General features: G+C 35.9%; 2 protein-coding genes across 3 annotated transcripts; both read right to left on the bottom strand.

The window, feature by feature from the left end:
* Nucleotides 1-10841: 10841 nt before the first annotated feature.
* On the bottom strand, nt 10842-33746 carry LOC120073194 (UDP-Glycosyltransferase superfamily protein). The gene is made up of 20 exons (XM_039025873.2): nt 32815-33746; nt 31730-31771; nt 31578-31611; nt 31402-31495; nt 31155-31283; nt 30635-30839; nt 29999-30133; nt 29011-29115; nt 28781-28879; nt 28082-28211; nt 22117-22167; nt 21916-22026; nt 21255-21364; nt 15629-15797; nt 13556-13642; nt 13268-13339; nt 12892-13005; nt 11618-11682; nt 11439-11535; nt 10842-11317 (listed from the first exon to the last, which is right to left on the bottom strand). The coding sequence occupies exons 1-20, from the start codon at nt 32934-32936 to the stop codon at nt 11198-11200; spliced, it is 2091 nt and encodes a 696-aa protein (XP_038881801.1). The 5' UTR covers nt 32937-33746; the 3' UTR covers nt 10842-11197.
* A 41-nt stretch (nt 33747-33787) lies between these two features.
* LOC120073196 (uncharacterized) lies at nt 33788-38399 on the bottom strand. Of its 2 annotated transcripts, none has more exons than XM_039025876.2 (9): nt 38009-38399; nt 36921-37162; nt 36366-36483; nt 35797-35865; nt 35592-35712; nt 34892-35451; nt 34637-34785; nt 34265-34351; nt 33788-34170 (listed from the first exon to the last, which is right to left on the bottom strand). In XM_039025876.2, the coding sequence occupies exons 2-9, from the start codon at nt 37160-37162 to the stop codon at nt 34056-34058; spliced, it is 1461 nt and encodes a 486-aa protein (XP_038881804.2). In that variant the 5' UTR covers nt 38009-38399; the 3' UTR covers nt 33788-34055. The 2 variants fall into 2 exon arrangements, with proteins under 2 accessions (XP_038881804.2, XP_038881803.2); XM_039025875.2 differs by having other exon boundaries at nt 36921-37167; nt 38009-38302.
* Nucleotides 38400-72089: the final 33690 nt, after the last annotated feature.

Here is a 72089-nt window from a genome sequence, read left to right on the forward strand (position 1 = left end):
TGAGAAAATAGAAGGAGATGGTTAAAGGAATGGGCCTATTAGACAGGTCATAGAGGATGAGATGCACGTGTGACTCAATTGTTATGGAAAATCCCTTGTACTAATATGGTACAACCATTCCTTGCCAACGATAACCCTCCCTTTTTTTCAATTATTTTCTTGTTTTTCTTAAATTATTGTCTTCTTTTTTTCATCATTTCCTTCTTCTGATAAACTGTGATAAATAAATAATATGAGCTAAGTATAATTTAATTTATAAGTTGATCAATATAACATCTCTTATCACACGCATATATTCTTTTGTTGAAAAAAAGAATTCTCATTAATGGATTTTTTCTTAAGAAAAAATAATAAATTCCACAATTGTCTATGCATAAATCTCGTCAAAGTGATTCGGACAGAGTTCAAAACTGTTGATGCATGGATGTGGTGTCGTAGCACATACACAACAATGTCTAAGTTCGCAAGTTAAATGGTCTAGTAGGACAAAGCACATTTGTAATTCATACCTCAATGGGTATGGTGTCTTTGCCTATTTGTTGGGTTCATTGCCTACCAATTACTTGGACTTGCACCGTAAAAAGGGACAAAAATGTTGAAGTAAATGCTATAGTTCTATTGTTAGGGTTTTTCATTATTGTAAATATCTTGTTACATTTTTCATTTTCTATGTTTTGTACACTTCTATATATTTATATCTTTGGTAAATGAATAGAATATTCTGATACTCTCTTAAATCTAAGAATTTTACATGGTATTAGAGCCCTCTAAACAGGATTTTGTGGAGGGGTGAGTTTACACTTTTGCTCACAGTCATCGTCTTCGGTTCGCTCGCTACCGTTAGCCACCGTCGTCGCAGCCGTCAGCCGCCGAAAAAAAAAAAGGATAGTTTTTCAACACTGCTCAATCCATCGAGGAGCCTAGCCGCCGATCTATAGAACCCCAAAGTCTAGAATCCATCTGACCAACGCATGAGGCTCACACGCCACCTTTCCCTTGTGTCGTCGATCCACGCACCGGCACGTGTAGGCACGTGCGCCACCTGTTTAGATTCGTCTTCTGTGGGTTTCCTCGGTTTTGTTGACTCTTCTTGGTGGTGCGTATGTTTGGGCTATATACTCACTGTTTGTAAAAACATCTCTTCGGTAAATTAGGGTTTGATTCTCTTCTGTCCGGTATTTATTTTTTGATGTAATGGCTAATAAGATACCAGTAGTCATGTCTGAGATGGTTCCTATGAAGTCATAAGTGATTGAACACAAGTTGAATGGATCCAATTACTATTCATGAAGATCAAATGTTCGCCACTTTATTAAGAGCATGGAGATGGATGATCACATCACGGAAGAGCTATTGATCTATGTTAATAAAAAGATTTGGTGGTGGGACGATTCAAGAATTCTATTGACCGTAAAATCGTTGAACTAGTGAAACACTGTAAATCAGTCAAGGAACTATTGGAATATTTGGATTTCCTTTATTCTAGGAAAGAGAATATTAATAGAGTGTTTAATGTTTGTAAGACTCTATATCAACCTGATCAAGGAGAAAAATCTCTTACAAGCTACTTTATGGAGGTTAAAAATATATGTGTGGAATTCAATGTCTTGATGCCAATCAGCACGGATCCAAAAATTCTAATGGATCAACATGAAAAGTTGTTTATCATGAGTTTTTTAGTGGGTCTTGCACCTAAATATGAGATGACCAAAGATCAATTGTTGTCAAGCTAAAATATCTCATCGCTGGAAGAAGTTTATACTCAAATACTTCGTACAGAGAAGACACAAGCAATTATGTCATCTGATTCTAGTAGTGCTTTGATTGGGCACACAAATGATTATAGAGGTAATAAGGGGGTTGAATCAAATAACTCTAAAAGTCATCCCAATAACCAAAGATCAAATCCAGGAGGTGTTGTTTGCTATTACTATCATAAACTTGGTTATACAAAATATGAATGCAAAAGATTGATGAATAAGGGTCAGAGGGTGTCATCTGCACTTGTCACTTCTACTCTTGTTAATCTTGACAAGTCCATACGATTTCTGCATAGGAGTTTACTAAATTTCAACAGTATCAAAAGTCATTAAGGGCATCATCTTCTACTCCCATTACGGCCATCATAGAGACAGGTAATATTTCTAAATGCATTCTTTCCTCCATGTCAAAATGGGCTAGCACCAGAGTCAAATGGGTCATTGACTCTGGTACTACAAACCATATGATAGGTAACCCTAGTTTATTCTCTAACCTTTATACATTTATCTCTTCATCTAATGTCACTATAACTGATGGAACCTACACTCATGTTTTAGGATCAAGAACCGTCCATCTTACTGAATCAATTTCTCTGTCATCAATTTTAAATTTACCACATTTTTCGTTTAATTTAATTTCATTCAATAAACTCACTCGTGATCTTCATTGTTGTGTCTCATTTTTTCCTGGTCATTGCTTATTTCAGGATCTTACGACGAACCAAACTATTGGTAAAGGGCGTAAATTTGGAGGTCTTTACATATTTGAACCACAAACACCTACAACCATCACATGCTCTAGCATGTCCTCTCCCTTTGAAGAGCATTGTCGTTTAGGTCATCCATCTATCTCTATGTTGAAGAGCCTTCATCCGCAAATTCAACATTTGTCTTCTTTAGATTGTAAGTCATGTCAGTTTGCTAAATTTCATTGTTAAGTTTGTATCCTTAAGTCAATAAACGAGCTAGCACTCCTTTTGAATTAGTCCATTCTAATGTTTGAGGTCCATATCCTATATTGAGTCCAAATGAGGGTTTAGGTATTTTATTACATTTATTGATGACTATTTGCGTGTTACGTGGTTATATTTAATGAAAAATCGTTCTGAGTTACTTTCTCATTTTTGTAACTTCCATGCTAAAATTCGAATTCAATTTAATGGTGCTCTTAAAATCCTACAGAGCGATAATGCTAAGGAATATTTCTCTCATGCACTCAAGTCTTATTTAGATGCCCATGGCATTCTTCATCAATCTTCTTGTGTCGATACTCCATCTCAAAATGGGGTTACATAACGAAAGAATCGTCGTCTCCTTGAGACAACCAGAGCTTTGATGTTTCCAGATGCATGTTTTAAAATCCTTTTGGGTTGATGTTGTTTCCACAAGTTGTTTCTTAATAAATCGTATGCCCTCTTCCATTCTTAAGGGTGAAATATATTTTCGTACTTTATGCTCCAAGCAACATTTGTTTCCCATTCCACCCAAAATATTTGGTTATACCTATTTTGTTCGAGATGTTCGGCCTCAACATACCAAGTTGGATCTAAAGTCCTTAAAATGTATTTTCCTTGGTCATTCATGTGTTCAAAAGGGGTATCGATGTTATTGTCCTAGTCTAAATAAATATTTTGTCTCTCCTGATGTCACATTTTTTGGACATCCCTCATTTTTTTCATTGTTGTCATTCTCTTCGAATAAGAGTCAGGGGGAGCATAAGGAATTAAAGGATGATTTCCTTGTCTATGCAGTTATTTCTCCTTACAATCCTCTTCCTGATTCATCTCTACCTGTGGCTAACTCTACTCTTTTGTTGGGATTGGTGTCCTAATTCTCCCGGAGTCTCATAGTTTGTAAACTGTACACATTGTTATGAATAAAATAAGAGTTATTTTATTTGGCATTTACTCATATTCAATAAACAAAGCTCCATGGTTATTGTATTTAAACTTAAGCATGTACATGAGATATACAAGTAGATCATGCCTTAAGTGATAACCTAAAAAGGTCTGTAGTATAAGGATTAAGGAGGGATATCTGATCCTGGTGACACTATGGATACAACCCGTTTTGTAGAGGTTTACAAGTGTTGTGAACTACTACAGATGGTAAATCCTGACCATTCATATGGAGACATGCGAGCGGGGTTGTCCTATGCAAAGAGTTTGTATAAGACCGAACCACGAGATGATTCGTCTTTTTATATAACGCCGTTGATACTTGAGACTTACATCTCACCTAAACGACCATAGGTGACATGACCTTAATCTTGAGCATTTTGGGAACTCTTGCCTTTGAGAGCGATCCTTTGATTCGTATGGATGAGAATGGCCAGATTGCCAACTCAACATGCTTACCTTTTTAGGGATTTGTCTTATTTGGGAGTTGGGAGCTCAGTTACACAAAATGAAATTCACTTCTTCCCTGAAGCAGGGGTAAGTAAATAGATTGCTCCCTCAAGGGTTGATTCCGAGTCTTGAACATAGTGGCCATAACTTCTTTTTGGAAGAGAGAACTCAGTCATAGTAGGACTATCACTTATGTTCATTAGAGGAATCAACGGTACTTCAGGAGTTAGATGTAACCACAGGGGCATAACAGTATATTGGCCCAACTGTATTTACGAGCGATCTATGAAGGGTTATCACACTATTGATTGGTTGATATGGACACAAAATATATTTGTAGCAAGGAGAGTGCAAATGTCGGTTTTTAGTGGAGTGTCTGGCAGTTAACAGATGGTGGATCCCGTGACTAAAGAGTTTAGTCCGTTATTCACGTACCGTTGGAGCTTCAAGCTATAGGTCTATAAGGTCCCATTTGTAGCTCAATAGATTCAAGTTGAAAATCAGTTCTTGACATTGATTTGAAATGTTCAAATTGACAAGAAGAAATTCGATTATATATGATATGATTGGTGTGATGTATGAGATACATCAAGTAGAGGATTAATGTAAATGAGATTTACATTAAGTACCACAAAATAGGAAAAAAAAAAAAAAAACTATAGTTTACATGTTTTATGAGATGAAATATTAAAACTATAAATTATAAATATAATATGGTAAGTTGGGCTTACCATATTATATTTATAATAGTATTAATTTTTGAATAATTATATTTTTTTTTCTCTAATAACCAGTTGAGAGTGAAGTTATTGATGGTTTTATGGTAACCGTGAGATAAAAGAAAAACAGTTTTCTTAAATTTAGAATAGTTGCTAGTTGATATTCTTGGAAAGGAACTCACAGATAACTATAGGTTATAAATATAATATGGTAAGTTGGAACTTACCAATTTGCTAGATCGCTCTTCGTTTCTAGACGATCGAGTACTCATTGTCTATACGATAGACTAACCTTTCTCCCACTTACTCGATCATTTAACTCGGTCGTATACATCCTCTTTCTCTCTACCAAATTCATACAGAGTCCACAGCTTCTGGATTCTCACTCCGAGAATACCAAGGTTACTGAGTGGTACTATCGAGGGTTGCCGTTCGAGGACCAGATAGTTCATGAATACACTGGGTGTACGTTGCTTCGTGATCGTTGAGACTTTGCTGGGATCCCTAACCAATATAGATCGAGGGAATACGTGAAGAAGAGTTATTCAAAGGTATGTCTCGATTCCCTTTGTTTTAGTAAGAAAACATGTTGTAATTTTCTCTATAATGCATAACTATTCTTGTATGTTTGTGCTGTAAGAAAGCATGTGTTTATTCTTTCACAATAGGCTTGGAAAGATCTTGCTTCCGCTCACTGGTTCTCTTAAATAAGAGTTCCTTCACTTATGGCGTTGACTATGCTAATACTTTTTCTCCTGTAGCAAAAATGACATCTATGAGGTTGTTTATGAAGGAAATCGTGCATGAGGATTTCTATGAGCAGCAAAAAGATCATTCCAAATTATAATCATTTATGAACTTTACAAATTACAGTCATAAACAGAAATATGCGGTTATGCAAACATTACAGAAATTACAACATGATACTACAAATAATCAAGGAGAAATCTACACATATTTGTAGACTCATCGCTAAGGTCCTTGATCACGAATGCTCAAAGTAACCTCGAACGCTCGAACAACACGACCGCTACACTACGACACCTCACACTCGAACTCAGCGATTGCCTCGGTCACGAACACCCAACAGCACGAACGACCTCTACAAAAACTCAACGGTGTCGAGTTGAATATGACACCACCAAGAAGGCTACCTTGGTATTCTCGGTGTGAGAATCCAGAGGGTGGGCTCTGTGTGGACTTGGTTTGAGGCAGAAGACGGAGGATACAATAATCGTGTAAAAGATTGAGCAAGTGGGAGAAGACTGAACCTATCGTATAGGTCGATGCCCAATCGTTTAGCAAAAGCTAAGCGATCGTCTAACAAAAGCTAAGCGACTGTTTAGCTCATCGCTTAGCTGTGTATCTGTCGCCTACAAATACTACACAATCGTTTAGCTCGCTCCAAGTTGTCGCTTAGTAAATCCTATTTACTTGACAACTTCCATGTGATTATTTTTCGAGAGAGAATCTCAAATTCAAAAAATTTCACACTACTAAAATTATGAAAATAATTTTCTTTTTATCTCACGGTTACCATGAAACTACCAATAACCTCCCACTCAATTAGTTATTAGAGAAAAAGAATTAATTATCTAATAATTAATATTATTATAAATATAAATGATAATCAACTTATCATACTATATCTATAACCTATTCTTTTAATATTTCATTTTATGAAACATATAAACCATAGCTCTATATCTATTCCATGGCACTTAATGTAAATCTCATTTATATTAATCCTTCGCTAGATGTATCTTATACATCATACTGATCATATCATATATAATCGAATTACCTCTTGTCAATTTGAAATTTTCAAATCAACACCAATAACTGATCCTCAACTGAATCCATTAAGCTATCAAGGGGACCTTATGGACCTGTAGCTCGAAGCTCCAATGGTATATGAATAACTGACTAAACTCTTTAGTCACGGGATCCACCATCCGTTAACTGTTAGACACTCCACTAAAGATCGACAGTTGAACTTTCCTTACTACAGATATATTATGTGTCCATTTTAACCAATCATAAGTGCAACAACCCTTCACAGATCGCTCATAAGTACAACTAGGCCAATAACCATTATGCCCCTGTAGTTACATCTAACTCCTTAAGTACCACTGATCCCTCTAATGAACATAAGTCATAGTTCTACTATGACTAAGTCCTCTCTTCCAAAGAGGAGCTGTGGCCACTGTGTTCAAGCCCTGGAATTAGCCCTCAAGAGAGCAATCTCTCTACTTATCCTTGCTTTGGGAAATGAGTGAATTCCATCTTGTAGATTGAGTTCCCAGCTCCCAGATCAGACAAGTCCCCAAAAAGGTAGGCATGTTGAGTTGGCAATCTAGCCACTCTCACCCATACTAATCAAAGAACCATCCTCAAAGGCAGGAGTTCCCAAAATACTCAGGATTGAGGTCATGTCACCTATGGTCGTTTAGGTGAGATGTAAGTCTCTAGTATCAACGACGTTATATACAAAGTCTAGTTATCTCGTGGTTCGCTTATACAAACACTTTGTATAGGATACCCTCGCTTACATGTCTCCACATGAATGGTCAAGATCTACCATCTGTAGTAGTTTACATCACTTGTAAACCTCTACAAAGTGGACCATATCCGTAGTGTCACTAGGATCAGACATCCCACCTTAATCCTTATACTACAAACCTATTTAGGTTATCACTTAAGTCATGTCCACCCGTATATCACATATACATGCTTAAGTTCACATAAGATAACTAAGGAGCTTTGTTTATTGGATATGAATAAATGCCATAATGAAATAACATTTATTTTATTCATCAAACAACGTGTGTCATTATAAACAACGAGACTCCAGGAGAATTAGAACACCAATCCCAACAGTTTATCTCTTTGGCTTCGATCAATCATTGGCCTTTACATCAACTTTATATTAAAAATGCATTTCTTCATGGTGATCTTTAAGAAGAGGTGTATATGGAGAAACCACCGGGATTTGTTGCTCAGAGGGAGAATGGAACGGTGTGTCGCCTTCGTAAATCTTTATATGGATTAAAGCAAAGTCCACGGGCTTGGTTTGGTAAATTTAGTCAGGTGATTGAAAGCTTTGGAATGCGGAAGAGCACGTCAGATCATTCGGTCTTTTTTAAGAAACCTGATGGTGGTGTCATCTTGTTAGTCGTATATGTGAATGATATTATGATTACTGGTGATGATGCTTTAGGTATTCAATCCCTAAAGACCTCTCTTCATAGTAAAATCCATACAAAAGATTTGGGCATGTTGAAATACTTCTTAGGAATTGAGGTAATAAGAAGCAAGAAAGGAATACTATTATCTCAGAGAAAATATGTACTTGACTAAAACAAGGAAGCTAAGGGCTAAGCCATGTAGTGCCCCAATGATGCCCAACTTAGAGCTTACAAATGATGGAGAATCGCTAAAAGATCCTGAAAGATATATGAGGTTAGTGGGAATATTTAATTACCTTACAGTGACTCGACTCGACATAGCCTGTTCAGTGAGTATTGTGAATCAGTACATGTCCCTACAGTTGATCATTGGGTTGCATTGGAATAGATTCTGTGTTATCTGAAGTCTGCTCCCGGGCATGCTTTATTATATAATGATTATGGTCATACTAATATTGAATGTTTCTCAGACGTCGATTGGGCAGGATCTAAAGAAGACAGAAGATCAACTTCTTGTGTTTTTATTGGTGATAATTTGATTTCTTGGAAGAGTAAAAAGCAAAATGTGGTATCACGTTCAAGTGCAGAATCAGAATATAGAGCAATGACACCGTCTGTGTGTGAATTGATTTGGATATATCAACTTCTTGTTGAGTTGAGATTTTGAAATCACCACACTGACAAAGTTGTGGTGTGATAATCAACAGCACTTCAGGTGCATCTAATCCAGTATTTCACGAAAAGACTAAATATATTGAAGTTGATTGCCATTTTGTATGTGAGAAAATTCAACAAGGATTGGTATCTACATGATATGTGAAGACTAGAGAACAATTAGGAGATATCTTCACGAATGCATTGAATGGAACACATATAGATTATCTATGTAACAAGTGGGCATGATTAACATATATGCTCCAACTTGAGGGGAAGTGTTATAGTTCTATTGTTAGGGTTTTCCATTATTGTAAATATCTTTTTATATTTGTCCTTTTTGATGTTTTGTACATTTGTATATATTCATATATTTGATAAATGAATAGAGTATTCTGATTGTCTTTCAAAGCTAAGAGTTTTATGGTAAACATATGATCATACATCCGCTCGACTCGATAGTTTCCTCTTTCCATGTAACAAGGTTCAAGTTTAGTATGTCGGCCCATTGTTCAAACATGACAAATAATAATAATTACTATGAGAATACCATAAATTTATTTTCATAAATAATAATAAATCTCACATTAATGTTTATGGATTCTGCTCCATTCTTAACAGCATTATAAATAGAGAGTATAATTTTGAACTTTTCGTACTCTGCAGTACTATAAATTTTTCAGTGGATCCAATTCTATGTTTTCCGCTGGCGAACTTCAATAGTCTTTGACCTATCTAAAAAGTGACGTAAGTAGATATGCTTCTCTGAAAAAAAAAAAATGCTATCATTAAATAACAGATCTTTATAATCTGTTGAAAATTGTTGGACAGTGCATATTAACGACAAACAATCCATTTATTTCTTAGAACGTGGCTTGAATTTCTTATTTCTCTCTCCCTCTCTTCTGCAGATCTATTTAAAAATGCGAATTTGTGGAACTCCGAATCATTATTATTTTTTGGAAAAATGTTTTTTTAGTCAATGAATTTTTAGGACAGATGCAATTGGTCTTGTGTTTTCAATTTAGTCTCTCAAGTAAATAGGTTTAAGAAGTCCTCTACATTAATTAAATATATTTTTATTACATTAATACATTTTATAATTCAAAAAAAGAAAAAAAAAACTCCCTTTTCTATTATTTTTTAAAAAAGTCCACCAAATGATTGATTTAGAGGTTGGGAGAGGAGAGAAAATGGGAGAGAGAAAAGAGAGGTTTTTTTTTTTTTTTTTTTTTTTTTTTTGGTAATTATATAATAAAAATATATTCAATTAATAAACATATTTGACTAAATTCAAAACTCTAGACCAATTACACCTATTCCCAAAAATTTAAAGACTAAAATCGTCATTTTTTCTTATTCTTTCTTTTCTTAACAATGATAGGATTGTTGTACTCTTCTTATTTACACTTGGCATTAAGCTGGGAAAGAAAATCAATATTAGTATGATTCTACATATTCTAGAAAAAAAAAGTTAATTCATAAATTTAGTAACTCTATAATTCATAGATCTACAAAAATAGCAGTTAGATTTCTCCAATTTTAGGTTGATCTCAATTAATAAATGGCTTATTGTTGTACATCATCAACCATAAAAACATTACTAAACATGTAAATCATTTATTTATTTTATTCTTTTTTTTTTTTATATATATTTTTTAAAAAAACTCCAATTATTGAATTCAATAACTCAAGTTCTTAAATGGTGATTAACAAACTTGAAAACTTTTAGTTATATTTTTGAACATTCATAACAATCATTAGTTTTTTACCTTATGAAATATTTATAATCATCTTTAAACTTTCAGAAATATCCATTTAATGATTAGGCTAGCTAGTCTAGACTATCTATTTATAGACCCAAACTACATACAAATAGCTCAAACTAAAGTTCCATACAATGGTAAATAAAAATTTGATTAAATGGCCTGTCAAATTTGGACTACAAGAAAGAAACAAAAAGTTAAGAGAACAGAATAGAGAACAGAATATCGCATTGAGAGTTTATACAAAGAAAATACATGTAAGTGAGAGAATTCAAATGTCAAAAATAGGATTTAAACTAATATTTTATATCTAAGCATCATATTTCAGAATATCACAACTCTCATGCAAATCTTGAACCAAATCCGAGCGAGAGGAAACAGAGACAGCTGAGGGAAATCAGAATCCTGATGGAAACGTACAGACTAGTTTTTATTTTAGAAAACCAAGATCCGAACTGAATCAGAGATTTCTAAATAATATAAACCAAAATGATGAAGCCTCATGATAGACAACTTGGAATACGGTAGTTAGCTAAGCTGCACCTTTAACCTTTAGTACATCCACATTCTTATTATTCACATACAACTTATAATTGAAAATAAAAACTATATATCTCTTCATTTACAAACCTAAAATCTTGACACTATAGACTGGAAGTCTGAAATCAAGCTCCATGATAGAGTTCCAGTTGCAGGTAAGCTGCAGAGACGGATGCAAATTTCGTCGATATCTACGTTCCTACATTCTACTTTGTATTTGGTTCACAGGCTCTTTATAGCTGTGTAAGCAGAGAGATGTATATCACAGCACTCTGCATCCCAAGAGAAGTCCTTCGTCATAGCATCAAATACTTTGTGATTCCACTCAGATGGATTGTTATTCTGTATACAGTCACAGCGAACAAATAGAAATAAGGTATTCAGCATTGGATAGCAGCTTCAAAATATAAAAGTTCCTGAAGAATTATTTTGTATGATGTTTTATAGCTCATCTAACACTCACAATTTCATCCAGGGCTTGGCTGAAGGACAAGTATCCGAAGGTAGAGTTAATGAACATGGCTAATTTAGTAGTCTCGTAGTCATGATCTGGAAAGTGCCTGGCATTTTTTTTATCACAAGAAATGAGCAAAGAGGCACGATTCACATACTTCCAAATTTCAATTTACTAAAAACAGTTACCTGAATCCATTATTGTCATTGGAGGTAATTGCAATCGGCGCAGCTCCATACCTCAGAGCCTTCAACTACATTATCGAAGGAAAAAACCAAAAAAAAAAAAAAGAAAGGATCAGGGTGTCTGATTAATCCTCATGCTCTATATGTTAAGCGATTATAGAATCAGAATTCATAAATAAACGTAAAGTTCCTGCCCTCCAGGTATTGAGCCACCTTATGGGTACAAGAGACTTGAACTTCAATAAATGGGATGAAACTTCAAGTTAATACATTTTCACTTAACCTTCCAGAATAGATTGGACTGACAGGGGAACCCAAGTGGATCAAATCTAGAGGTCATTTAATTATCCCACTATGGTTATAGGAGTTGTGTATTTTCTATAAATGTCCAGACAAAAATCTTTACCTTTAAACTGACCTAAGGTCGAAAAATATCGAAACACCAACCTTACAACACATATTTCCTCTTCCTCTTCCTCTTCCTCTTCCTCTTCCTGAAGAGTACATTTATTCCCTCTGTTTGATAGAGAGCTCTTGAGGAAGGCAGCCTATACGGGTAAACGGGATCTCTTTCAAAGAGGTCAAGATCACAATAAAAACTGTCTAGAAATTGGATTTCGGGGGTGTTTTCTCAGTCAATTTGACACTCTCCCACTCGCCAAGCTCAAAGGCTAGAGATTAAAGGCTCCTGTGGAGAAGATTATTTTGGGGCCTGAAGATCCCAAAAAAGAGAAATTCTTGCTTTGGTCCCTCTTTTATTGAAGTTTAAACACAGCAGGAAAACTCCAAAAGAAAATTTCCCCACTGAACAATCTCCACTCAGTTTCCTGCTTATGTAAGGAAAACAAAGAGACATTTGACTGCATTTTCATTCATTGTTCGTTTGATTGGAAAGTTGGGCGTTTGGGTAGCAAGATTTTGGGATGGATATGTGCCTTCCAGAGAAGGTGGAGCACCTTATTCTTTTTTTAGATAAGAGTAGAGCACCTTATTCTAAATCCCTTGGTGATCCTCATTCGAAAGGCAACACAGATTCAGATTCTTTAGGATGAGGGGGTCTTTTTTTTTTTTTTTTTTTTTTTTTTTTTGCGTCAGTGTACAGCAAACTAGCACACTTCATATGGGATCTTTTGGGAGGGGGTTTCCTCTGTCTTCGGTCTTTAGGCTTTTGTTCCTAATTTTGTATATAAAATAATAATAAACTATAGACATAGCTTACAACTGAATTGGTTGCAAATAATCAGCACTCTGGATCAAGAGAAGACTTGATTACTTACTGGCACTTGCAGAATAGGATCGTGAAGAGAATGACAGAGAATAATGTCGGAGCCTCCAAAAATGAGATGTGACAATGTCTCATCATGTCTGTTTATGAACCTCACGTTTTCATCCTGCAATAATAGATAGTTCCTAAGAAAAGTTATCTGGTTGAACAGTTCAAAATTGTGTCAGTTTATCAAGAAGCAACCAAAATTCAAACCTATTACCAGAATCATGCACTATATCATATATGAGGAATTAGTCATGTCAGATAAGAGTAAGATTATCGTAGTATCACTTTTGTTTATACTTACCTATTATGTGTGGTGCCCAATATATTATTTGATTCGTGAGATGAAAGGAAAACACATGAGAACGATGAAAAGCAAGTACCTCAATTTTTACTTGAAGAGATTCTAGTTCCTTGTGTCTACTTGTCACTTCCCCAGTCATCATGAAAATGAACTATAAGAAACCGTTTAACACTCATCATCCCATAAGATGATTTGTACGAGAAAAGAACGAGCTTACAAAAACTAGATACATATATATATTAACCAACAGAACTGAGTGCGTCCATAGAGTACAGACCATAAATTTCCACTAAACTTCAAATCAAGCCTATCAGCAAGTAAACGGTTTCAATAGAATTCAATGTAATTGAAGGGAGGAAATTACAACCTGGACACCCATTTTGGTACCATTCTGAACAATTGCTTTCAGGTTCTCCGTGTCAACATCTGACACATCTGACAAAAAGCATCCAACCTGATGGGGAATGGGAAGTGGATTAGAGATACATAATGCAACATAATGCAAAGGGTAATAGTTTCTAAGCATCTAATAGCTTCGGTATTCAAGCAAAGAGCAAAAGAAACAATACAGCATGAAAATAAAAGCAGTGAAGTAAAAAGGGAAAGCTGTCTGCAGGTCAATAATAGACCATTAATCTCTCCTAAATTAAGGTCAGAAGATAATGTTGGAGGAAATGATAGAATGAGGTGTTACAAGCATAAATATATGCATGTGGATGGGTAGTATGACGATAGACACCCATACATTTTTGAGTATGCAAGGAGAAGAAGGGTGCGGAAAGAAGAAATGAGGTAACTGCGGTAACTGATAATTGACTAGGGAATTGGTTGGTAACACGCTGATGGTAAGAGCATTCATAGGCTCATAGCTCATTGAAAACCGACATCCATTTTTTCAGTTTACAAGTTGGATATCAAATTTTTTTTTATAGAAAGTCAATTTTGTTGGAGGAACAGAAAGGAAGGCTCTCAAAATCCTCGGTAACCTGTGCATTCTTTCAAGCACTATACGAATATTGGAATTGAGTTGTAACACAATGGTACCTTTGAGGAATTTTGGTAGAAGATTGGCATGAAATAGTAGCAGTATATAGAACAGGATCATAATTGAATGTAATCGAGAAACTATTGACAGGATATGAATTCCGATGTAGAAGATATGGCAAGCTCAGAATGAATTGATGATAATATTGGGCTGTAGAAGTGTAGATGAAACAAGAATTTCCAAGCAAGGAGAGTTACCGACTCCTACTATGCCCACAGAATTCTTCTGGCATGTACATGATTAGTGAAGTTCCAGAGTTTAAGGCAAAACAAAAGATATGCCTTTTTTTCATGGGAGTGAAATTCTTATGAATGACAAGTAGAGATATATTATTCAAGAGCAATTGGGACAAGAGGGGGAAATTGCAATTGATTTTAAACTACCTATAAAGCCCAATCCTCAAACATTGCATAAGAAGGGTCTTTACTTTTGATACAAATAAAAAGGTATTTTAACGGGGCTTCTTGCCAGAGGAAACAATAAGGCTACTGTTTCATGACTATTTTGAATTTTCACTAATGAAGATAGAAAAATTCCACGGGGCATGCAACAATGCGATGCTTGATAGCTTGGGGATCCCACATTATGGATGATCATTGAGCAAACATCGTCACAAGGTTATTCAGAAGAAAACATAATTTAATTGGTCATTGCACCTATTACATATAACCTCTATAATGAATCTTACAACATTCATGTCTATCAATTTGGGCTTTTCAATGAAACCCGGGCATAATTAACACTGAAATTCAATATATTTGAGCTTTCTCGATAGAATCTTAGACAGTATTAACACCAAGATTCAATGTATATCTCAAATCTTACTCAAATTTTCGTAATATTTGATCTTTTCCAAAATTTAAAAATGACAATGCAATCATCTTGAATCAATTTGCAAAATCTATTTTGGTAACTGGAAAATCCATTTGGAATTTTGGGAATTTATACAATTGTGAAAACATAAATTATGCATAAGATTTGAAAAATTACGTAATAATTTGATATAATATTTAGTAAAATAACCGAATTTAGAGAAAATTTGAAAAGATATAAGATCTGGTATAAGATTTGGGAAGATTACATACAAAATTAGCAAATCTCGGTATGTAATCTGACGAGATGTACCAAGAAGGCACAAAACAGTCGATGAGTTAGAAAAAGTTATTTTTTAACTAAATCTCGGTGGTAAATCTCGGGGACCGAGAAAAACTATTATAACGGGTTTGCAAAAAGATTGCTAGTTTTGCAATGCTAAAAAGTTATTTCTGACAATTTTCCTACTAAATTGTTTTTTAGTATCAGAATAGAAAGCAATATAATATTCTGACTTAGAGACCTATAGTTCCAGAGAACATTCCATTCCAGAGCCTATTTGAGCAATAGGAGGATACTCACGGTAATAAAAGAAGAATTCTCAGCTAACCCCAGTTTTTGCTGCAATGCGATTTTGCATACAGATTTTCCTTTCATATCATCTGCACTATAATTTTCTGAAAGAATTTTATCTTTTTCAGGATCCCAAGCCAAGCTGTCAAACCCACAAGGAGCAACAAGCAATTTTTCCCTGCAATAAAGCAATAAGCAACAAGCAGAAACTTGAAGGAAAAATAAATAGAATCATCCAGCATAGCATTTACGTGCAGGAGTAATCAGTTGCACTTTGACCTAGTAACTAAATAATAGGTAGAAGCTATCAAATAGAATTTATAAAATTATTTGAGAGATGCAAAGTAGATCCTGAATATGAAAGGGGAAAAAATTGTGTGCCTGTGTGTGAGAGGGTAAAGACAAGGCAAGCACTTTGAATGCCTAAGAGATGTTTAGTGTAACGGTCATGCTTGTCCAGGGCCTGTTGCCCATGGCCGCATGCCCAATCCAACCCCCTTCTAGCATATTTTCATGTCCTGTATTGTATTAGTTTAGTTAGCTTGCTTTCTTTACATTTTCATTGTAAGTGACCACTCGCCCTTTTGCATATGCAAGGGCGCCAGTTGGCTTTTTGTTCAGAATGCACTATATGGGGATAAGACTAACCATCATTTCCTCATACCCGGAGTAGTACTCTATAAAGCCGTTGTTGTTGCTTATTGCTTTCTAGTCTACTACAATCTTTCTTTCTTTATTCACACTCACAAATCTTCTTACGAAAACCTTTTCTCCAAACCCGTTTTCTAAAACCGTTTTCCCTAAAACGGGGGTGGAGGTTGCAAGAGGCACTCGGTGTGCCATCGGCAGTCCGTAATCGAGTTGGCTGGCTTGTTCGTGAGCGGGAACAAGTGCCGCACAATCGCTAAGAGAAGCTTCCGAAAGAGCGATTGTGACAGTTGGTATCAGAGCCAGGTTGGCTTATAGAGGGAAGATCAGTGATCATGTCGGCGACGAAGAACCTGAACAAGTCCCATGTGGACAGATTGGTAGAGATGGAAGAACAAATGCTCTACCTGAGAGAGGTCCCAGATAATGTTCGTTTCCTTGAGACTCGGCTACAAGAAGTTGCCGAGAAAGCCGATGGAATTGATGCGGTGGTAGGCCGCCTAGACGGATTACCCGTCAGAGAATTGATGATGAGGGTAGAGACCCTCGAGACCAAAACAGTACGGTCCGGCAACTTTGAACGAGGCGATAGCTCCTCGGGTTCTGTTGCCCACATAGAGGAGCGTGTCGAAGAGCTGGACAGCTCCCAAAAAGCAATACTTCAGATGGTAACCGACCTATCTGAAGACTTTCGATCGGCCCTGGATGTCGTCAGAGCCGAGATAGCGGATGTGAGTGCGAGGGTGAATCTCACCATCCGAGCGGTAGGGAACCAAGCCCCACCTGGGGGCGCAGTGGCAGTAAGCCGAATAAAAATCCCAGAACCGAAACCCTTCTGTGGGGTGCGAGAAGCGAAAGCCCTGGAAAATTTTATCTTCGACCTTGAGCAATACTTCAAGGCGACGAACACAGTGACTGAAGAGTCGAAAGTCACAATAGCAACGATGCATCTAATTGAAGATGCAAAACTGTGGTGGAGATCACGATTTACAGACATACAGGAAGGACGTTGCACTATTGATACTTGGGATAGATTGAAACAAGAACTTCGTTCGCAGTTCTTCCCTGAAAATGTTGAGATCTTGGCTCGACGAAAACTCAGAGAGCTAAAGCAAACAAGTAACATCAGGGACTATGTAAAACAGTTTGCAGGACTCATGTTGGACATACGAGATATGTCCGAAAAAGACAAGGTCTTTTGCTTTGTGGAGGGGCTGAAACCGTGGGCGAAAGCAAAACTATATGAACAGAGAGTACAGAATCTCCCCTCTGCCTATGCGGCAGCTGAACGACTATACGACCTTAGCACTGACTCACAAGATGTGAGGAAGCAATCAACTACCTCAAATGAGGAAAACAGAAACAGTCGTTCCAGTCCTCCCAGGCCTGGGGGAGGAGACAAGAACACAGGGGGGGATCGTAAATCATCCCAACCGAGATCAGGAAGCAACTGGCGGGGGCCGCCACAACAGCATAACAATTACAATCGCCCCCTGTCTTGTTTCATATGTAGGGGGCCACACAGGGCGCGTGAATGTCCAAATCAAACTGCGTTCAATGCTTTTCAAGCCACATTAGCCTCTACCTCCGGAGACGAGGCCGAACTAGAGGAGACGGTAACCGAGCCAGCGGCAGAAATTGAGAATCCCAGGATGGGGGCATTGAAATTTCTGTCTGCACTCCAGAAGAATATGGGAAAGGCGACGGAGCCACTAGAGAAAGGTCTCATGTATGTGGACGCTTGGGTCAACCAAAGATCGGCCAAAACCACTATGGTTGACTCTGGGGCTACCCATAACTTCATGGCGGAAACGGAAGCTCGCCGCCTGAACTTGAATTGGGAAAGAGATGCAGGAAAGATGAAAGCTGTGAATTCCGCAGCCCTACCGATTTCGGGGATAGCGAAGAGAACTCCGGTAAAGTTAGGAGACTGGAAGGGCCTCGTCGACTTCGTGATTGTCAAGATGGATGATTTTGATGTGGTACTGGGGATGGAATTCCTACTTGAACATAAAGTCATACCAGTGCCCCTCGCCAAATGCTTAGTCATTACCGGATCTACACCGACCGTAGTCCAAGCCAGTATCAAGCGGCCAAATGGAGTGAGAATGATCTCAGCCCTCCAATTGAAGAGGGGCCCGGCCCACGACGAACCCACGTTCATGACCATCCCAGTAGAATCGGTTGAGTCCACTGAAGAGGAGATCCCCCAAGACGATCTATTTGTCTTGGAAGAGTATCGGGACGTCAGGCCGAAAAGCTTGCCCAAGTCCCTACCCCCACGATGGGGGATTGACCATGAGGTTGAGTTGTTGCCAGGGGCAAAGCCGCCTGCCAGGGAGGCATGTCAGATGGCCCCGCCCGAATTGGCTGGGCGTCGGAAACAGTCAGACGAGTTGTTAGGTATGGCTCAGCTTAGCTTCAATATCCAGCAGAGTTCCGCGATCGGAAAGGCGGCCCTCGAAGTGTGCGACAGACAGCCACTCAGGCCACACTTGGTGGACCACCCTTATGCAGGCAAAAGTCCTCAGACACATAACTTCACTAAAGAGTGGAGCAAAACCCCTGAGATAGCTCGCGCCTACCTAGAAAGAGCGTCAAGGAGAGTGAAGAAATGGGCTGGTAAGAAGCAGAGGGCCCTTGAGTTTCAAGCTGGGGACAAGGTCCTGATCAAGCTACGACCGGGACAGTTTCAGTTCCGAGGCCAGAGAGACCAACGGCTAGTAAGGAAATATGAAGGTCCAGTGGAGGTAATTGAGAAGGTCGGGAGAACCTCATATAGGGTTCAGTTACCCTCATGGATGAAGATTCATTCTGTCATCGGTGTGAACCTCCTGAAGCCCTATCATCCCGAACCCGAGGATGGACAGCGGAACATGCTAAGGCGCCCATCAGTCACGATGAAGAGTTTTGCTGAGAAAGAAGTTGCACAAATCTTGGGTAAACGTACGCGCCGTAGTGGAAGACCCAGACGAGAACTGATAGAGTTCTTAGTGAAATGGAAGGATCTCCCCGATGAAGAGATCAGTTGGGAGCGGGCCGAAGACTTGAAGAATGCAGCTCCGGCCATCGCAGGTTTTGAACAAGGTCGGTTGACGGGGACGTCAACCAATTAAGTGGGGGAGAATGTAACGGTCATGCTTGTCCAGGGCCTGTTGCCCATGGCCGCATGCCCAATCCAACCCCCTTCTAGCATATTTTCATGTCCTGTATTGTATTAGTTTAGTTAGCTTGCTTTCTTTACATTTTCATTGTAAGTGACCACTCGCCCTTTTGCATATGCAAGGGCGCCAGTTGGCTTTTTGTTCAGAATGCACTATATGGGGATAAGACTAACCATCATTTCCTCATACCCGGAGTAGTACTCTATAAAGCCGTTGTTGTTGCTTATTGCTTTCTAGTCTACTACAATCTTTCTTTCTTTATTCACACTCACAAATCTTCTTACGAAAACCTTTTCTCCAAACCCGTTTTCTAAAACCGTTTTCCCTAAAACGGGGGTGGAGGTTGCAAGAGGCACCCGGTGTGCCATCGGCAGTCCGTAATCGAGTTGGCTGGCTTGTTCGTGAGCGGGAACAAGTGCCGCACAATCGCTAAGAGAAGCTTCCGAAAGAGCGATTGTGACATTTAGCATCCTTTGGTGTTTCCTAAGAGGCGGTTGTATTTCCTCAAGCAAAGTAAGGAGCAGTTATTTTTATATTATTATTATTATTTTTTCTCTTCCGTTTGAGAGTTTGAAATTTTACCATTTACTTAAGCTTCTTATTAATGATATATAATTAAATTTACCTTCTCCCATCAGTTTAAGCTTTTAGATCAATCAGGTGATTTGAGATGGTATTAGAGTAGGTGATTTAGGGAGGTCCTGTGTCCAAACCCTTGCAACGTTGTTTCCTCCCCAATTAATATTCATTTCCACTTGTTGGGCATTCCCTATATTTCAAGCCCACAAGTGAGAGGGGGTGTTAATGTTATATAATTAAATTTACCTTCACCCATCAGCTTAAGTTTTAAGGTCAATCGGTGATTTAAGACTTCTTCTACAATCAATATATGTTTGCTTTGTGTAAACGGCTATTTAGGTCCAATGATTCGGGCATTTGAATATTGATTGCACTCTTGTACCACGTTTATTTTTCAAATGATAGAAAGAAAGGTGGGGGAGGTTAATATTCAGAAGGGAGGGAAATGATTTTGTAAGGAAGCTAGTGTGGGGCTCTTGGGCAGTTATTTTGTAAGAAGTATGTGCATATATATCTGATATAAGAATGTGGAAGGTAAATTGGAATTTTAGCATCTTTAAGAGATAATAGACCTAGTGTTGTAAAAAGCCCTCTTGGGAGCGCGCCCAGGCGCGTCTAGGACCGCTTCGCCTTAGAAAAGCGAGGTTCACAAAATTAGGCACGCCTCAGGTTACGCCTTTTGTGAAGCCCCAATGATCAAAGCCCCGCGCCTTGGGGCTTTTCAATTATTTTTAAAAAATAGTAATAATTAAGGGTTTTCCTTCTTTATTAGTTAAAAGAATCAAGTTTACCAAACCAAAATGCAAAATTTCTTGTGTTTGGAGTCCCTTTTTTTCCATATTTCCACTTCAATTATACTCTCTCATTTTAATATAATATATACAAAATAAAGTCCACACCTTTTTGTGCACCTTGTACCTAGGCTCCAGAGGGCCATTGAACCTTAATGCGCCTTGCGCATTTAAAAGCACTAAATAGACCTCTTGAATTGTCCATGGCCCTATTTTTTTTTTTTTTTTTTCTTTTCTTTTCTTTTCTTTTTGGCAATATTAGAGAGCGGCATGCCGGTGGTAGTATCTGTATCGGTTGTCTACTAAGAATCATTTATCAAGTTTCAATCAATTAGAACAAGGAAAATTAGTATGAAACATAATTCAAGAAAGCACTCAACCAATCCGGCTTTAGGAATTGCAAAAGACTACTACTTTTTTTTTTTCTTTGAGATATAATAGACTCCCACTTACTTGTGCATGTTTAAGGTAGTTTCCAAACCATGACTCAAACTATGAATTATACAGCCTTTTGAATGTGTGGATGACATTATTACAACTTTATTGGAGTAAACCATTCCACCCTGCAAAATCAGAAGCAATATATTACTTATTACATGATACCAGGCAATGACAATAAGCATGATATATAATAGACACATTGAATATGAATCAAAGATTTAAAATGAATAAAGATTAAAGTTATGGCATAGCTCATGGAGGTTCAGTTAACAATACCTTGTTTCTGGCATGTCTTCAATCACCTATCATAAGCTTTCAGAATTCAACCTACCTCCATTAAGCGGCATGCATTTCTTTAAAATAACTATTGATTGATCCAACATTTCATATTATATATCATTCAACCATACTGAACTTTCCAGTGCCAAAAAAACCGCAAGAAGTTCGACCTGGGTTGTGAAACTACATGCATAAATAATGATGCTCTATTCTCAACAGCAATGAGGTCTATGAATAACTCTTCAAGAACTTAATACAAAGAGAATATTTCAAATATTTTTCTCACAGGTAAAACTGACCGGTAACAAGACAAACAAGAGCAAGACTATAATTACACCTAAGAAAATAAGATTGGCCTTTGCTAAGAAATGCATATACATTCCACATTCTATACCTTCATTATGTTTGCAAGATGCGTATTGGAATTGTCTTGCAGACGATCAGGGCGATGAAGCCTTGCAGGATCAAGTCCACATAGTGCTAGTTTCTCCGGTTGTACAAGAAACTAGGATATTTTTCAAGTTGGACAATTTTAGATAAACATCTTGGAACCCACAGTTTAAGAACTGCAAAAACAACATAACTTCTGACTTGCCTGTGCATGGATGTCGTGACACGTGAATAAGATTCTAGAACCTTCAAGTCCCTACAAATATGGTTAGCATCCATATAAGGAAGGACAATATTTAAAAATTAGCAGAAGCTAAGTAGCTAAACGTTTATAGATTATTTAGCTAACAATCTCCTTTTATCTTAGTAATTTCCAGGTCATAAACCAAACAGCTCAGCTGTATATAATGGAACTAAATGAATAATAAGGTAAAAAAGAAAAAGGAAAAAAAAATTGCTTTACGTTTTTAATTCAAACCAACATATTACTTCAAGTATTTCATCTGAAACAATGTGATGATATAACTACCTATCCAGCCAAAAAGCTCCATGCAGACTAAATTAGAAGATACGTGCTCCAGTATCCATTAATTGAGAATAAATCCACGTAAGATAACAAAATGGTGAATTGACCGGTTTGCTATTTGCCACAGCAATTGAGTTTTCTTTCTTGGTGTCTACCAATTTTAACCTGGAATTTCCAAGAAAATCCACTACAGCAACAGAAAGTCCCAAAGAACTTTTATTGGCCAAGAAAGGGTTTAGATTAGTATTCAGCCAACTATCAAAAGATCCCTACTGTATAATCTAAAAAATTGCTGTTTTCTCAAAATCTGAAGTTAGGGAGCTCAAAAGATCATCTATCCTGACCTTTGTCTGCTCCATTTTATAAATTCCCACTTGCGTATTTCACCATTTACCTTGCTCAAAAACCTTTTATCTGGCTTCATACTTCCCTTACTGCTATTTTGAGATGCATGAAATTTCAGCGGAACCAACTTCTATCCATTAAAAAGGCATTAATAACTCAAAACTGCAAATTAGTTTTGAGTTGGTATAGTCAATTCTTAGTTTCTAGGAAACATGGCTGAAGTTATTTTTAGTTGTAGCCAAGTCTAAATTCCTATTCTTATGAAGTTGGTGGGATTAGTTGCTAACATTGTGGAATCTGTTTTTAGACTTAAATGTGTATTTATATGGAGCATTTTAAAATGAAATGAATATACTTCCCATTTTCTCATTTCTCTCTAAATAGTTAGAACTACAGTGGTATCAGAGCTGAATTCTTAAAGGATTTGTGAGTGAGAGTGAAATATTCCTAAGAGAAACCGAGTGATACACTTGTGAGAATTGAGTGAGATGGAGTCAGGACCAAGCAATCTTTCTTCATTAGCCCCACTTGGTGAGAATTAAAGCATGGGCTATCAGAATGCAAGTCTACATGGAGGGTTGTGATTATTGGGAAGCAATTGAGCAATCCTATGAGATTACTCCACTTCTTGATAACCGAACAATACATCAGATCAAGACTCACAAGGAGAGGTCACTAGGAAGGTCAAGGCTCGAGCTTGCCTATATGTAGTTGTGCTCCCACCATAGAATTATGGCCTTGAAGTTGGCAAAGGAGATCTGGGAGTTCCTCAAAAGTGAGTATGAAGGTGATGATAGGATGAAAGGCATGAAGGTGTTGAACAATGTGCAAGAATTCGAGAGAATAAAAATGAAGGATTTTGTGTCCATTAAAGAATACTCAGATAAGTTGATTGGGATTGCTAACAAGGCAAGAGCATTAGGAACCTAATTATCTAACAATAGACTGGTTCATATGATTCTGGTTTCAGTACCTGAGAGATATGAAGCAACCATTGCTTCTTTAGAAAATATTAAAGACATCCCAAACCTCAAGGTGATAGAAGTAGTCAGTGTTTTGCAAGCACAAGAGCAGAAGAGGTTGATGAGGCAAGAAGGAAGCATTGAGGGGGCACTGAAAGCTAGAGGGCAGCAGGTAGTACATGCAAGCACTGTGGCAGCAGAATCATCCACATTTTAGATGCTAGAGCTCAGAATCATCCACTGAAGATGGAAGAGAGAATAAGTGGAAAGGGAAGAAGGGAAGTGGCAGCAGTAGCTTAGAGTCTACTGCAAAGGATGCTGGTAGTACATGCAAGCACTGTGGGAAGCAGAATCATCCACATTTTAAATGTTAGAGAAGGCCAGATGTGAAGTGTAGAAGGTGTCATTTATTGGGGCACAGTGAACGATTATGTAAGGAAGCAAAAACTCAACAGCAAGAAGGAGCACATACTGCAGTACAACAAGAAGAATATCAGCTCTTTGTGGCTACTTATTTCTCATCAATCACTCAAAGTGATGGTTGGTTGGTTGATAGTGGGTGTACCAATCACATGACAAGTGACAAAACGTTGTTCAAGGACCTTGACAAGTCATTCAAGTCAAGGGTGAAGATAAAAAACGGTGAGTATCTAGGAGTAAAGGGGAAGGGCATAGTGTCAATAGAAAGTTGTGCTGGAACCAAGTTGATTACTGAAGTGTTGCTTGCCCCTGAGATTGGATCAAAACTTATTAAGCGTTGGTCAATTAGTAGAGAAGGGATTCAAAGTGTTGTTTGAGGAAGGAAAGTGCCTCATTTCTAATTCCAATGGGAATGAGTTGTTCAAAATAAAGATGCAGCACAAAAGCTTATTGTTGGATCCACTTGAGAAGGAGCAGATAACTTTCAACTGTCAAGTGAATGACACTGAGTTATGGCACATGAGGTTGGAGCATTTTCATCAGAAAGGGTTGCAGTATCTGCAGAAGAATGAGATGGTCGTAGGAGTACCAGTTTTAGAGGAGCTGAAAACAAATTTTAGAGCTTGTTTAACAGGGAAGCAAACAAGGCTGCTATTCACGAAGTCACAATGGAAAGCAATTGAGAAGTTGCAGCTCATCCACCCTGACTTGTGTGGACCTCAACCAACTCTTTCACTAAATAGTAGCAGGTATTTCATCATCTTTATTGATGGTTATACCAGAATGTGTGAGATATATTTCATGAAGCATAAGTCTGAAGTAGCTGAAGTGTTTCTGAAGTTTTAGAGATGGGTTGAGAATCAAAGTGACTGTAAGATTCAGGAGGTGAGAACTGATAATGGGACTGAATATACATCGCAAAGGTTCAATTCATTTTGTGAAGAAGCTGGGATAGAGCATCAGCTCACCGCTCCATATTCTTTACAGCAAAATGGAATCAGTGAGAGGAAGAACAGAAGTACTATAGAGATGACAAGATGTTTATTGCATGATAAGAACTTGCCAAAGGAATTTTGGGCTGATGCAGCAAAGACAACAGTCTTTCTATTGAATAGACTACCTACGAGCGTAGTGGAAAAGAAAACAACTTATGAAGTTTGGCTTGATACTAAACCAAAACTGACACATTAAAGGTGTTTGGTTGTTTGTGTTTTTTTTATGTTCCACAGGTGAAGAGAGACAAGTTGAGTGAGAAGGCTGAACCAAGAATCTTTGTACGCTATAGCATGGTGTTCAAAGCCTACAAGATCTATCAACCTCACACAGGAAAGATGGTGATTAGCAGAGATGTTTAGTTTTTGGAGGATGAGGAGTGAGACTGGACAGAAGAAGCAGAGATAGAAGCTAAAAGAGATGCGAAGTGGATAGAAGCAATGAAGGAGGAGTTGAGTATGATAAAGAAGAACATAAAGAAGAACAATGCATGGGAGCTTATGGAGAAGCCTGCAAACAGGAAAGTGATTAGAGTCAAATGGGTTTTCAAAACCAAATTAAACCCAGATGACTCTGTGAAAAAGCTCAAGGCTGGGTTAGTGGTGAAAGGGGTATACACAAGTCTGAAGAATTGATTTTTCTGAGACTTTTGCACCAGTTACAAGAATGGACAGCATCAGGTTGCTACTGGCTATGTCAACCTAACATGAATGGAAGGTGTATCACTAGATGTGAAGTCAGCATTCCCAAATGGAGTGTCAAAAGAAAAGATCTTTGTTGAGCAACCAGACGAATTTATCATACCAGGATAAGAGCAGAAGGTTTATTTATTGAAGACGGCTCTCTATGGGTTGAAGCAAGCTCCTAGGACATGGTACAACAAGATAGATGATCACTTGCGGTGAACCTGGGTTATATGAAGAGTCTGAGTGAATCCACACTCTATGTGTAGAAATCAATTACTGCTATTGTGATTGTATCTCTCTATGTAGGTGACTTACTGTTGACAGGAAGTGATAATGTTCAAATAGAGATGTTCAAGCAAGAAATGATGAAGGTGTTTGAGATGATTGATCTAGGTCTAATGCATTACTTTTGAGGTATGGAGATCCAGCAAAGATAGAACGAAGTGTTCCTCTGTCAGAAGAAGTACGTAAGAGAGATATTGAAGAGGTTCAATATGGAGGAGTGAGAGTGTGAAAACTCCGATGATTCGAAGGAGAAGTTGCAAAAGGATGATGGCGAACAACCTGTCGATGAGAATGTGTACAGAAGTCTAATTGGATGCCTCATGTATCTCACATCCACTAGGCCTGATATTATGTACATTACAAGTGTCCTATCTAGATTTCTTCACTGCCCAAGCAAGAATCATATGGCTGCTGAAAAAGGATTATGAGATATCTAAAAGGCATAATGTCTTTTGGGATTAAATTTAGTAAAGTTAAAAATTTTGAGTTGCAGACTACTCAGATAGTGATTGGGTTGGGTCATTGGATGATATGAAGAGCACCTCTGGCTATTGCTTCACTTTTGGCTCAGGGTGTTTCTCATGGTGTTCAAAAAAGCAAGATATAGTGGCTCAGTCAACTACAGAAGCTGAGTTCATTACAACGACGGCAACAGTCAACCAAGCTATTTGGTTGAAGAAATTGATGCATGACTTACATCCAAAGCAAGAAGAGAGTGTGAAGGTATTTCTGGATAATCAAGCCACTCTAGCCATTTCATTGAATCCAGTTTTTCATGGAAGGACCAAACATTTTAAGATCAAGTATTACGTTCTGAGAGAGATGCAGAAGGAAAGAGAAGTGCAGCTGGTGCATTATGTCACAATTGCACCTTCGTAAGGGCCTCGAGGCGATTGTGTGGTACTTGTTCTCGCCCTCAAACAAGTCAGCCAATCCAAATCCAAACAGCCGATGGCACAATGCGCGTTTCAAACAACCTCCACCCCCCGTTCTTTAGAAAAGGTTTTAGAAAACAGGTTTAAAAGAAAAGGTTTTCACAGACGTTTGAAAACATGTGTAAACAATGAACATAGTCCTACAGCTAGAAAGCAATAAGCAACAACACGACTTTATAGCATACAACTCATTGGTATGAGGATATGATGATTAGTCTTACCCCCATATAGTGCATTCTGAACAAAAATACATCCGTCACCCTTGCATATGGAAATGGACGAGCGGTCACACACTAAGAAAAGTACATAGAAAGCAAACTACCTAGCAAAAGGACATACATAAGATGAAAGCATAGTAAAACGAGGTGGAGGCGGACATGCGGCCATGGGCAACACGCCCTGGACAAGCATGACTGTGACACATTATAGCATAGAAAAGTAAATAGCAAATATCTTCACTGAGTCTTTTTGCTGGTCGTTTTCAAGCTCTTAGGAGCAAGTTAGGTGTTTGCAGTATTTGAGTTAGGAGGAGAATGTTAGCAACTCAAAACTGCAAATTGGTTTGAGTTGGTCTAGTCAATTCCTAGTTTCTAGGAAAAATAGTTGAGGTTAATTTTAGTTGTAGTCAAGCTTAAGTTCATATTCTTATGGAGTTAGTGGGATTAGTTGCTAACATTGTGGAATCTATTTTTAGACTTAAATGTGTATTCATATGGAGCATTTTTTAATGAAATGAATATACTTCCCATTTTCTCATTTCTCTCTTAATAGTTAGAACTATAAAAGGTTACATATCACTAGTATGGTGTGGGGCAAAGGAAAATTAATTTCTAAGATATATTAATATTTTTTTACAAGAAACTATCTAACATAGATTAACATGATGTCATAGATACAGAAAGGAACTACTATAGAAACAAAAATTTAGCACTTAAATCAATGTGAAATTATAATCTGAACCTAAAAAAATATTGGGAGAAAAGGATGTGGAACAAGAGTTACTAATTACAAGTTAAACCTGTTGAACAAAAATTTCCCAGAAAAGCGGTCCTATTATAGCAGTTTGCCAATTGTGTATGTGTAACACATCGGGCTTCTTGCTCGATTTCACAATATAGTCCAATGATGCTCGCGAGAAGTACATAAACCTGAAAACATGAGAATAACTAAATAGGTAATATAAAGAAACATGCCTTTGTTTCTTTTGTTAAAGAAAATTGTGTTCCTCAACGATAAGATTCATAATGAAGTTTTTCGACTAGAACATTTTGACATTTATATCGAGTTATATTCAATTAAATCCATGGATGGTTAGTGATTGTTGGAAACAGAACTTTTCATAATTGCCCAGATTATCTTGTTGGCTGGACGATGACCATTTTGGTACAGAATTCAAATCCTAGACAGATTGATAGATGCACGATACCAGTCTTAATGAAGTTCAATTATTTGTAGGGCATGGAATTGTCTTTTCCTTTTCAGAGTTTGGAATGCCAATAAGGTAGGAAGGAAGCAGCATTAACTTTTATACTCTAAGCTTCTTGACACAATTTAAAGTATGCCTAGAAATTGATATAGAAATTGATGTATGCCAATAAGGAGCATAGGCAGAGTTTGTACTCAGAGGAATGCTCAAAGGGAGTAAGAATGTCTTGGCAGCCATAAGCAGCCTCAGGCATCAGGGAAAACAATATGATGGTCAGGTCTACACACATACCGTTCAAAGTCATCAGAGTATCCATGTGCCTTCTCGCGGTTGAAAAATGATGAGTAATACAAAGGTTGAATGAAAGTAACCCCTATGCCTCGAACAACCCTATAGAAGGACATGAGAATGAGATACAAGAATTATATACAGTAGTCTCAAATTCCCATCCAATTTTAAATTTCAAGTAGCTTCTTCTTTTCTTTTTTCTTTTGTTCTCTTTTAATTTCAATCGGACTCACCCGGTCCATATCCTGTTTCCGTGTAGTTGACCATTAAAATACGAATAGTACTCCACCTCAATCTCTCGCAGCTCTTGAACCTCATTTAGGTTCATGCTTCCATACCTTGAAAGTAACATGTTGAACTTAAACTTTGCCATCCATCTTTGAATAAGAATTAAAAGAGTGAAGATCTATCAAATTTAACGATGCTCCTGAAATTAGAAAAACACAATTTGATTTCTCTTATAAAGAAAATAATTCGAACAAATGGGCAATTGGACAATAAGCAGACTTCCAACAGTAGCCCGCTTTGTACCACTATGCTTCACCAACAGGCTTGTCGGTAAATATTTCATGTCATTCAAGAACTAAAACTTCCTTACTTTAGGATGCTGAGGTCACTCAAAGCTCCAACCAACAATTTCAAACCATAAGATACACATGGCTCATCATAGACACAAATCCAACTGGGAAGAAGATATGACTAGCAGGAGATTGACTTCAAAAGAAATTGTTTAGACAGACCAAATATTTACTTTCCAATGAAAGGATTAATGGTTGGGCGCAGCTCATGTCGTTAAAGTTTCACATTCCCGTTTTACCTATGAGTTAATATTGTATTTACCAAAGTCAGGAGGACAAACATTTCATGGATGATCGCAAAGCATAAATAAAATTAAGGCACTTCAAGGAAATTTTTGGACACCAGAAGGCATGCACCAAACGAAATAGTAATTTTACACAGACATACTGAAAAACATAGCAGGTCATTTAGACTAAAGGGCTGCGGCAGCTGCCTAATGGTGTTGGTTAACATTAGACAAAAGGGAAAATCAACAACAAGAGCTAGATTCAATGAAAAGGCAATAATTGCTTCCTGTTTGCCTCTGTTCCTTACAAATAAAAAATGGAATCCTACATTGGCGTGGAAGCAATAAAATTTGCAGTAATCATGCATCTAATGGCAAGAATTGATGAAACCAATTAACAAAAGAAAGACCTTTACTTTGGTATGATAACCTCCACCAAGTTGCCCTTTCTTTGTAGAGCCCGAGATAACCCTGTTACAAATGATGCCATCGCTCCAAAAGAGGCTATTGGAGCCATTTCAGTACAAATGTGAACAATGTGAAAACCCTTCCTGAATTGAAAAGAGTACTGGGAATTGGTAGATTATAATAATAAGAAGAAGAAAATGACTTGAAGAGGGTAGGAAAGTGGAGAGCATGGAAGATTAAATAAAGAAACTAGAAGTGCCTGAAGAGTGTTAGTAACTCGACACTTCAATTGCTAACAAGAATCTCTCTTGAAATTATTGTGTGTACATGTTATATAGTTTTCAAGGACTAAGTCGTCAATATATCGAGGTTGTATGAAAACCTTTGAATTTTCAGTATTTCTGTGTCAATTGTGTTTTCAAATGAAAATTAAGAAAGTTTACCAGCTTAGATGTATTGAACCAGCAATGGAATAGAATACTCTGTTGGTTCTTAAGCAGCAAGCACAAAGACAAAACACATCCTTTATATGTTTAGAATATTAAAAGTCTTGATCCAGTTTCACAGTTTATAACATTATCTTTAGATGGTGAGTAGAAAAAGGGAAAGATGAAAATGACTACAAACTCAAGTAGATAAATTACTTCTTGCTTCTGTAAGAAAACTGACGTAGCTCTTCTAGAAGCTCAGCATCTTTCTTCTGCAGGTTATCTGTGAAAGCATCAACTATGCTAACTTTGTGATCCATTACCAGCCGTCTCATTTTAGATGCCTCTTCACAGCTAATCATGCCAGTGAGAACCATAGAATCAATTCGAAGTAGCAAATCCCAGCATACTGATGCCTGATCTGGTTCAAACGACAGCCCATGAAACATGTTACAACTTCAATCTTCCATTTATCAGTTACCCTACTTTTTTTAACCAGTTTATCTCATTAGATTAGATGACAAACTTTTGAAGTACAAATAACAGAGAGAGAAAGAGAGAGACGAATAAACAAACAAAAAAGGGAAAGAAATATTGTCCACCAGAAAATAAAGCATCATACTGCCAATATGAAAAAGAAGCACAAAAATAAACACTTTGGAGTAATATTGAGTATTAGTTACATCAGTCAATTATATTAGGCAGGTACAATAAATTGGGCCGTGATTATTTTCACCTTTTCTGTCCAAAACCTGCTTTTCTAACTCTAATTCCTCGATCTTTTTAAGCAGTAAGTTTTTCTCACTGACGGCTTTGTTCAGCTCCTCTATGGCAAGGACACGTTGTTTATCCAAGTACAAGATATCTGAGTAATACAATCCATGTGAGAATACAAACAACAAAAGGTTAGATGGTATTCAAAGTATATGAAACGCCAGTTTTGAAGCAACTAATTTAAAAACATGAAATAGTTAAGGAGATACTCTGCTGAGCTTCTCTGAAGAGTTGCCAAATTTCGCTGTTTTTTGCCGGTAATTCACCATCTGACGACTGAATGCTATGTTTACCATCAAATGACTAACGAGCAAAGTGCAAATAAGAGCTATCACATTCAGCAATGGTCAAATAAATAGACATACATGAAGCAGTGAGGCCTTACCTTAGCCATTTGTGCACCCCCACGTCTTTCCAACCTAAAGTTAGGTTACAAAAACTCAAGCTTTCATGGATAATAAAGCTACTGAAATACGAAAAGTACCAAGGCATAAGTGCCAAGGAAAACCAAAGCCAAGAATGTTTAAGAAAAATTACTCCGATTGCGATGTAACCAAGCCGTTAAGATCTCCATCTCCACTGAAATAAATAAACAGCATAAATGGTCAAGAAGTCAAACATCACAAAGCCGATCAAAGAGGGAAATTAAATTGTTGTCTGACTCGGAGTAAGAACATTTTCAAACCCTGAGTATAGCTTCAAAAACTATCAAAGAACTCAGGAAATTGTTCACAAAGAAATGTATTTCTTATCAATAATAATCAAACAGACCTTTCCGATAATTTATAGGAAGACTGAATGGATTAAACTAATATAAAAGAAAATTGTTAGAAGGCATAACAGTAAAAAAAAAACAAGAATTCTAACGAACTAATGAACAATTATATCAATATACAATCAGTATATTATTGAGCTGATTTAACATAGCTTGACTGGTTAAAACAAATAAACAAGGGGTTAGAGTTGAAATCTCACGTCAAAACACATGTTGAACTCAAAAATAGAAGAAAACGGAGATTTTCAAAATAGAAAAGTATGGAAAACTATTTACACAAGATAGCAAAATTTTAATCTTCTTTGATAGAGGCTGATAAAAGTCTATCATTGTTTATCAATGATAGAAACTGATAAAAGTCTATCACTAATAGACGTTGATAGAAGCTTATCACCGATAGACGCGGATATAAACCTATCAATATTCATCAGTGTTTTCTTTTTTACTATTTTCGTAAATAGTTTGACATTTTTTCTATCTATGAATTTTTTTTAAAAAAAAAACACCCAAAGCTCAAATTAGCTCTTACATATAAACTTTCAACTGGAAAAAGAACAAGAAAGGCATATTTGATATATTAGTGTAGCTTTAACAATCTATTTCGAGAATACGTTGTTCTCCTGTACTCGGAGTGTTTCTCTTTTCTTTTAAATTGAATACACCATCCACGTCAAACCTCCAACTCAACAAACTGAATAGGAGAATTTAGCTTAGAACAGCGTAGCAGGCATAAGAATCGCATGCAACTCAGCATGATTACAATAATTCCATAAAATTAACTACATTCAAAAAAGAAAACAAAATAAAACAAAACAAAATGAATTGGAAACCGGAACAAGAAACTCACCTTGACCTTGAGCAACAGAGAGTTCGGGCTCCAGCTCCAGCAGATTTCGTGTAGGAAGGAATATATTTTGGAAAGGGAAGACGAGGAGAGACGGCAATCGTCGTTAATGCAGGAATAACCATTTTTCTCAGCCTCCCACGGTGTATGGAAGCCCACAGTGACGGAGATCTGAATAGCAAATGCCGGAGTTCAGCTATAGCAGCTTGTGAGCTCCGAATCCAATGAGCAATTAAGAACCAAGCAGAAGACGATGGAATTTGGAAGTTTGGAACGTGAACTTCTTTTTTCTTTTTTCTGTTTTTGGTATTTTTCCTTTTATTTATTTATTTATTATTTATTATATTGTTTCTAGTAAGAATATTACTTTCTTTCTCTTGTGGGGTGGTGGGTAAGGATTCTGAAATCACATTCCTTGATCTTACAAATTAATTATTTGTTTTAAAGACAAAATTGTACAATTTTCAGTATTACGCAGTACGCACGGCACACCTCTTGTCAAGTGAAACCTGTCAATCACTTCCACATTACATCTTTATAAAAATTAATTGTAGAGTAAATTATATCATATCAACTTAGCTCTTAACATGGATTCTCTTCTTCGGTTGTACTAAAAAAAAGAATCTTTTTTATTATAATAAATATAAGGGTACTGATATAAATGTGAGGGTAAGCATTTACATCACAACTATTTTACTTTTAAAATACAATCCATTGATGCAATTAAGAATGTGAGGCATGTTTAGAACCAACCAACTATAGTTTTAGATTTGGTACTCAGCGGCCAGCACCAATCCTTCTCTCCCCACCAACGGTTCAAACTTCAAATCCTCTAACGAGAGAAACCAAAACAAGAATCATCACCACCACCCCATTCACTTCACCACAAATTATCTTTGTTTTTTTCTTTATTTCCCAAAAAAAAAGAAAAAAAAAAAAAAAACAAACCAAAGCATCATGAGCACAGACACTGGAATTATTGAAATGGAATGTGAATTGGATCGCCATAGGAGCCATCGGGTAAATACAGGGTGACTTCAATGTTGTTGGGAAGTTAAAAATTAAATTTTGCAATCTACAAAAAGGAAATCCCCATAATTTAAGCAACAGCTTTTTGCACTAAAGAAAATGAAATTACAACAAACTGTGATTTGAGGCGAAGCGGGGACTTCTTCGATGATTTCATCAAATTAACAAATATTAAATCTAGTACCCATATAAACCTTTCCCAAAAGAATATATCACTAACTGCTGCCCTTCGCTCTTTTAAGCCTTTTTATTCTCGCACGCCTCTCCCGTTCTTCTTCTTCCTGGATCAGACGAAGTTGCTCTTCATCCTCCTTCCTTGCTATTTTTGCACTGTATTGCAAAGTAAATACGTAAATATACAATGAAGGAGAAACCCAAAGTTGTAAGAGAAAATAATATACTGCATGAGTAGAGTATGCTTTACCTTCTTTTCTCCTCCATCATAATATCGTCGAAATTGGCCTCCATATCGCTATCATCATCATCACGGGAAAATTTTGCAGGATTATATCTGCAGAGAAGTAAAAAAATGGAGTGTTGGAATGAAACGATATCAAAATATACCAAAAATGAAAGTTGGAAATAATCCTAACACAATTACTGTGTATGCAAAGAGTCAGAAAACTATTGCATCTTACATGATAAAAAATAGAAAATCTCATAAAAATCAATAGGATATGCATGCTCATGACAACACAAAAACATGCATCAAACCATTTGTCTGGTGTCATGGAGACTTCTCTTCTCTGAAATTGACTACTAAATACGAATGAGATCAGTGAGTAAAAATTTATACCCGAACATTTTTCTAATTAGACTAATCGCTTCATCACCCTCTGCATCATCCTCCTCATCAGAGTATCGTCTTGCAGGCCTCTTCTTCGGTCGCTGATCATTCACAGCCAGACGTGATGGAACTTGTCTTTGTGTCGGTGCCTTACTAATCTGTAAGTTCATCGCAAAGTTGGTTAAGAGTTGTACATCCAGCACCAGCTAAGGAAATTATTTCTAAACAAATTGGACGTGAGTTTAGCATGAGAGGACATATAACCTGAGGTCTTGAAGATGATACTGGCCGACTCGGTGCTACTTTGGCCTTAGCAGGTGGGCGCATGTCATTCCTCTTATCTTCTAGCTTTTTTGACGGCAATGGCTTGTGCACACCAGGTGCAGAATTCTTTGTACCTGGTAGAGAAGGCTTCTTCTGCATGACAGCAGATGAGGCTTTTGGTGCCACCATTGGCCGACCAGGACCATTTCCATTGTTGCTATTACCTAGTGGCCGGCCAGGACCATTCACGTTGCTGCTATTACCCATCGGCCGGCCAGGGCCATGCCCATTGTTGCTATTTCCAATTGGCCGACCAGGACCACTCCCATTGTTATTTCCCATTGGCCGACCAGGACCATTTCCGTTGCAGCTATTACCCAATTGTTTCTTAGCCTTCATCATAGACAAATTCGGATTGCCAGAAGATCCTGACTTGTTTTTGGACTGCATTTGCCCATTGATAGGAACAGATTTCTTATCTTTATGACCAGCATGAATATTCTGGCGAGGATTACCAAGAGGCTGCTTACTTTTCATGGGAACCTGAGCTGAACGTGCCTCTAAAACAGGACCAAAGAAACAAACAATGAGTTCTCTCATTCTATGTAGATTCTAATTTTTTTTTCAAAAACAAAAAGAAAAGAAGTCTCTAAGTAAAACCTGACACAGCTATAATTGACATGATCTAACAGCAACATACCAGTACTTGGAGCATAAACACTTCTTGAGGACTCTTTTGTAGGAGCAGGAACATTTGCATCCTCGGAAAATAGAAAGGAGTAGTCCCTGGTGTCCTTTAGCTTTTGAACTTTAGTTTGCTTCTGCATGATAATCCATTATATCCATCAAATCCGACAATGTTGAAGAGAGAGAGAGTATAATCTAACAAAGAAATGCCAAAGTACCTCATTTACAACCTTCGGTGGAACCCTAGGTTTGGAGGCTACACTGTTTGAACCTTGGCTCTTCTTATTCTGCCAACACATGGATAATCATCAGGTTTAATATTCTTCAAAGACCGTTAATAAATGCTCTTGAAAGATAAAATTTCAAATGCATGAGATTGAGCAAAATCCCTCTTCCCGTATTTGATTCTTCCAATTGGATGAGTTTTCCAGTCTACATGAAACAGCCAGTAGAATAACACGAAATGAACAAATTTTCAAATAATTCTCACCCATGCATCTTAGCAATAACAAAATGTTGAATGAAATTCTTTGCAAAAATAATTAAGCCATGCAACCATGCAGAGTACATACCATGAAATATACAATGCAAAACATTATATAATATGCACGTTAAAGGTAGCTGAGCAATAAAAGAACTAAAACACCATCTCAACAATCAATGTTTAATTCATTTAATTATAAAATATTTATTTGCCCAAAAAATATAATTTCTTTCTCCTATTGGTCTTTTAAACACAAATAGACAAAAATGTAACTAGGAACAATATGGAGGTCATGATACTTACACCATGAACGTGGTCAGAAACCCTAGATGCCAAGTGCTGGTTTTCTAATAATGACTTGCTTTCTTGAATTACTCTTTGAGAAATGACAGGTTGAGAAGGTCCAAAGAATGACCCAAAACTGCAGCAATTAACACAAAAATTTCAAGCATTAACACCCAATTTGAGATGTTAAAAAGTGTAGAGTTGGAATTAATATGCATTTTGGGTTCATAACAAAGAAGAACAATCTTTTCACTGCAACAGCAACCAACTGCTGGCATGGCTTTATTGGGAATAAAAGGAGAAGAGACAGAAGAGACACTTGAAAACCTTACACAGATGTTTTTGAAGACATAACAGCAATCAAAGGACAAAAAAGTAATAGACTTTGATTTATATTACGAGGACGGGAAAAGTATTCTTTAGGGCCCTTATCAGTTATCATGCACCGTTATAAACATTATTACTTTATACTAACTTCAACGATATAAGCTACCAACGGGAAAACATGGTAAAATAAATCCACAAACATGCTATAACCAACCCCATCATGAAGAGCTTCAGGCTGAAACTTACTTGTCATAAGGAAGCTTCTTCCTATCATTGGACTTCAAGTGAGAGCTGCCGTCTTTTTTCGACTGCCTTCTAATTTTTTCTTTTAGTCTTTGCCTTAATTCAAGATATTCTATTTCTTCCTTGGTAGGCTTAGGGTCCTCCACCTCTTCATATTCCTCCTCCTGTTCTTCATCCATTTGATCATCATCTTCATATTCGTCATATTCTTCATACCCCTCATAATCTTCCATGGAATGTTCCATCTATGCTACACAACAAGATCAATGGTATAAACTTTCAGAATGTCTATTTTTTAACATCTTTCAAGATGGCATCTCCATGTTTCTAAATCAAGCACGAGGGTTTCAAAAAAATCACACTTGAAAATGCAAAATACAATAAAACAAACTGAATTTATAATGAAAACAAAATCCACAGCCAGGGTATAAGTATAAATAAATTTGTCGGCTAATGACATGATATTTTATGGAAATATAATGCAGCTTCTTCTGAAGCTGAATGAGGAAATTCTCCACACATCACAACGTGTAGGGTAGTCCAAAATCCCATCAATTTTAAAAACTTCGAACACAGATAGAGGTTATTTTTGCACGTCAAGAATTAAGATCATCTAATCGATGTTACCCTAATTTTCGGATCAAAATGACCTGATCCTTCGTTGAAATACGATTTCTCCCTCCGACGCTAAAAAATAATAATAATAACCCTTGGCCAATTTTATCATACCCAAAACAAAAACAGTACTTGAAATCTACAATCTAATCAAATCAAAAAAATCGAACTTGGTTTTGCGATTAACAGCACCGAGACAACAACGAGAACAATCGCACAAGAACGAAACCCGTACTAAAAAAAGCGAACGAAAGAATGGATTCAAATCAATCAAACCCTAACCAAAAAAAAAAAAAAATCGAAATCATAATAGCAGATTTCTGAATCCCAATCAACAAACATCGAAACCATCGAACGTATGACAAAAACATCGCAAAAATAAATAAATAAATAAAAAGAAAGAGAACGAATTGAAATTCAACGAATCGGGTAATCAAAATCAGATCGAAATCGAACCAAAAAGAAGAGAAAAAAACCTGAAAAGGATCTAGAGCGGCTGGAATCGGATGAAACCCTTATCAAAATTGAGCAAAAAGAAAGGGAAAACAGCGGGAGGGAAGGAGAAAGCGCGAGATCTGTAGATGGAATACAATGGCGGACGGAAAAAAGGGGGTTCAGCGGGGGGGAGAGAGAGATATAATAGAGAGCGGAAGGAGAAGGGGCGAGAAGCAAAGGGGTCATTACTAACGTGCGCAGGGGGCGTCGTGACCTATTCATATTGTGGTGAATTCGGGGGATCGACTATGCGGAGGCCTCGTTAGTCCGTTTAGGAAAATGAGTTTCCAAAGTCCATTATTAAAGCCAAAAAGATTCCTTCCTTTTTTTTCCTTTTTTCTTTTTTCCTATTAACTTTTCTTAATTAGAACTAACAATTCATCGTCTTCCGCGTAATTTTAGATTTGACGCCCTTTCTACCCTTTTTTCTCCTCCCTTATGTTTGCCCTCCAAATTAATTACTAATCTGCGTTTAATTTACGCGGGATGCTCATCGATTGATGCTTCGTGTTTTTGGGCCGTCTCACTTGGCCCAAACGTATACGTCTTTGGACCTTTCTCTCGGCCCATTTACAATAATTGCATCGTCAGTCCATGACAATCCAGTCTTGGTGCTCGCTCGGCCTAAAACGTGTTAGGGTCCAGGCTCAGCTATAACCGGGTAACATTTTAAAGGTTAATAATTAAGTAAATGACAATATTTTAAAAAAATTATAAATATATCAAAATCTAAAGATGATAGGCTACTTTTGACAATATGAGATAGACCCGAGCTGGATCTAAGATTTGTTATATTTATAAATTTTTTAGTATTGTGTTATATCTATTACAGATACTTTAGCCTTGATTGTTATATTTGTTATTGTCTCCATAACTTAACTCCTATTGGCTTAAGACATTATTTGAGCCCAACTTGGCTACTTTAACCTTCAATAGTTGAGTCTATGATTCTTTAGAAAATTATAATACTCTCAACATGAACGTAATTCAATTGACATAGTATTTATACCATTGATCTTAAAAAAAAAAAAAAACTTAGATAAATGATATTGATAATTTAACATTTTGCCAACATGAACGTAGCTCAACTAATATAGTGCTTCAACTATCTAGTTTTGAAGAAAATTTGATCAAAGCCAATCTTGTTTGTGACAAAACTGACCGAACATTACATGGGTTTAAAAAAAATTGATAAGCTCACATCTAAGTAATAGGTAATTTATAGGTAATCATTGTCTTTTTTCTTTCTTTCTTTTTTTAATTTTTTGAATTTTGATTTCTCACCTTCATTCCCCTATTCTATTCTCATATATTTATTTTGATTCTCCTCATTCTTTCTCCCCTTATGGTCATTTGTGAACCAAACCTAGTTATCTCCCACCACTGCAACTGTCTTATTCTCTCTTTTCTTTTTCCTCCTCCTCTCTCTTTCTCTCCCTTTAGAGTTTAGATACCTTTTTTCCGTGTTCATCTCCCCAAATTCACCAAACCGGCGACCATCGACGTAGTCAGCCAATCGACATATCCAATCCATCTCAATAGTTCAGAACCAATAAATCCGTGGTCAAAATAGGTTTGAGTCTTCTTGATCTTAGATTAATTATGAGATTAAAAAAAATCTTTCTTATCGATTTTTTTAATTAGTTGAAAATTACTAATCCCAAGCTATTTACTCGACCACTCACAAAGTGCAAAGAGTAATTGATTAGATTCGTAGACAATGTTGTCAATTATTAATATTTGGCATATTTTTTTTTAATAATAATGGAACAATTTTATTCTATTTGTAAGAACAAAAAGAAGCAGATTGATTCTATACTCGATAAATACCAATATGTAGTGATAGATTGGAATTGATCCTATTTCATCCGAACTATGGATGAGATCCACCTAAAGCACCATTAGTTTTAGCTCATCAAACGAAGTAGCTATCCACAGCTTTAGCATGACAACTATAACATCACGCCATGGTAAACTACCAAAGCTTCTACTGTAGTGTAGCGCCTGGGCTCAATCTTCCCCTTGTTGAGTTGCATCCCTCGCCGCATGTTCAATTGGAAAGTCTGGCAAAGATGCTTCCAACTCCTGTTCCCATGGTTTGAGGTTACTTAGACAAAGATGAATTCTGCGCAATCAAAGATTGACATAAGATCCCATCCCTGAAACAGGAAGAGTCGTTTGCTTTCCAATTGCTACATTCAGTCATAAGGCCAATTTCCTTAATGTGAGTATAACATAGATTGTACAACTCAGCCCAATCTTGCTATATGAAAATTTTGATTGATCTTCGACTTATTAATTGAATTTGACAATTTGATATTATTTATGTATTTAAATAATATATATGATTACAAGCTTTTTTAAGAACTAAGTTTTATTACAATTTATTGGATTTGTATTTTTAAATTAATTGTAGGTTTAGTCATAATTTTAGTCTATGAACCTATAAGCATGTGTCAAATATATCTCTCTATTATAAATGTTTATAATACGTCGTCATTTAATTTTCAAAAGTTATTTTGAGTGGTTGCTAAACATTTTAATTTTCTCAAAATTAAACACTAGAAAAGCCAATCTAAACACTGAAAGAACGAAATTCTATAGCGGAGGCGTGTGAAAGCACGTGCCAATGTAATTTAATTTAATTTGAAAAACTTAAAAAAACAAGGAAATTATAGAAGAACAAAATAAACATTTATAAATTACAACATGCTTCTGGAGAGAAAAATATGAGAATAACTAACCCTTGAAAACTTTTCTTTTCGTAATTCATCACCCCAAAATCTGAACAGCACGAATGCAAATCTTCCTTGAACTAGAAAATTCTTCTCACAAAAAAACAAGTCAAGAACAGAGAACATCACCACTTGGTTTCCTCGCTATTCTCCGAATAAAGAATCAAGGATGTATGGACTCCTTAATTTGGTAGAGAGAAGTGATTTTGTGTGAGAGAGGTTTATTAAGGAAGAAGATGAAGAATGCAGAGAAAAGTCTTTTCTCTTCCAAGTGATCTATGTGTTGGATTGAAATTTCTGAAAATGAATCTTCTCCCTCCTATTTTACTTGAGAGCGAGTTGGTTGGAGATAGAGTTAAAACTTCCCTCCATTAACTCACAGTAACTCCCAATGGGAGTTATTATTTTGAATTTAAATAAATTATATATCAAATCAAATTTAATATATAATTAAATAAATATTAATTAAGGAATTAAGTAATTAAGTAGTTAATTAATTAATTATCATATATTTAATTTAATTTGAATCATATTCAAATAACAACATCACACACAACTTATATTTTTAAAAGAATCTCATTCATATTAATTCTAACTTATAGTTTTAATACAAATGTTATTCATATTAATTTTGATCTAGAGTATCATATGAATTTTATTCATATAATTAATATCATAATCTTGTTCAAATAGTTATTATTCACACATAATAAAGTATAATTTCGAATCTTATTCAAAATTAACTTTATGTTATAATGTATTTATATACATTATATTAATTGTATCTTATATAATTAATCTCTTTATTTAATTTGAACAGTTTATATTAATCCAAAATTAATTGATTCTTGTTTTACTCTTAGTGAGTTAGCAAGGAGACCATATGAATCTACAGATTAGAAGTTTTGATGATATAAAATGAATTAATTAAACCATTTAATTAAGTTAATCGACATTCATTAACTGCAGGTCACTCCACTAAAGACTCACAGCTTGACCCTTCATGAATGGATCAAATTACCATTTTACCCCTGTAATTACATCTAACTCCTTAAATACCATTGATTCCTCTAATGAACAAACACTTTATAATCCAACTATAAACCAATCCCTTTCAGGCCAATGAAAGGGTAAAGCCTCAATGTTCAAGACCCAGAATTAGCCATTAAAAAAAGTAGTACTTCTCCTTTCTTTCATTAAATCAATAGGGAACAGGATAAACCGGAAATAACCTAAGTTAACCAAGAATAATAATAATAAGATGATAAAACAAAAACAAATTTTAAAAATGGAATCGAGAGATTGAGAGAAATTATGACAAATTTATTAAAGAAATAAGCTTTTCTTAGTGTGAATGGAGCTGGCAGTCAGAATTCAAAAAGAAGGAAAATTAACAATTGGATTTATCTAAGGAGGAGCTAGCGGGGAGGGAAGAATTCAAAAAGAAGGAAAAATTAACAATTGGATTTATCGAAGGAGGTTGCATTTAGTAAGAAAATTTTAGCATTCTCAGCACGATTTGGCTTTGAGTAGCTAGACACATTTCGTTGGAGATGGCTAAAGTCTAAGCTAGACGCATCGTAGCACGATTTGGGCTTTGAGTAGTCAGACACGTCTCATTGGAGTTGGCTAAAGTGTAAGCTAGACGCATCGTAGTACCAGATGTGTATTGAAATTTATGTCCTAAAACTCGTGATTTGTAAACAATAAACTTATTCTGTAAATCGATAAAGTTGTTATTGAAGTTTTGATTCAATAAAGTTGTTATTGAATATATGAATTGTTTATTTCATTTTAGAAATAAATCAATAAAAGATCTAGACCTTCAGGTTATTTCTTGAACACAATCCATTTGTATGTCTATTACATATTGTTCAAGTTGCATTGAAAAACCTCGGATCTTAATTTATTGGATTTTGAATTATGCAAATCATAGAATACTTTATGAAGGAATCTCGACATGAGGAGATCCTTGAGAGAAAGCGGATCGTCCAAATTCCTTAAGCAAGGAAATGATTGTTGAAGATGTACTGAAACAAATAATAGACAATTGACTGTTGTAGTTATGTTTTTTCTTAACCCATTAAAAAAAACAAGTATCCAATCAATTTAGTAAAAACACATATAATCAAAGAATCCTAATTAAACTATTGATTTAGTTTTTGCAACGATACTATAGAGGTTTATGGCAATAGCCACCGAAAGGTGATCAACTACCTATCCCCTAAATTGAGACAATCTTAGCTAATTACTAATACCAGAATAACTCTTATTCTTATAATTCTTAGCTACCGTGGTTAAGTTAAGGACTCATTAACTAGTTTAATTCATCTCATAAAGGGTAGGTCAACGCAATCTCTCAAACAGTTGCGAGTTGTGTCATCTGTGGAGAAGCACATCCGATTGAAGAATGCCCAAGGAATCTACAATCAGTATGATTCACAAAGAATAACCCTTTCTCCGATACGACAACCCTGGGTAGAGAAATCACCCCAATTTCACGTGAAAAAAATCAACAACAAAGCTATCAACCTATGGCGCAAAAGGAAGGGCCACAAGGATTTTTCCCGCGAACAAACGGTCTACCGCAAAATCAAGCCAGCAGTTCGCATGCACCCTAACCTTCATCTTTAGAGAGCTTGATGAAGCAGTATATTGAGAAAAATGAATCAGTGCTTCAGAATCAAGCGACGTCCATCCGAAATCTTGAAATTCAGATAGGACAGATTGTGAGCGAACTAAAAAATAGACCGCAAGGAGCGTTGTCGAGCTCAACTGAGCTCCCTCGCAACTCTGGGAGTACAGAAAAGGAACAATGCCTAGCATTCTCCTTGCTAAGCGAAAAAACAACGGTGAAAGTAGGGGAAGAACCCATCATGACCAATTCGAATGAGGTGAAGACCAAGAACCCGTTGACATATGATTCAGAAAATCCCAAGAAAATAAACCCAAGAGTTGCGTCCACCTTCAAGTCTCTAAAACACGAAACAAAAGTACATCTACCACCATTCTCGCAAGGATTGAAAAAGAAACAGAATGCTGGAGAAAAAATTGCTACAGTGGCAGTAACGCAAAATACTATGATCCCACAAAAAATATGCAACCCAGGAAGCTTCACGATACCATGGTCAATTGGAGGGGTTTACATTGGTCGAGCACTATGCGATCTCGGAGCGAGTATAAACTTAATGCCGCTGTCCATTTTCGAACGATTGAATATGGGCAAACTAACGTCCATGACGGAGACTCTTCTGCTTGTGAACAGATCTCGAATACATCCCGAGGGAGAGTTGAAAGATGCTGCAGTCTCAATTGACAAATTCATCTTACTGGTAGACTTCGTCATTCTGGACTATAAAGCGGACGAAGATGCGCCCATCATATTGGGACGACCATTCCTCTCGATCGGACGCGCTCAAATTGATGTGCACAAGGGGGAGATCGTAATGAACGTCAATGGGGAAAGCCCAGATTGAGGCAGTCAAGATCCCAGAAGACCGAGAAAATAAGAAAAAGCCACCTTGGATATAAAAAGCCCAGATTGAAGTAAGCAGTCCCTGCATTACTATGTGACTCAAACTCATTAGAGACGCAATTCTTTGGAATATCCTTTTTCCTATCAATGATTCATGAACTTTCGTTACCTTTCTTTTATCTGTTATCGTATATTTGTCTTTTTGCTTCTAAAAAAAATTAATAAAATAAAATAAAAATGGCGCCGCGATCGTGGTAAACGATTTTGCTAACTCTGTCTTTTATTTTGACCCTCTCAATGCTTTCTTTTCAACGATCGTGGCGAACGATTGCAAAGGAGCTATACGAAAGACGCAACTAGCTTATTCCACCATCGTAATCGAAGAGAACAGTTTGCCGCAAAGAAGGATGCGTTCACAAATAATACGGGCGATAGAGCAAATTTGGGGGTTGTATCTTTCCTTGACTTTGTTTATTCCAAATTTTGCTCTCTTGCATCGCATTTTAACTTCGATAATTTTATCATCGCATCCTCTTTAGTCGGCACAATCATTTATACATTGATTAATTTAGTAAGTCACTGCATTATTTCTCTTTGCCAATTATGATTTCAATGATGAAACGCATGCCTCTATTTTTTCGTATATACTAGAGTCAACTTAGGACAGTCTACTCATGAAATATTTTTAGAAGTTAGTGGTCTACCAGCTTTCTTGCAAACTAACTTTTACAAAATTTCCTAAGAGCATCGCATGAATTATTTCAATCTTTCAGCAATGAGGACATTGCTGCCTTTAAATTTAGGGATGCGATATTCATTTTCAACCTTACTATTTTAGGCATCTTTAAAAAAAAAAATCATAACGTTGCAATCGGATCCTACTCGTAGTTGGATGTCCACATGACACATATGGGGGCAAGCCAAAACAAGGTAGGAATCGTGATCAACGCATAAATAAATGATCGCAACTCCGCTGTCAAATGGGCATGAGTTTAGATTGAGAAAGAGCGCCTTGTTCGTAGTTGGATGTCCGCATGACACACGTGGGGGCAAGCCAAAACTAAGGCTAGGCACTTGGATCAGCTCAAGATCATAGAAAAAAATATATCTGAATTATGCAAGGATAAAAATCATTTGAAATTACCCTAGTTGAAAAAGTTTTATTTTTATTTTTTTTATGAAATAAATCATGCGATGTCTTGGAAACAAGTAAAGTATTTTTTAAGGTTAAACTTGCGGTCCCTAAATTTTAGAAATATTTTAAGAAGAAACCCAAATAAGAATTAAGTTTGGTACATAGGATTTGAATAAGGCAGCCTTGAGAAATCTAGGAAAGTAGAAGGTGGTCGACTTTCTAAAGAAAATCTCTAGTCTATGCTTAAGGACAAGCATTGTTTTAAATTTGGGGGTATGATAACGGGTAGAAATGCACGTTATTACATCACAAAGATATAAAGCAATGCAGGATTGTGACGGTAAAAATATATAATATTGCGTCTAAAAGCATTAAGTTTACAACATTGCGGTCGCATGCGTCCATCGCATTAAAACAGCTAACTTATGTATTTTATGCAGGAAAATGCGTTGACGCAAGGTGAAATTGCAATCCAAGGAAATTAGCATCCGAGCACATAAGAGATTGCGATCGCAAGGCTATGCGATCATATGCATTTGCGAAGATCTGCTCAAGAAGGTAGCCACATAGAGCCGGCGCATTAAGGTGAAAACTTAATAGCTTAATAAATAACGATGGGACAAAAAGTTAATGACAGTCGATTCCGAATTAAGTTGACAAGCCGTTAACGACATACTGTAACAAGTACACTCAAATTTTCAGTGACAAATATTCGACGCATTAGACAGAGAATTAATGACATCCCATCAGTGCAATCATTCGAGAGAAAAAGCTCTTCACCCTGAAGCTCTATAAATACCGAAGGCCACCTTCATTAAAGAAGTCAGAGAATTCACCATATAGATGATAGTTAGCCTTTGTTCGTAGTTTTCATATATTTAAAAGGCGGAGGCGAGTGAAGGGAGAATACACCGAGAGATCGTCTTGGTTAACTTGGAAGAGTGCCGGGAAGCATCGAAAACAGAGAAAAGGCCAACTCTTGTGGAAGCAAGAACATCTTTTGAGCAGAGTAGAGAAAACTCAGTGTAAAAGCCTTGGGAAGCAAGACATTGCTACCAGGCTCTCCACCCTTATCTTCCATTGTCATTTTATATTCTGAACTTATTTATAAAATGGAAATTACATCTCTATATCCGTCCACTATCTTTACATTACGCATGAGTAGCTAAAATTGTTGAATGGGTTGAGAAGCACTTAGCTAGCATAACCTGGGATCTTCACTTTATGCGATCATCTTGTATTATGCATACGTTATTCGTCATTTAGAGATACTCGGGAGGGTAATCTAAGGATAGAATCTAGGCTTGGAAAATTCAGATTAGAATCTAGGCTTGGGAGAGTCAGATTAGAACCGCATAATCAAGAGATAAAAGCTTAAGAATAAGTTCTGTTTGCTATTAACGCATCATATGCATCCTAGAGATAGGATATGATTGTATGCGGTCACCTTGTACCTGTGTGCATCATTCATCATCGCATAGGCAAGAAGTAGAGACTTAGGAATAAGCTATAAAGACATCATCGTATACATCACATGCGTCTTAAAACTAGGAGCTATCGCATTTGTATTGGAAAATGAATTGTTGTCACATGTGTGTAGCATGATTGCATAGCTTAAACGCAATCCCAGGAAACGCTAGCTAAAGACCTTCTCAACCTGTTCCTCCGCACACTCATTGTATCTTTCGCATTATTAGTTCTTTTCTCAATTCTGCCACATAAACTTCATACTTTAAACAACATACCAACCAATTAATTGAATTATTTGTTACTGCAAGGTAATAAAAAATTACCATCGCATACTGTTTCCTTAGTCTCTGTGGACCCTTGGCTTACCAAGCAACTTAGTAGGGTTTATACTTGGATCTTGCTAAGAAAACTTGTATGCACAATGCATATTCCACCATCGCATTTTACACCATTATTTCATCGCATTAACCACACATCACCAGTCTATATGCAAACTCATTGCATAGGATACCCCCACTCTCATGTCTCAACATGAACGATTTGTGGATCATATCGTTTGTAGCACTTTACAACTTCTTGTAACAACTACAGAGTGGGCCGCATCTAATAGTGTTACAAGGATGAGATACCCAATTTCATCCATATACTTATTAGACCATTTAGGCTATATATTGTCAACTTAATCCTGTTTATGTTACTACACAAAGTTACAGCATTCAGACTATAGCCAATGATGCGTTTATTGGATTTTCATAATAAGATGCAAAATCAACAAGTCATTATTATTGATAAGATATAATGTTTAACACGAACTGCGAGTTCTAAGACATTCCCAACAATCTCCCACTTGGACTAAAACTCTAGTGAGAACAAATATATACAATATAATGTCGAGATACATAATGGGAAAAATACAATAAACTAGGGCATCTACAATACCATAGACATTCTCCCACTTTCCCTAGATTACACTACTCGGAGTCCTAGTCCAACTAGATGGCTCTCGAAAACTTTAGCCGAGAGGGCCTTCGTGAATGGATCAGCAAGGTTGTCTTTAGAGTCTATCTTTGTGACGAGCACATCTCCTCTATGTATGATCTCCCAGACGATATGGTAATTTCTTTCAATGTGTTTTCCACGCTTGTGACTCCTAGATTCCTTGTAGTTAGCAACTGCACCACTGTTGTCACAATACAGTGTGATAGGTACGTGCATATTTGGAACAACTTCCAAATCAGCTAAGAATTTGTGTAGCCATATTACTTCCTTAGTAGCTTTGCATGCAGCCACGTATTTCATTTCCATGGTAGAGTCAGTGACACATTTTTGCTTGATGCTTCTCCAAACTATAGCTCCTCCATTAACAGTGAAAACTGATCCTCAAGTAGATTCTTGGAATCTACGTCTGTCTAAAAATCAGAATCAGTGTTTCCCGTAAGGATCAAATTCTTAGGTCCATACACAAGCATATAGTCTCTCGTTCTCCTAAGATACTTGAGGATATTTTTTACAGCGGTCCAGTGACCGTGTCCAGGATTAGATTGGAACCTGCTGACGATTCCAACTGCAAAACATATGTCGGGACGTGTATATAACATAGCGTATCAAACTCCCAACTACAGAAGCATATGGAATTCTATTCACCTTCTCAACCTCTTGAGGTGTCTTAGGATATTGATCCTTTGACAAATGAATTCCATGCCTGAAAGGTAATAAATCTTTCTTGGAATTTTGCATATTATACCTTGACAACATCTTGTCAATATAAGATGCATGAAACAGTGCTAATGTTCTGTTTTTTCAGTCTCGAAAGATCTATATTCCTAGAACATACTGAGCATCACTCAAATCTTTCATTTGGAACTATGATGCTAACCATCTTTTTATATCAGCAAGAAAACTTGTCTCATTCTCAATGAGAAAGATATCATCAACGTATAGAACTAAGAATGCTACAGTTTTGTTGACTATCTTCTTATATACATAAGGTTCTTCAACGTTTTGTTCAAAGCCATAAGATTTGACCGCAGTGTCAAATCTTATATTCTAGGATTTGGACGCTTATTTCAATCCATAAATGGATCGATTAAGTTTACAGACTTTTTGTTCTTGTCCTGTTTCGACAAACCCCTCTGGTTGAGACATAAAAATACTTTCATCAAGATAGCCATTCAGAAAAGCTGTCTTGACATCCATTTACCATATTTCATAGTCATGATATGTGGCAATGGCAAGAAGTATTCTTATTGATTTAATCATGGCAACAGGAGAAAAAGTTTCTTCATAATAAACTCTTTCTCTTTGGGTAAAACCCTTTGCCACGAGCCTGGCTTTATAGGTCTGTACCTTGCCAGTTTGGTCTCATTTTCTCTTGTAGATCCAGTTACAACCTATAGGTGTAATACCTTGTGGTTGATCTACAAGTTCCCAGACTGAGTTGAAGTACATAGACTCCATTTCATCCTCCATGGCTTTTATCCATTGTTCCCTATCAACATCTTCCATTGCCTTTTTAAAGGTTAATGGATCCTCTAAACCATCATCTTGTATGATGTTTTGAATTTCTGTTAAACCCATGTAGTGTTCAGGTTGTTTAATAACCCTCCCACTACAATGAGGCATTCCCAACTCTTGGGATGGACGTGACGGGACAACAACTATTATTGATGGACCAGCTTGATCAACAACTCTTATTGGTTTTTCTGTAGTATCTTTAGACAGTTCTTGCAATATTAGTTTACTGCGAGGTAGATGATTTTTAATATGATCCTTTTCCAAGAAAGTTGCATTTGTCGATACGAACACTTTATCTTCTTGGGAATCATAAAAGTATCCTCCTTTTGTTTCCATGGGATATCCTACAAATAGGCATAATTTCAAACGTGTTTCGAATTTTTTAGGATTATGTACCAACATGTGTGTTGGATAACCCCAGATGCGAAAATGACGTAAACTTACTTTGCGTTCTTTCCACAATTGATATGGTGTTTCTGAAACACTTTTGGATGGAACGACGTTCATAATATAAACTGCAATCTTTGCATATCCCCAAAAGGATTGAGATAATTGAGCATAACTCATCATAGACCGAACCATGTCCAACAAGGTTCGATTTCTTCTTTCTGCAACACTGTTTTGTTGTGGTGTTTCAGGTGCCGTGAGTTGGGATTGAATTCCATGATCTACCAGATAGTTCAGGAATTGCAAATCCATATACTCACCACCTCGATCAGATCGAGGTGTTTTAATTCCTTAACTTAACTGATTTTCAGTCTCAACCTTAAATTCTTTGAACTTTTCAAGAGTTTCAGACTTGTGACTGATTAAGTAAATATAGCTATATCGAGAGTAATCGTCAATAAAACTGACAAAGTACTGATATCCTAATTGAGCTTTAACATTCATCGGACCACAAAGGTCTGAATGTATAAGTTCAAGAGGTTCTTTGACATAAAGACCTTTGTCAGAAAAAGTTCTTTTCGTCATTTTTCCCTCAAGACATGATTCACATGGAGGTAGGGAACTGTCTTCTAACTGATTTAGATGACCGTTTTTTACCAATCTCTCAATCATGTTGAGATTAATATGACCAAGCCTGAGGTGCTAAAGATAGGCGTTAGGAGAAATTTTTTGCTTTTTATTATGAGTTTCAACCGTTTTAAACATCTCTATATTTAAAATGGTTTTTGCTTCCGTTGGTTGTAATATGTATAAGTTTTTTGCAAGTGTAGCAGAACAAATATGAACACCTCTTGAATAAACAAACACTTCATTACATTCAAAAGATACACTGTACATATTCTCTAAAAGACAAGAAATGGAGATCAGATTTCTTTTCATCTTAGGTACAAAGAACACATTCTTGAGTAAGATAAAAGAATCTCCAAAAAACAACTTCACATCTCCTACTGCTTCAGCTGAAATGACTTCACATGTGCCCACCTTGAAAATCATCTCATATTTAGAAAGTCTTCTCCAAGAACTAGTTTCCTGTATAAAAGTACAAATATGATTAGTGGCGCCTGAATCTAATATCCAGGTAAGGTGAGAATTTTCCACTATACATGTTTCAACAACTAGTAAATTATATTTACCTTGTTTATTCTTGTCTACTTTCTTTTCAACCAGATATTTTGGGCAATTACGCTTCCAATGCCCAACCTCTCCAAAATGGAAACATTTTACCTTGGGAGTTTTGTTTTTGTTTTTCTTCGTAGCGGTTTTCTTTTTCCCTTTTCCTTTCTTTTTCATATGTACGGTTTTATCCTTAGAAGAAGAAGAAGGACCAACTTATCTATCATCAACGGGTTTCATACCAGACGTAGACCCTTTGTAAAACTTTTTCGGTTTAGAAATAACATTTATTTCTTTTTCTTGCGTTTGAACATTGATTGATAAGTTTGCAATTCATTCAACAACGTCGTTAAGTTATAAGTGATTTTGTTCATGACAACATTTGTCCTGAACGATAGATAGCTCTCAGGAAGAGATTCCAGTATCATGCTCACTTGACTTGTTTCGTCTATCATTGCCTCGTGAGCCTTCGCGATGTTAAAATGGACCATCAAGTCGAGAATGTGTTCTCTTACGTTGGTCCCATCCTTCATACGTGTCACATACACATATTTGATAGCTTCATTCTAACAGACGATGACGGTTGCCCGAACATATCCTGTAATGATGCCATGATCTCACGAGCTGTGGGCATGACCTCATGTTTCTTGTTGAGTACATCAGATATACTCGTTAAGATATAAGCCCAGGCTTTTTCATTTTCCCTTACCCACCTATCATAAACATCCCGAACATTTTGGGTCGGCGTTGAACTGGGAACTGGAGGATGCTCCTTCGTTAACACAAACCTCAAATCATCTACTATTAATATTGTATTGATATTTAATTTCCAATTCGAGTAACCCTCTCCGTTAAATTTGTTAGAAGCAAGCAGTTGTATAATCGAGTTTGACATTGCTGAAACATTTTAAACAAACTCTATTAAATATGCATCTAAATCCATTTTAGCAAAACTAATAAAGTACCCAATAAATATTTATTTATTTGCAATGATATTTAAGTGATTTAGAATAAGTGCTACCGTGGGTTTAGATGCATATTTAATAGAGTTTTGGCATAAACATGTAAACAGATAACTAACTATTACAAACAGCTTCATAACCGTTTTTGAACCGCTCGAACCGCTCCAAGCCGAACCCAAAACAACTTGAACTGGGCTGGATGAGTCTGAACCGGACCAACAAAGCCTGAATTAGACCAACCAAAACCATTTGAGGTTGAACCAAATTGAACCTTAAGTAAATCGGTTGAACCGACTACCCTCGGTCCAACCTTAATGTGCTGCTAAGGCCAATCATGTAATGCTTGGAGGTAATCGTCTAGTATCATCGCCTTGGGTTGAGAGGAAGTACACGATCGCATAGTGTTTCCTGAAAGCTAAACGATCGGTTAGCTCTATCGCATAGGATTAGATGATCGCTTAGTTCCATCGTAATGTAATCACTTAGCTCCATTGCATAGTACTAAGTGATCACATAACACTATCGCCAGTGCATTCAAGTCATCATTTAGTATCTGCCACAGCTAAACGATCACTTACCTCCATCGAATAGAACATCATCGCGTCATATAGCATTTATCTACACGATCACTTAGCTCCGCGACCAACGATCGCTCAGTGCTATCGTGTAGCACTTCATTGCATCGCTTAGCGTGCATCGTTGCTAAACGATCATATAGCGCCATCGTTTAGCAAAATCAACGTATCATTTAGTTTCCACGACAAAATTAAACGATCGCGTAATGCTATTGTATAGCAAATAAATGCATCGCTTAACTCCTGCAGGTACACGATCGTTTAGCGTTCAACATCACAACGACCAGCGCATATTACTAAACGATCGTTTAGCTTTTCTTCTCATCGTGTAACATCTGGATCTAAACGATCATTAAGCAATTGGACCTCAGCAACAAATTTGAGCAGAAGCTGAAAATAATGGAACAGCAGCTCGACCTCCTTCGTTTATTTCTTCAATTACATCTTAATTGCAACTCTAATGACTCCAAATAAATTCCAGACTCTTGCTAACACATAAATACTCATAAAAAAAGAGCCAATTACAAATTTAATTGAGAAATTAAAGAGAATTAAGATGCCAAAACTCAGAAAACCATAACAGTGCATCAGTTTTATATATCTCATGAAAAAACACCCACCTTGCCAAAATTAGACCGAATTGAAAGCTTAAAAGATGCTCTGATACCAACTGAAAGAGTTAAATAACATGCAGCGAAAGTATCAAGGATCCATAAGCTTCAAATTCACTATTTTTAGCATAAACTAAAGTATGCTTTTCTAAACAGTGGGTTTTAATACCATACCTTTGAAGAACTCTCCAAGAAAATGGGTGTACAATAACAGTCTTCTCTTGATATTACCGTGAACCACCTCAAAGCCTTCCCTACTATGCTCTTGGAGCTTTAGGCAGAGTTGTGGGACTCAAGAATAGCTTGAAGAAGTGAAGAACCAAGAAGAGCTCACAGCAGTAGATCAAAGAAGACAGTCTCTTCTCACAAAAAAATTTTCTCTCAAAATTTTGCATTCATCCCTCTCAAATGACTCCAATATTCTTTATATATAGTAGATGAACATGCAAAGAAATGGAGTGCATGACTTGCAACTCATGCTTGGAGAATCAATGTAGAGAGGATAATGGCCTTTGTGTGAGCATGAAGATGAAGGTAATAGAGAAAATTGAATCTCCATTTTATGCCACCATGCAAAACGATTTTTCATTTTTCTTTTAAAATATAAAATGATTTTAAAACCATTTTAATTCAAAATTGATTTTCTTAAATTGATTTCATAAATTAATTTAAAATATTAATTAATTTAATATCAAATATTAAATTAATTTTTGCACAGTAATCATCTTCATATATTTAAATATATATTCTCTTGTTTCGTTTAATTTGAACGTTTCAAATTAATTTCTCAAGCTACCCTAAAAATTATCCATTTACGAGCTAGTAGGGGGACCTCGCGGACTTACAGATCATGGGCTTCAAGATTAATCGACTAAACTCTTTAGTCCGATCTAACCCCCATTCATTAACTCATATGACACTCTACTATAGCTCATAGTTGAACTCCCCTCACTGTAGATATATTATGTCTACTTAATAACCATAATCAGTAAGTCGATCCTTCACAGGTTGTTCGTAATCACAGCTAGGTCAAAAATACCATTTTACCCTGTGACTACATCTTGTTCCTTAAGTTCCTACTGATCCTCTAATGAACAATTATTTCATAATCTTTATGAATCAAATCCTTTCTCTATCACGAGAAGGCGGGGCCTCGTTTGTTCAAGACTGGAGTCAATACTTAAGAGAATAACCTATCTGCTAACCCTAAATAGGGTAAGAGTGAATTCCATCTTGCAAGGCTATGTCACCAACTATTCAACCGGTCTTATCCCTAAAATGGTAATCCTATTGAGCAATGATGTTGAACTACTCTCACCGTTTGCAGATCAAAGGATAATTCCAAACAAACAGGAGTTCATAGCTAGCTCAGAATTAAGTTCGAGTTAACCTAGGTTATATAATAAATGAAATATTCAGTTTTAACAGTAAATGGTCATTATAAAGAAAAGTGACTATTTCTGTGGTCTAGTCTATATGCAAACTCATTGCATAGGATGCCCCACTCTCATGTATCAACATGAACGATTTGTGGATCACATCGTTTGTAGCACTTTACAACTTCTTGTAACAATTACAGAGTGGGCTGCATCCAATAGTGTTACCAGAATGAGATACCCAATTTCATCCATATACTTATTAGACCATTTAGGCTATATACTGTTAACTTGATCCTGTTTTTGTTACTACATAAAGTTACAGCATTCAGACTATAGCCAAGGATGTGTTTATTAGATTTTTATAATAAGATGCAAAATCAACAAGCCATTATTATTGATAAAATAGAATGTTTAACACAAACTGCGAGTTCTAGAATATTCCCAACAGTAAAGTGATACAAATGATCTGATCCTAATCATTCATGTGGAGACATGCGAGCGGAGGTATCCTATACAGAGAGTTTATATAAGACCGAACCACGAAATGCTTAGTCTCTTTATATAACGTCGTTAATAATAGAGATTTACATTTCACTAGGATGACCATAGGTGACATGACCTAAATCCTGAGTGAGTTGTGAACTCCTACTCATGATGGCAGTCCGTTGATTTGTATGGGTGAGAATGGCTAGTTGCCAACTCAACAAGCCTACCATTTTGGAGATTTGACTGACTAGGAAGCTGGGAACACAACTACACAAGATGAAATTCACTCATTCCTCGATACAGGGGCAAGTAGATAAATTACTCCTTTAAGGGCTTATTCCGAGTCTTAGACATAATGACCACACCCTCTCTTGGCCCGAGAGAAACTTGGTCATAATTGGACTATGACTTATTGTTTATTAGAAGGATCAGTGGTAATTAAGGAGTTAGATGTAATTACAGAGACAAAACGATATTTTTGGGACAACTATACTTACGAGCAATTTGTGAAGGGTTATCGCGTTGTTGATTGGTTATATCCAATGGACACAAAAAATTATTTGTAGTGCGAAGAGTGCAGATATCGGTGTTTAGTGGAGTGACCAGCAGTTAACGGATGTTGGGTAATTTAATTAAAGAGTTTAATTAATTATCAGAGTACCATTGAAGCTTCAATCTACAGGTCCACCAGGTCCCCTCTGTAGCTCAACGGGGATTTAATTGAGAATTATTGGATTAATTTGAAGTGTCAAATTAATTGGGGGAATTAATTATATATGATATAATTAATTAAAATTGATTATTGTGATATAATTAATATAATGTATGTAATACATTATAATTTAAGGTAATATGAGAGGAATTTGAATATGATTCAAATACTAATTATATGAATGAGATTCGTGTAATTAAATTTAATATAAATATATTGAGAGAAATTAAATATTTGGATATGATCCAAATATCAATTATATGGATGAGATTCATATAAGTGAATTTAATATAAATGTGATTTATATAAAATGTCATGTATTGTTAAGAGAAAATAAAATCTATAGGTTATGTTGTATTTGATGCAATGTAAAACTATAGACTATATATTATAGGAAAAATCTCATAAATAGAAAAATCCCAATAATATTTACATTTTATAGCAAAAAGTTCTAAAAGTGTTTATACTTTAAGTGTAAATATTTTCAAATATTTTTTTATATTTAAAAAGACCTCTATGTTATATTTGATATAACATATAGTGTATATATATAATAAAGTAGTTATTATATACATATATTATTATTAATTTAATTGAAATTAATAAAAGGGAAGGAGTTACAACTCCCTCCCCCGATTATCTCAGTTATTTTATGTGGGATCTGATTGGAGATTCATCTTCTTCCTCAATTATCTCTGAGAGAAGAGTTCTCTTTAAAAAAAAGAATCTAAAAAAGAGAAGAAAAATTCTTCTCTTCCTTCTCCTCCTCTCCATCTTCTTCTTCTTCCAAGGATTTAAGCAAAGCCCAAAACTCTTGCTTGAATCATTTATCCCAAGAGAATACAGAGGGTTCTCAAGTGGTGGTGTCCCTTTTGAAGAAGGAGATCCGCGTGGAGAAGGAGATCCGTTCGTATTTTGTTCGAGGGAGTTCTTGAAGAAAGGGTTATTCAATGGTAAGCGTTTCTAAAACCCTAAGTATTTTTTTTATTTAAAATATGCTATAATTTATGTAAATGCATATCTTGTTCTTATTTTACTGTAAAACTTATATTCAATGAAAAATGGAAATTGGGACGATCTTGCTTCCGCTTAAAGGATATTTTTTGAAAATTTCCTTCAATTGGTATCAGAGCAAATTTCATTCTTTTATTAAATCGATTTTATAGTGATGGGGGGTTTTATATATTCTGCATTCTTTTTCATATGATGAATGGTGATGAATGTAGTTATTTGATGGATGTTTCGAGATAGGATACTTAGTTTTAAGACTTTATTTGTTTACAAATTTGGATTTTAAAGGCCTCTGCATTTTTTGGGCATTAATCTTGCTATAGAGTCTTAATTCATAAATTCGAGTCATTCGTGCTGTTCCTGGGGAGCTTCAAAGAAGAGTTGTAGAGCACTGTTTCAATGAAGAAGAAGCATTTCTACAAGATCGTGTAGCTTTTGCTAAACGATCAAGCTAATGCTACAAGGTCGTGTAGACTTTGCTACACGATCATGTAGCTAATGCTACAAGATCATGTAGAATTTGTTATACGATCGTATAGCATTTGCTACAAGATTGTGTAGATTTTGCTACACAATCGTGTAGCATTTGCTATAAGGTCGTGCATCCATTTTGCTACACAATCACTGTAAAGAGTTTGCTGAAGGGCGGTTCGATTCGAGTGATTCAAGGCCTGGTTCACCTGTTTCGAACCAGAAAGCTCTTTCTCATGTAATAGTTAGCCTTTTAAATTTCCTTTTAGGTGTTCTATCCCGATCCATTAACTGTTTTTTTAATATACATATGATGTACGTTTTTTCTTATATGTCATATTGTATGTTATATAGAATCAAAACTCACCATAGGTTATGTATTTATTTTCATGTAAAATTTATATTATAAGTTTTATGATATATGTATATGCATGATTTAATTTTATAACATGCTTATGCATCATATAATATAAGTGTTATACTATATGCTTGCATGCATAAATAACATGGTTATGCATCATTTATATTATGATCATTATAATATATAGTTTGAATGTATGCATGTGATATATGTTATTTAATTTCATTACTTTGTTATGTATAAGTGTTATATATATGTAGTAATGAAATAACCATTGTATGATGCATGACATTACTTTAGATAATCTTATAAATATTATAATTTTATAAAGTATGTCAATCAATGCAATGTAGGTTTTAATTTATTTTATTTATTTTACAAGAGTTGTAAATAAATGAAATTAGAAATTAAAATCAATAACTAAAAATTGCATGCAAACTTAGGTAAAATCATTTTTTTAAAAAATAGTTTTAAAATATGATTGAGATAGACCTAAGTTCACAAATTTCTAATGAGATTAGAAATCAGATTTTTATTTTTCCAATCAATTTAATAGGATTAAATTGATTTCAATAAAAGATTGAATTTGTAGCAAATGTATCTATAAGGGACCTTTTATCTAAGGCGGGTTCTGGCTAGGCTGGGATACTTAAGATGAGGGAAACGGAACACCCCTACTTCGGAACCTACCTAGAAAGGTGAATTAGATAGATTTGCTACAAGCATGCAATTATTTATTAACATTTGTTAAAGTGTTTAACGAATATTAATAAAAAATGTTCAACTTTCCAAAGTAAATGTTAATTTTGGGCAAATTTAAACAATCACTTAGTAAAAATAATTAATCGTATTTTTCCAAAGTAAATTAAACCCTAGGTTGTTAAAATACTCAGTGGGAGAAAAAGATGTATATGATACGTCATTTTTCCACTCAGTTTCTCCCTTAATATTCACACCATGAGACTTATGCTTGGCCTTGAGGTGCCCTGGCAGCATCCCCTTTTGGATAATGTTTGCATGGGTCAATATCAAGGTGAATGGAGAAAGTATTTTTAGTAAGTGGGAGAGGGATGTGTGTCAACATGTCCTACGATCTCTTTCATTAGTTTTCACCGTGAAACCTTCTTGCACGGCCTCGAGGCGCCCTGGGAGCACCCCCTTTTTGATGATTTGTGCAGTAGGTCAATATCAAGCTGAATTCTAGAAATGGATAGGATTGCTTTAGTTTTTTTCCCTAATCATTTTTACCTTTTGGTTGGCTTATTGGGACAGAACTCTAGGATCTAAACTGAAGGGTCACACTTACGAGAAATTATTAAGCAAGTTAATGATTTCTTGACCGAATAAATGATGACTGATTGTTATAGGAATAAGAGTTATTTTGGTGTAATGATTGGTTGAGAGTGTCTTAATTGAATGAAGGGATAACCGAGTACCCTTCGGTGGCTTTTGTCCTAAATCACTGAAGCATCATTGCAAAATTAGATGTCAAATGGGATTCATTTAGATTTTATTAAATCTCATTGGGTTTTTTTTAAGAGTTATGCTAAAATTTAATGTAGATCAATGTGTTTCTTTTTCAGTAAATATGTCCAATAGCGTTTTTTCATTAGTTGCCTTTTCTAGTTTGAGCGATTTCAGTTACACGACGTGGAAAGAATCCATTAAAATGTTTTTCATGGTAAACGACCTCGAAATTGTCATGATTGAGGATTGTCCTCAAGTCCCAACCCCTTATGCACCACAAAATGTTCGTAATGCATATGAGGTGTGGATGAAGGCTAATTTGAGGGCCCGATTTCACATTTTTGCAAGCATACCTGATGCATTGGCCAAAAGGTTTGACAACATGGTCATTTCACATGAGATCATTGAATCAATGCAAGAATTGTTTGAATGAAAGTTCTTACGATTCGAGCAAAACAGGATTGATGACAATGATATCAGTAGTGTCAGTTCCCAAGATAATCTCCAATCCATATTAAATGTCAAGGGACCTATGAAGCACAGATACTTCATGTGAGGTAAAGAATCAGTATCAAACACGTATCAGATACCGATACTTTCAGATACTTCCCAGATACGTATCTGAAACACGATTTGACGTATCTATACTTTCAGATACTTTTCAAATACGTATCTGACACGCAATTTGACGTATCTATTTCTTTGCATTTTTTTTTAAGAAAAAAGACAAGTAACTCATCTAATCTTTTCCAATCTAAAATTAGGCAACCTATTTAAAAAGCTCACTACTCGAGTCCAAAACTAAAAATAAATAAATACATAAATAACGGACCAAACCCTAGACTAGAATCATCTAATCCTCCATCTTTACATTTGAGTCCCCACAAAGTCCACCAAAATATAAACTATTTGGATATCTTTAACAATAAATTCTTTATTTATCTTCATACTTCTCTCTTTAATCTTCTTCTTCTTCTTCTTTGCAATATGAGTCACTTTTCTATTGCATTTTATTAACTATTATACTTCAACATCTTAATGTTGTTGTTTTTTTTTTTTTTTTTTTTTATTGTATTTTAGTGTTTGTATCTATTTTGTGCTATTGTTATTAACTTGTATGCTAAATTTATCTATATCCTAGATTTTTTTAAAGAAAAAAATTTATCTTCAACGTATCAGTATCCTCGTTTTTTAGAAATATATATATTAAAATATATATATATAAAAATGACGCATCCTTAGACGTATCCGTATCTTAGTTTTTTAGAAATTGACGAATTGTCGTATCCGATCGTATCTGTGTCTGTGCTTCAAAGCAAGGGACTAGCAGAGAAAGCAATCGTTGCTAACTCTGATCAAGTTCACCGACGAGGATTGTCCTCTGAGATGAAACTTGGAGTTTATGAGTTGGGTTCTAGAGTTGATCCCATTACTCTCCAGAAAAGGAAGAACTCCAAAGAAAATAAATCTGATTTATTTGTCTTGGAGACGTGCTTAGTAGAGAATGATGATTCTGACTGGATAGTTGATTCAGGAGCTATTAACCACGTGTGTTCTTCCCATCAAGGATTTAATTCCTGGAAACAATTGGAAGCTGGAGAGATGACTCTTAGAGTCAGTACTGGTGAGGCCATTTTAGCTGTTGTTGTAGGCAGGTTTAAGTTATTTTTGGACAAGAAACGATATATGTTATTAGATAACGTATATGTGATGGAACACGAGACATACGCAGCGTAATAGGGATCTAATTACACTCTAATTGTTTTTAATCAAAAGGAATTTAGCATGCAAAATGAAGGAAAAACAGTAAATTAACTTACCTTTGAAGCTCCCGAAAACCGCTTTTTCTCACTGAATCTCGACCAAAACTCTTTCGTACCACTACTAGAGTTGACCTACTATCCTCTAGACTCAGAACCGGATTGTGGGCCCCGATGGATGAAGAAAATCGAGAGAGAGAAAGATATGGAAAAAGAAATGGATCTTTGGGTTGGGTTTGGGTTATGAATTTTCCTCAAAGGAAAGAGTTTTTTTTTTCAGTCCAAATTTGAAAAACAAATTTGGCAAAATGGAAAAAAAAATGGCAAAAGTCTTTAATCTATAATTGAAAGCCCATTTATAGAAAAAAAAATCATGCAACATTTGCATGAAACAAATCCATAAAAATCCAATACCTAGAATCCACTATCTAAGTGTGCTTAATGTCTCCACTATAAGCCAACACCTAGTCCACTATTTTGTTAGTAGAATTATCTAACAAAAGTTTGGATTTTTCTACTAACTTTTGTCAAAGGAAAAAATAGTCATTTTGTCAAAGTCAAATTTTGACCTAAAAGTCCACATTTTGACTTTTATGATTTTTCCTATGTTGACTAATTTTGACCTCCTGATCATGAATCCGCATTCATTTTCTCGAAATTCAAATCAAATTTGAATATAACGTCGGTCAAATTTTGACTTTTCAAAGTCAAAAAGTCAACTCTTTGTCTTTTTACATCTTTGACCATTTCCATTATTTTCGAGCTTCCGAATATAAACGTATTCATATTCTTGATATTTAAATCACATTTAAATATTAAAGCTGTATCTCTAGACTGAACACCGACTACTATATCACATATACGTGTCGGTTTCTCTCTCTTCACCTAATTCGAACAATTCGAATGATTCTATCATACTATTCTAAGTTTATTCCATATGAGTTAGTAGGGGAACGTAATGGACCTACAGATCATGGGCTCTAACAATCCAAGATTAACCGGTAAAACTCTTTAACCTAATTAATCAACATTTGTTAACTAACGGGTCATTCCACTAAAGTCTCGTAGTTACACTCCCCTCGCTGTAGATATATTTGTGTCCATTTGATATAACTATGGTTAGTAAGCTAATCCTTCATGGGTTGTTCGTAATCTCAGTTCGGTCATAAAAACTGTTTTACCCCTAACACTACATCTTATTCCTTAAGTTCCACTGATCCTCTAATGAACAATTAGTTTAAGGTCCAACCTATAAACCGAACCCCTTTCGGGCCAAGGAGAGGGTGGGGCCACTTGTTCAAGACCTGGATTCATTACTAAAGGGAATAATCTATCTACTATCCTTATAACGGGTAGGAGTGAATTTCGTCTTGCACCCTATGTTTCCAGCTATCCACCTGATCTTACCCCTGAAATGGGAGGTTTATTGGCCAGCGATGATGAGCTGCCCTCACCTACGCAGATCTAAGGATAATTTCGAGTGAATAGGAGTTCATAGTTAGCTCAAGATTAAGACTAAGTTACCTAAGTCATCAATTAACGAAATAGTCAGTTTTATACATAAAACGACATTTAGAACGTAAAAAGGGACTATTTCATGGTTCAGTCTTATGCAAACTCATTGCATAGGATTCCCCCACTCATATATCTCTATATGAACGATTTAGGATCACATCGTTTGTACTAACTACAAAGTGGGCCGCACTTATAGTGTCCCCAGAATAAGGCGCCCAATCTTATTCATATACTATAGACCATTTTGGCTATATATTTGAACTTGATCCACATTTATGTCACTACATAAAGTTCAAACTACATTAAATAGCCTCAAGACCTTAGTTTATTGGATTCAAGATTATAATTTCAATAACAACTTTATCGAAAAACAAAACATAATATGTTTATTAATTTACAAACTACGAGTTTTAGGACATAAAATCCAAAAATATGTAGTTCCTCATATCAAGAGGAACCTAATTTATGTTTCTGTCTAATTAAAGAAAAATATTCCATATCCTTTTCTGAGAATAAAGTGTTTATTTTTAAGAGTAGAATGGAGTTAGGTTTTGGTTCAATGGAAAATAACTTATATGTACTAAGACCGTTAGTCATAAAAGTTGTGCTTAATACTAAAATGTTCAAAACAGCAACAACTGTAAAAAGACTGAGAATTTCTCCTAAATAAAATACTCATCTTTGGCATCTAAGGTTAGATCACATCAATCTCAATAGGATTGGGAGGTTGGTAAAAAGTGAACTTCTAAATGGTTTAGAAGAAAACTCTTTACTAGTATGTGAGTCATGCCTTGAAGGCAAAATGACCAAACGACCTTTTACTGGAAAAGGTTATAGAGCCAAATAAACCTTGGAGCTTATATATTCAGAACTCTGTGGTCCAATGATTGTAAGAGCACGATGTGGGTATGAATATTTCATCTCTTTCATAGATGATTACTCTAGATTTGGGTATCTATACCTAATGCAACATAAGTCTGAAGCTCTTAAAAAGTTCAAGGAGTACAAGATTGAAGTTGAAAACTTGTTAGGTAAAAAGATAAAAACATTACGATTTGATCGTGGTGGAGAGTAAATGGACTTAAGATTCTAAAACTATATGAGAGAATATGGAATCACGTCCAACTCTCCGCCCCAGGTACACCTCAATAGAATGGTGTATCAGAAAGGTGAAACAGAACCCTGTTGGACATGGTTCGGTCTATGATGAGTTATGCTCATCTTCCTGACTCGTTGGGGATATGCAGTAGAGACTGTAGTTTATATTTTGAACAACGTTCCCTCAAAGAGTGTTTCTGAAACACCTTTTGAGTTATGGAAAGGTAGTAAAGGTAGTTTACACCACTTCAGAATTTGGGGATGTCCAACCCCAAAAATTTGGAACCTTGTTCAAAAGTGTGCCTATTTATAGGTTACCCCAAGGAAACAAGAATTGGATACTTCTATGATCCAAGTGAGAATAAATTCTTTGTATCGACAAACGTTACCTTCTTGGAAGAAGGCCACATGAAGGATCATAAACCACGAAGTAAACTTGTTTTAAGTGAGATTTCTAATAAAACATTTGAGACTTCAACAAGAGTTGTTGAACAGGTTGATAGATCAACAAGGGTTGTTGATGTCAGTTCATCTAGTCATCCATTTAAAGAGTTGAGATTGCCTCGACGTAGTGGGAGGATTGTGAATCCACCTATACGCTACATGGGTTTAACAGAAGCCTAAAACATCATAACTGATGATAGAGTTGCGGATCCATTGTCTTATAAACAAGAAATAGAAGATGTTGACTAGGATGAATGGATTAAAGCCATGAATCAAAAAATGGAGTCTATGTACTTCAATTCTATCTGGGAGCTTGTAGACCAACCTGACAGGGTAAAACCTATAGGTTTAAATGGATCTACAAGAGGAAAAGAGGTGTACATGGAAAGGTACAAATCTTTAAATCTAGACTTGTGGGAAAAGGTTATACCCAATTTGAGGGAGTGGACTATAAAGAAACTTTCTCACCGGTTGTCATGTTAAAGTCTATCAGGATTCTCTTGTCCATATCCACATATTATGACTATGAGATATGGAAAACGGACGTTAAGACTACCTTTTTGAATGGTAATCTTGAAGAGACCATCTACATCATTCAACCAGAAGGATTCATTGAAGAAAATCAAGAGCAAAAGGTTTGCAAGCTTAATCAATCCATTTATAGACTGAAACAAGCATCTCAAACTTGGAATATAAGATTTGATACAGTGATCAAATCTTATGTCTTTGATCAGAATGTTGATAAGCCTTGTGTTTACAAGAAAATCATCAACAGCTTAGTAGTTTTCCTTGTGCTGTACGTGGATGATATCCTACTCATTGGGAATGACGTAGGTGTTGGATTGATTTCCTAATTCTCCCAGAGTCTTGTTGTTTTGTAAAGATACACATTATTTAATGAATAAAATAAGTGTTATTTAATTCTTGCATTTACTCATATCCAATAAACAAAACTCCTTGGTTATCTTATGTGAACTTAAGTATGTATATGTGATATACAAGTGGATCGTGCCTTAAGTGATAACCTAAATAGGTCTATAGTATAAGGATTAAGATGAGATACCTGATCCTGGTGACACTACGGAAACGACCCACTTTGTAGAGGTTTGCAAGTGTTGTAAACTACTACAGATGGTAAATCCTGACTATTCATTAAGAGACGTGCGAGCGGGGGTGTCCTATACAAAGAGTTTGTATAAGACCTGGACCACGAGATGACTAGACTTATTATATAACGCCATTGATACTAGAGACTTACATCTCACCAAACGACCATAGGTGACACGACCTCAATCCTGAGTGTTTTGAGAACTCCTGCTTTTGAGGGCAGTCCTTTGATTAATATGGGTGAGAGTGGCCAGATTTCCAACTCAACATGCCTACCTTTTTGGGGACTTTTCTGATCTGGGAGCTGGGAACTCAATCCACTAGATGGAGTTCACTCCTTTTCCGAAGCAGGGATAAGTAGAGAGATTGCTCCCTTAAGGACTGATTCCGGGGTTTGAACATAGTGACCACAACTTCTCTTCTGAAGAGAGCACTCAGTCATAGTAGGACTATAACTTTTGTTCATTAAAGGGATCGGTGGTACTTAAGGAGACAGATGTAACAGGGCATAACGGTTATTAGCCCAGCTGTACTTACGAGCGATTTGTGAACGGTTGTCACACTGCTGATTGGTTAAGATGGACACAAAATATATCTGTGGTAAGGAGAGTTCAACCGTCAGTCTTTAGTGGAGTGCATGGCAGTTAACAGATGGTGGATCCCGTGACTAAAGAGTTTAGTCAGTTATTCACGTATTGTTGAAGTTTCGAGCTACAGGTCCAAAAGGCCCCCTTGGTAGCTCTATGGATTCAGTTGAGGATTAGTTCTTAGTGTTGATTTGAAATGTTCAAATTGAAAAGAGATATTTTGATTATATATGATATAATCGGTATGATGTATGAGATATATCTAGTGGAGGATTGATGTAAATGAGATTTACATTAAGTACCATAGAATAGAAAAATCACTATGGTTTATATATTTCATGAGATGAAATATTAAAACTATAGGTTATAAATATAGTATGATAAGTTGGTTATCATTTATATTTATAATAATATTAATTATTGGATAATTAATTTTTTTAATAACCAATTGAGTGGGTGGTTATTGGTGATTCATGGTAACCGTGAGTTAAAAGGAAAATTCATTTCCTAATTTTAGTAAGTTTTGACAAAAGATCAAAAATTGATTTGAGATTTCTCTCGGCAAAAAGAAACTTTCGATGTTTGTCAAGTAAATACCGATTTACTAAGCGACGACGTGTTTTAGTAAATGATCGTGTAGTGTTTTGTCGGCAACAGACACTGAGCTATACGATGAGCTAAACGATCGCATAACTTTTGCTTTAGACAATCACTTAGCTATAGCTAAACAATTGGGCATCGACCTATGTGATAGATTCCCGTCTTTTCCCACTTGCCCAATAGTTTAAACAATTGTTCTTTCCTCTTTCATCTGCCTCAAACCAAGTCCGAACAGAGCCCACCTCTGGATTCTCACACCGAGAATACCAAGGTAACCTTCTTGGTGGTGTCATACTCAACTCGACACCGTCAAGGTTCTGTGGAGGTCGTTCGTGTTGCTGAGAAGTTCGTGATCGAGGCGATCGCTGAGAGCGAGTGCGAAGTGTTCGTGCAGTATTGTGGTCGTGTTGTTCGAGCGTTCGAGGTTGCTGTGTTTGAGCGTTCATGAGCAAGAAGCATGGAGACGAGTCTACAAATGTTCGTAGAGTTTTCTCCTTGTTCATTTGTAATTGTTCATGCTGTAATTTCTTTCTTAATTGCATAACTGTATATTTCAACTGTAATTTGTAATGTTCTTTCATGATTGTAATTTGGAATGATCTTATTTCTACTGCTCATGGAAATCTCGGATTTGATTTCCTTCAGTAGGTTTTCTGACTGATGTAAAGAAATGGCTAGCTGCCCAATTCCAAATGAAAGATTTGGGAGAGGCGCAGTTTGTTCTAGGGATCCAGATTATAAGGGATCGTAAGAACAAAATGTTGGCCTTGTCTTAGGCATTGTATATTGACAAGATGCTTATCAGATATTCGATGCACAACTCCAAAAAGAGTTTATTACCTTTCAGACATGGAATTGTATTGTCTAAGGAACAGTGTCCTAAGACTCCTTAAGAGGTTGAGGAAATGAGACGAATTTCCTATGCATCAGCTATTGGTAGCCTTATATATGCAATGTTATGCATTAGACATGACATTTGCTATGTAGTAGGGATTGTCAGTCGATATCAGTCCAATCTAGGCTTAGATCGTTGGATGACGGTCAAAACGATCCTCAAGTATATTTAGAGAACGAAGTACTATATGCTCATGTATGGAGATAAGGATTTGATCCTTACAGGATACATAGAGTCTAACTTCTAGACTGATCGAGATTCTCGAAAATCCACATCAGAGTTAGTGTTTACTCTGAATGAAGGAGCTATAGTATGGCGAAGCATCAAGTAAAGATGCATTGCAGACTCCACTATGGAAGCCGAATACGTAGCTACTTATGAAGCTGCTAAGAAGGTTGTTTGGCTTAAGAAGTTCCTTACTTATTTGGAAGTTGTTTCAAATATGTCTTTGCCTATCACACTTTATTGTGATAACGATGGTGTTGTGGCAAATTCTAAGGAATCTAAGAGTCACTAAAGAGACAAGCACATAGAACAAAAGTATCATTTGATTCGAGAGATTGTGCATCGTGGTGGCGTGATTGTGACGAAGATTGCTTCGGAGCACAACGTTGCTGATCTGTTTATAAAGGCTCTCACGGTTAAAGTGTTCGAGGGTCATCTAGAAAGTTTAGGTCTACGAGATATGCGACATATTGTTTAGGGCAAGTGGGAGATGTTATTGGAGTATAGTGTATGCCCTAGTTTATTGTGATTTTGTACTTTATTTGTATTGTATATTAGGTCCCCTAAGCTTTAGGACAAGTGGGAGATTATTAGGATTGGTGTCCTAAATATCTTGTAATTTCATAGTTTGTAAACTTTGTATAAACATATTGTTGTTAATAAAATAAGTGTTGTTTTATAAATATATACTCAATCTAATAAACTAAGATCTGAGGCTATTTCATGTAATTTAAACAAGTATGTAGAGACATACAAACTTGTTTACATAATAATCTAAATAGTTTGTAGTAGATGGATAAGGCTAGGTACCTTATCCTTGTGACACTATGGATACGACCCGCTTTGTAGGTGTTATAAGTGTTCTAAAGTGCTACAAATGATATGATCCTGATCATTCATATGGAGACATGTGAGTGGGGATATCCTATATAAAGAGTTTGTATAAGACCGGACCATGAAATTATTAGTCTCTTTATATAATGTCGTTAATAATAGAGACTTACATTTCACTAAGATGACCATAGATGATATGAACTGAATCCTAAATGAGTTGTGAACTCCTACTCATGACGGTGGTCCTTTGATTTGTATGGGTGAGTGTGGCCAGATTGCCAACTCAATAAGCCTACCATTTTGAGGATTCGTCTAACTGGGGAGCTGGGAATACAACTACACAAGACGAAATTCACTTCTTCCTCGATGCAGGAGCAAGTAGATAAATTGCTCCCTTAAGACTGATTCCAGGTCTTGAACATAGTGACCACACCTTCTTTTAGCCCGAGAGGAACTTGATCATAGTTGAACTATGACTTATTGTTCATTAGAGGGATCAGTAGTACTTAAGGAGTTAGATGTAACTACAGGGGTAAAACAGTATTTTTGGCCCAATTGTACTTACGAGTAATTTGTGAAGGGTCATCGCGCTGTTGATTGGTTATATCCAATGGATACAGAAATTTATCTGTAGTGCGAAGAGTGCAATTGTCGATCTTTAGTGGAGTGATCGACAATTAATGAATGTTGGGTAATTTAATTAAAGATTTTAATTAATTATCTGAGTACTGTTAGAGCTTCAATCTGCAGGTCCATAAGGTCCCCTCTGTAGCTCGACAGGTATTTAATTGAGAATTATTGGGTTAATTTGAAGTGTCAAATTAATTGTTTGAATTAATTATATATGATATAATTAATTAAATTGATTATATATGTGATATAATTAATATAATGTATTCGATACATTATAATTTAAGGTAACATGAGAGAAATTTGAATATTATTTAAATACTAATTATATGAATGAGACTCATGTAATTGAATTTGATATAAATATGATTTATATTGAGGGGAAGTAAATATTTGGATATGATCCAAATATCAATGATATGGATGGGATTCATATAAGTGAATTTAATATAAATGTGATTTATATTAAATGTCATGCATTGTTAAGAGAAAATAAAATCTATATGTTATGTTGTATGTGATGCTATATAAAATTATAAGCTATATGTTATATTTGATATAACATATAGTGTATATATATAATAAAGTAGTTATTACATATATATATATGGGATAGTTGCAAATGTAGACAGTAGACCCAAAGTATTAACAGATATAACATAATGTAAAAAAATTGCAAATATGACCAAATTTAAATAGTTTATCAGTGATAGATCATATTATTGGTAGGAGTCTATCAGTGATAGACCATTGGTAAGAGTCTATCACTGATAGACTTTTCTATATTTACAATATTTTTTAAATGATGTTATACACTTGGTTATTATTCCTAAAAATGATACCAATTGCAATTACCTAATATATATTTTATTATTATTAATTTAATTGAAATTAATAAAAAAGAAGGAGTTACAACTCTCTCCCCCGATTCTCTTATTTATTTTATGGGGGATGTGGTTGGAGATTCATCTTCTTTCTCAATTATCTCTAAGAGAAGAGTTCTCTAGAAAAAAAGAATCTAAAAAAGAGAAGAAAAGTTCTTCGCTTCCTTCTCCTCCTCTCTATCTCCTCCCCTCTTCCAAGGATTCAAGCAAAGCCCATAACTCTTGTTTGAATCCTTTATCCTAAGAGAATACAAAGGGTTCTCAAGTGGTGGTGTCCCTTTTGAAGAAGGAGATCTGCGTGGAGAAGGAGATCCATTCGTGTTTTGTTCGAGGGAGTTCTTGAAGAAAGGGTTCTTCAAAGATAAAAGTTTTTGAAACCCTAAGTATTTTTTTTATTTAAAGCATGCTATAATTTACGTAAATGCATATCTTGTTCTTGTTTTACTGTAAACTTATATTCAATTAAAAATGGAAATTTGGACGATCTTGCATCCACTTAAAGGGTCTTTTCCAAAAATTTCTTCACTCTCATGATGCAACCTAATGGAGAAGATTGTAGGATACGTTGACACATGTCCTTCTCCCACTTATTATGAACATTTTCCTTATTCACCTTGCTGCTGACCCATGCAAACACTTTCTAAAGGGAGGTCGCGCCTAGGGCGACATGAAGTCGAGCATGGATCTCACAGTGTGAACTTTCAAGGACGTGAGAGCTAAAATTAAGATATATTCTATATACCAATTTTCTCCTACTAAAGTATTCTATTATTTTAGGGTTTTATTATGCTTAGCTAAAATTTCGGCTAATGAATTTATCTAAGTCTTTTTAGTTTGCTTAATATAACATTTATATTGATTGTTTCAACAATACTTGATTTTATTTATTAAACTCTTTAATAAAATCAATCATCTATTGCATGCTTATAAAATATTTGCCCAATTCACCTTCTAGGTCGGTTCCTAGGTGGAGGTGTTCTGTTTCCGTCAGCTTAAATACCTCCGCTTAGACAGAATATTCCTTAGACAAAAGTCCCTTATAGGCAATTATTTCATAATTGTAATCTTTTAATGGAATTCATTTTAATACTATTAAAACAAATTAAAAGATTAACCTATTTCTAATCTCATTAGAAATACTTCCAACATAGGTATAGGTGAATTAATTTTAAACATCTAAAATAATTTGAACCTATGTTTGCATGCAACTATTGATTATAGATTTTAGTCTATCCCATTAAAAATATAACACTTATATTTTAATGTCGTATTAAAACCTATAATTTGCAATCTAATGATGTCGATCAAATATAACGCTTACTAAGTGGTGTCATGCTCAATGCAAGGCTCATTTTCATTGGAAAAAAACAACCATTGTATTTACCATCCATGAAAAGTTAATCATCCACATTCATCAATCCACCATACATTATAATACTTATAACATTGTATGATGCGTGAAGATGCTTAATGTAATCATGCATCCTACACTTATATTATCATGCATGAGCATGCTAATTAAATCATGCATCCATAAAATATAACACTTACACTTAATCATGATGCATGACTATGTTTATCCTAAGGTGAGATTTTGAATCTATATGACATACAGTACGAAATATAAATTCAAAGCATTAATTTCAACATACATCTAATGCATAATAAATAAAATAACAAAATTGGATCAAATTTTGGCACCCTAAAATTAATTAAATTAATATAACTAGCTAATGTTAACCTAATTATTTAATAATAAACTAAACTAGGGTAAAATAAGGGCAAAATCACTATAGCTGCGTGCCTCCCTCCCTTGCGTCTTGGACGTTTGGAATGCAACAGTGCTTAGGAGAGAGCATCGTTGCACTCTGGTCTTCTGCCACAAGTTGCAATGCTGCGCTGCGACAGAGCACCGCGACACAGCGCTCAAAACATCGTAGCACCGACCATAGCGTTGCGGAGCTTAAGTCGGCACTTCGACCAGAAGCTTGCTCCGTTTTGGCTCAATTTTCCACCAATCTCTTATGCAACTCTTGCTCCTTGATCAAAACGAACTTACAAACTCGATAGCAAAATTAAATGCCCAAAAGTACATGGGCCCTTACACTTTAATCGCATTAAAACATAAACTAAATGCCAAAATTTGTAAACATCCAAATTCACAAACCTCACATTCAAAATTAGATTTAAAACCCACCTTTCTAAACTGATTTTGTTTAAAAATATGAAAAAAAATGCAAGAAATTAGCTCTGCTACCAATTATGTGGAATCGAATCTCAAGTGGAAGCGTTAGGATCGTCGTGCAATCGATTTTTACATTTTATGAGTAACAAAAACAACAAGCTAAATAGAGCATAAATGGGATAAACATCATAAAAGCATGCTTTAACGAAGGAGAAACAAGGGGGAAGAACCATTCTTATCTTTGTAGACTCTAGACCTCTTGAAATTTCCTCTAGCTTTTCAAACGAACGTCTCCTCCATCGATCTCGAACATGACCATAAAAATAACCTTGTTATTCTCTTTGGAATTCCAATAATTGGATAAATGATATCTA

Source organism: Benincasa hispida, chromosome 3 (assembly GCF_027475165.1).
Source record: "Benincasa hispida cultivar pf3 chromosome 3, pf3_genome.v1.1, whole genome shotgun sequence".
Classification (NCBI taxonomy): domain Eukaryota; kingdom Viridiplantae; phylum Streptophyta; class Magnoliopsida; order Cucurbitales; family Cucurbitaceae; genus Benincasa; species Benincasa hispida.

Coding starts and splice junctions, on each gene's coding strand:
- LOC120073196 (XM_039025876.2), bottom strand. CDS start 37,162: ATGGAACATTCCATGGAAGATTATGAGGGGTATGAAGAATATGACGAA. Junction 34,786..34,891: donor TATCATCTTCAAGACCTCAG/GTTATATGTCCT, acceptor ATGAACTTACAG/ATTAGTAAGGCACCGACACA. Junction 34,171..34,264: donor ATGATGGAGGAGAAAAGAAG/GTAAAGCATACT, acceptor TTTGCAATACAG/TGCAAAAATAGCAAGGAAGG.
- LOC120073194 (XM_039025873.2), bottom strand. CDS start 32,936: ATGGTTATTCCTGCATTAACGACGATTGCCGTCTCTCCTCGTCTTCCC. Junction 31,496..31,577: donor GGGGTGCACAAATGGCTAAG/GTAAGGCCTCAC, acceptor TTTGCTCGTTAG/TCATTTGATGGTAAACATAG. Junction 11,683..12,891: donor ATCCTATTCTGCAAGTGCCA/GTAAGTAATCAA, acceptor TCGATAATGTAG/TTGAAGGCTCTGAGGTATGG.